This window comes from Mya arenaria, chromosome 3, assembly GCF_026914265.1.
Source record: "Mya arenaria isolate MELC-2E11 chromosome 3, ASM2691426v1".
NCBI classification, from domain to species: Eukaryota; Metazoa; Mollusca; class Bivalvia; order Myida; family Myidae; genus Mya; species Mya arenaria.
In genome coordinates, this window is record NC_069124.1 from 15550156 (window position 1) to 15607079 (window position 56924).

At 33.8% G+C, this 56924-nt stretch overlaps 2 protein-coding genes and 1 long non-coding RNA gene across 4 annotated transcripts; all 3 read right to left on the minus strand.

Annotated features, from left to right (window-relative positions):
- Positions 1 to 10291: 10291 nt before the first annotated feature.
- Positions 10292 to 18421, minus strand: LOC128228459 (uncharacterized). Of its 2 annotated transcripts, none has more exons than XR_008259926.1 (6): positions 18375 to 18421; positions 13888 to 14031; positions 13531 to 13641; positions 12444 to 12521; positions 11453 to 11555; positions 10292 to 10555 (listed from the first exon to the last, which is right to left on the minus strand). It is a non-coding gene; the product is annotated as an uncharacterized LOC128228459 (long non-coding RNA). The 2 variants fall into 2 exon arrangements; XR_008259925.1 differs by lacking the exon at positions 18375 to 18421 and adding an exon at positions 14734 to 14890.
- A 6877-nt stretch (positions 18422 to 25298) lies between these two features.
- On the minus strand, positions 25299 to 29703 carry LOC128225731 (receptor-type tyrosine-protein phosphatase epsilon-like). Its single transcript, XM_052935639.1, has 7 exons — positions 29602 to 29703; positions 29233 to 29370; positions 28155 to 28286; positions 27707 to 27832; positions 27317 to 27462; positions 25991 to 26126; positions 25299 to 25319 (listed from the first exon to the last, which is right to left on the minus strand). Exons 1-7 carry the CDS (start codon positions 29701 to 29703, stop codon positions 25299 to 25301), a joined length of 801 nt encoding a protein of 266 aa, XP_052791599.1.
- Positions 29704 to 32795: 3092 nt separating this feature from the next.
- On the minus strand, positions 32796 to 56718 carry LOC128225732 (uncharacterized). The gene is made up of 23 exons (XM_052935640.1): positions 56511 to 56718; positions 44370 to 44525; positions 42767 to 42988; positions 40908 to 41156; positions 39851 to 40042; positions 39141 to 39320; positions 38793 to 38930; positions 38457 to 38597; positions 38062 to 38193; positions 37711 to 37848; positions 37370 to 37501; positions 36957 to 37094; positions 36596 to 36727; positions 36205 to 36348; positions 35690 to 35824; positions 35409 to 35529; positions 34989 to 35116; positions 34629 to 34783; positions 34120 to 34207; positions 33784 to 33860; positions 33442 to 33569; positions 33141 to 33238; positions 32796 to 32912 (listed from the first exon to the last, which is right to left on the minus strand). Exons 1-21 carry the CDS (start codon positions 56716 to 56718, stop codon positions 33519 to 33521), a joined length of 3057 nt encoding a protein of 1018 aa, XP_052791600.1. The 3' UTR covers positions 32796 to 32912; positions 33141 to 33238; positions 33442 to 33518.
- Between the last annotated feature and the right edge of the window lie 206 nt (positions 56719 to 56924).

The window sequence follows — 56924 nt, forward strand, 5'->3', positions numbered from 1 at the left end:
TAAACTTTGTGACATTACTCTTGGGATTCTTAATTATGTTTGCAATAATACAATTTAATGGCAATCAAATTAAACTTAGATCAATAAATACAACTCTAAAACACTACATTGAATTAATGATATAATTCAAAATTTTACGAACTACTTCAACTGATGTACCTGCATACATCCGAGGTTGTTTTTGAAAAAAATGGCCGAGGAGTTCCGAATGACCGGACGTGTGTTTCTGGTCATGTGATCAGTGCTTGAAAAAACCGTCTTACACCGCATTGTAAGACGAGTCACGCGCAATAGCGCGCCACTTCTTTTATCATTGTATGGTTGTTGAAAAATGTATTATATCATATCAATAAAGCACACTTTAATATATAAGTATGCAATACTTTTAATCAAAATCAAAATAAATAATCGTAAAAACCCGATTTTAGAGGAACTATTTGACTCCAATATTGATTTACAATTACTGCGCTTTTTGACATAAGTGAACGAAGTCGCATGCACCTTTTGTTGAATTGTAAAAAGTGCATTTTCTACATCAATTTTTACATGATCGATAATTTTAGATATGCAAGAAAAAAAAACAATAATGTTTTTTTCGGTCCGGATAAATAAATCCGACCCTCGGGCATGTTGCATGGCCGGTAAATCGGCAAGCCTCGTAACTTGGTTTCGCGCGTGCTCTCTGGTCGGATACTTTTATCCGTTACGGAAACAAATGATAGATACTTATATTGTCATCAGAAATAAATTCCAAAGCCGATATGTTTATAACAAAATTGTATGGATCTGGACTCTCATACGTTGTTTTTTTCAATGAATGACATTATTGATGCTATATATTTACTGACATTTTATATAAGTGTTTTACTACAGTAGCCATCGTTTTCGAATAGATATAGAAGGATTCTGCAGAAACCTTCAAGTAATGAAGTTTGCTTAAGCTAGTGTTCGCATTATAACATGTCGCTTTCATAAATATTCACAGCAGACGAATAAATTGAATTACTTAATAAATATCCGTCATATGTATCTACAATCAAACCAAATTATTTTTGCGGCGATTTCAAAGTAACTATTTAATATCAATGTACATTCAAATCCATGTAGGAGCTTACATTATCTGACAGCTTACTATACTTGTCGGAATCATCGATTTACCTAATAATATTTTCTCTACAACAAACTATAAATTATATTCCTTTGTAGCAACGATTTTTTCGGTAATCGTAGCGAACAGAAATGTTTGATTGAGCTCCAGTGATTTGTATCAAGTCTAAGCTTAAGATAATTTCTAATTAGAAAAGAATCCTCCATCAACTAGAACTGATAAGAGTCTGGCGTGTGCAAAAAAAATATCAAGTGAAAGAAATACCGTTTCTAATCATCTGTTTCCTTATCTGGTGTGAAATGACTTTTGCGAGGAGTTCAAAGCTGAATTCCGTGACAAGAAGAGGTTTATTAACATTTTTTTAAATTTGTTCTCAAGCGCTTATTGGCATACAAGCCGATGATTATATTCTGTAAGATGAGAACTAGCTCAACGTTAAATTCCTGTGAACGTTACTTGACATTCGTTGTTTTGTTTGTGGTGATTTAAAAAGAGTCAGAATTTTTCAAACAAAATAAATCATTTTGTTATCAAGTGAACGGACATATCATTAACGTTTGTGTTTCTAACAATGCGTACCGTGACTATATGTTGTGTAATTAATATCACACATAGGTGTAACCATGGCTAAAATACGTACAGTCAGTGCAATTGTTAGCTTGAAGAGCGAAACATGGGAATATGATAACAATACAAATTCGAAAACAGGGGCAGGTTGTTATGACAGTGTACAAACACGACGTTATAAGCCATGTGCCAACCAAACTGCTTCCGATGATAACACTGTAAAATTGTTTTTTAAAGGGACATAATAACTATATTTAAACTAAAGAATATTCATATTAATTGTTTAATCATTATGAAATACTCAATCAACACGGACAGTCAAACGTTTTCAATAGCATACTTTAAGACAGTGCTGAGCTGGTTATACTTTATTTAACCAAGATAGTTTTGTGTCATTATCAATTGTCTAAGTCCCGCACTATATACATTCTAAAACTATCGAAACCTGTCATGGCATTTCACCTAGAAGAATGAAGTAATCCTTGATCGATGTATTATGCTCTCTATTATTTATGTATTATTTCAGAAAAGAGGACTTGAAAATGAATCGTTCGAATCTGATGAATTCTTAACGAAGCAAAATAAGACATATCCTAATGTTGAGAGGAATTTAACGGAGTATCCAATCGAAGAGGACTTCCATCCTTACGGGCGAGGGCCATTTTACCGGTCCGTTATCACTGATAAACACCTGCCGAAGTTTCGGCGAAGTGAAGGAAAGTTCATAGTGTGGTGTGCGGTAACGTTTATTATAGCAGGCATCGCTATTTGCGTCATAATTATGGCACGTAAGTTTTCCATTGGTTTCGATGTGGTGTGCGCTATCGTTTTTATAGCAATCATTGCTGTTAGAGTCATAATTATGGCATGTATGTTGTCCAAATTTTTCGATGTTGTATGCGGTAACGCTATATATAGCAGGCATCGCTGTTTGCGTCATAATTATGGTTAGTAACTGTTTCCATTTTTCGGTGTCATACATTTTGAAATGTAATTGAAAGTATGTGTCGCCTTTGCCTTTTTAATGGTTTGGATTTTTAATTATTTTGATCTTTGTGTCATAACGGTTGCCTATGGCTTTGCTGTAAAATGTTGAGCTCACTGATCATTTTAAGTACAATTATTTTGAGGGTGAAAGTAATAATACAACTTCCTGTGTACATTTTAGTTCGATGGTGTGTTTTGAAATGTGGGATGTTTCACTGTAACCTAAGATGAAAAATTCTCAAGAAAAGAAATTGCTTTGGGATTGTCTGTGTTGGCTTGCCATTATGTACTCGTTTCTTCGCTCTGAAACTTAGCCAACACACAGCCTAATGGCATGCTAAATTTATGTATGGCCGATGGAATTGAGGTTTTTGATCATGTGTTTACATGTGAACACATTGTACAGTTTACTCCTTTTATAAAAAACGATTTAAATGTATTGAGCTTGTTTGCTACTCTGTGTCTGTTTTAGAGTTAATTGATTTTTATGTTTTGTTTCTTTTAGTATTCCAATCGAACTTACAACGTATGCATTTGTTGATGGTGCTGTGAAGGAGGAGTATTAATGAGTATGTGTTCTTTCAGAGATGTATCAATTATATCATCAGAAAAAGACGATGGCGAAAACTAACAGTTCCTTGAAAATGTAATTTTTATCCTAAGAGTGTATCACTCCTGACTGCGATTACCAATGTGGTTGATGCATCAATTATCAACATGAATAGAAACGCTGTTTCAGTGCTGTTGTATCCAAACAATGTCTTATGTTTGATCGTTCATGCATAAAGCATAACATTATTACAAACATTTGTTCATATGTTCGTTCATGCATAAAGCATAACATTATTACAAACATTTGTTCATATGTTTTATATAATTTTGATGAAGAAGTATTGTTGATATTTTATTTCAAAATCGTTGACGTTGTCATGAAGAATGTTGTCAGCAGTAGTTCTTTTTAAAATTTCCCCGTGAGTACATGACATATTTACATATATATATATACTTAGGGCATTAAGGAGACCGTATATTTTTTATGGCATTAAGGAGACAATTTGTATATTTTTTGTTTTATACTTTATTTTGTTAATAATTTAGTATTAAAATGATCATTTATTATGAGTACAAAATTTAGGCTTCTTAAATTGATTAACAAAAAATATACGTAATTTGCGGTCTCCTTAATAATTTGTAAGTATGTTGCAGGTTTTAAGGGGACCGGTATATATGTAGAAGGGTTTATGGAGACCAGTGTATATATAATATTATTTTTGAGGCATTAAGGGGACCATCCATATTTTATGGCATTAGGGGGACAAATTATATATATCTTACTTTTGACAGTGAAGGCTCCCGTAACCTTAAGAGACAACTTGGTAATAGTATTTTTTATAAGTGTGTATAATAAATCCACAAACAATGACCAGTCGAACGTGAGGACTGCAAATTTCATAGGATATTCATCAGAAATCTTTTACAGACCATCTCATTCATTAAATGCAAGTCAGATTCAGTCACTTGGTCTCTGTACCGTTTGATAAACAAAATATATAATGACCAGTGGCGGATCCAGGAATTCTCGTTAGAAGGGGGCGTTACTTAGGTGCGTTTGCAGGAGGATTGAGTGTTACTCAATCAAGAAATTTTTAACAATTTGTAGTCGGAAATGATGCATTATGTGTATATTTTATTATTTTCTTCTCATATATTGACACAAAAAGTAAACTTGGACGATTTTAGAGGGAGCGCACGCCAACTGCACCCCCTTCTCAATCCGCTAGTGATTGGTGACTTAATATTTGATATATTATGGTTAAATAGTACTTTCAGTTGAATTATATATAAACTGTAAATGCTAAATACAAGTTCTGTGCTTGTAAAAACAATACAAGCTTCGTCTGAATACGAATGTGTCTGTTAACGCTTGAATAGTTAGCTCATGATTAAAGAACATTGTTCATTGGGTTCATTGTGACCCATGGAAGTTTTTTTATTAAATTCCAACTTCCCCTGAAATTTTACTTGCCTAAAACTTTAACCTAAGTCAATCAGGGGCCATAACTTGTATTAAGGATATGGAGTTATGTAACCTCATTGGCTGATGGTCCTGAACAATTGTGTGAAGTATTAAGTCAATTGAATGAAGGGTATAGAACGCCTTAACCAATCGGCTACGGAGACGGTTTTAATGCATGTACCCAATTGTAGATTCAGGGGGGGGGATCGGTCCCAGCGGGACTGTTCCGACGGAGGGACGGATGTGGAAAGATTAAGCCCATGAGTTTCACGTACCCCTTCTTAAGTCAATTCCTGGATCTGCCACTGATATCTGTAATCAGATTTGTTGTTTCATAATGTTATAGTTCCTTTAAACAGTTTAAACCTGTTATGACATCAACATAAACAGACGCATGTTCAGTAAAAAACATACTCTGTATACAACGTTATCGTACTCCAGAGCAATGATGCTATGCATTATATTTATCACCATCTGACTGACTGACAAACTGCCAAAACTTTTCCGTTTAAAGAGACTCTCATGTTTTGGCACCAAACATATTTTTTCTCGTAATGCATCTGAAAACACTTACATGCATATTTATTTTACTCCTTGGTACTGAAATTTCAGAAATAATAGTAACCAGGTTGATTTTCTTTTATACTTCAATTGCATTTTTAAAAAAACGATTGAAATATTAAAAAATAATCTTGTTCAAGTTGGGAGCAAGCACATATGGGTGCAAATAACACATAGAATAAAAAACGGATCGCTTATCCACTCGCCCACAGGGACTCATACTAAGGTGTTGAATATTTTAACCTTAATGGAAGTTATTGGTTTATCACGTGATTATGTCAATCAACTGATTGTGCAATAGCCTTTTGTTGAATCGGGTTAGTAACGCATTTCCAAATATTGGACTTCAAAGACTGTATGTTAGCACATATCAACATTTATTGAAGGGTTTCAGCCATCAATAGCTTAGTTTTAACACTTCGTTTGATATGCCATACTTTATTTCGTAATAACAATCTATAAAATCCAAGTAAAAGATGCATTTTTAAAACCCTTAACGCTTCGCTTATATTAACTCAAAAACTCATGTTCGAAAGATTTAAAAAAAGTATGTCATATTCATATCCTCTTTAGCGGCTGAGGAAGCCGGTCCAAACCATTCACATACTTTCCGAGTTTCTTAATACGAGGGAATAGCCAAAAGTTCGTGGAATTGCTTAATACAATAAACACTTTTTAATATTTTTCAACGAACGTCAGCTCGCTATAAAATCTATTTCAGCTGTAAATGACATATAAAACTTCAAACTGATACATAAAATATAAAGGAAACTACAGCTTTTTCATTAACATGAGGTCAGTATCAGTTCAAACGTCAAAATCTGACGTCAACGTCATAACTTATCAAAGTAAGAGCCGTTCGCCGCAATACAACGTCGATGTCTCGCTACCCACTGCCGGTAAATGTCACTGAACCACTCTGACTTGTAAGAATACAGGCGTGTCTGAGCTTCACTCTGTAGTGCCTGAAAGTCATTGAAGCGTTTACCTTTAGTTCACATTTAAGTTTCGGAAATAGGGCAAAATCGCATGGTGGTAGGTCTGGCGAATAAGGGGGGGGGGGAGGATCTCCGCTTCAAGCTGGATTGTCGCGGTAGTCTGTGCCTCCTCCGATCTATGCGCTGATGCATTTTCCTGGTGAAGAATCCACCCATCATGCAACGCCTCTGGTCTCTTAAATGCCATCGCCCTCTACAAGTCACGCCTCAAAACCTTAAATGGAGAACATAACTGAGGCTTATAACATTTGTCGCGTATTGCGTACTTCATCAAATATTATAATTAAAACTAACACTTATTCAATCCCATATTTTAATCATAAACTTTTTAAAACATTGTTTAATGCAGATTAATGCAGTCCTAAATATTGATAAAAATGAATTTTGTTATATATTACTTTACCTTCGAGTAGGAAGCATCCGTCACAGATTGGCTCTGCGGAACTGCATGGAGTAGGATAACACCTTGCACATCAAAGAAGACAATGGACATATACTTTCCTATCGAGCAGGATGGTCGTGCCTTCTTCGGAGGCGGGGAACCGGTAGTCTTCCATTGACTACTTGGCTGTTTTGTCTCAGGGTCGTAATAAAACAGTCAGGTTTCATCGCAAGTGACTATCTTCTCAAGAAAACGGATTCCTTCCTTTTAGTACCGAGCTAAGAATCGGCATGATTCCCGTACTCTTTTGCTCATCTCATCTTCTGTCAGCAGCCGTGGAACCCAACGCGCACTCACTCGACTCATTTTCAAACTGTCTTTCATTATCCTCCGTACCGACCCATAACTCATGTTCAACATCTTGCATATTTCATAAAGAGTGACTCGACGATCAGCGTCAACGATGTTTTTCACGGCCTCGACGTCACACTCTGTAGTTTGTGAAACCGGTCGCCCAGACCTCACGTCGTCACAAATGCTTTGCCACCCCTCACTGAACCGCTTGTGCCACTTGTAAACGAGCATTCGCTTCACTTGAGTTTCACTCGATGCTTCATTCATCAGTTTAAGTGTTTGCGATGGAGTTTTCCCTAGGTTCACACAGAACTGTATCACTGCCCGTTTTATCAAACAAAATTTAACAATACCGTTCAAGCTAAAATGTTTCCTTTGAAATAAACAAACAAACGCACTGACTTAAAACTTGACTTCATCACACGTTTTTAACGTCACGTCAATTGTGCAAACCTTCGCGCCGTTTAATTGCTTTCAATGTGAGTGGTCAACAAAACAAGATATTGCGTTATTTTAGCAACTGCGGAGGAATGCGCGACCACCTGTTTCCATAGTGATCACTACGTTGTCGTTATAACATGCTTTACGATGAAACTCGCATTCTTAATTTCAAATTACCTGATTATTATTGTATGAAAGTTTAAAAGATATGCTGCATATTGTTTTCATTTAATCAAGCTTTTCCACGAAATTCTGGCTATGCCCTCGTATATAAATCTCTTATAAATTTGCCAAATAAAATTCAACATGGGTAAACAATTATAAAAAATAACGTATTTTATGTATTGCAACATATTTATAAAAAAATAGTCACTTGAATCAAATGAACATTTTCAATGTACTTTCTTTCTCGTGGAAAGTGGACATTTCATCTTACTCCAACAAGTGTGGGGTATGGTTGACTCTCTTCGTGACTGAAATCAATTTTTTTAAACACTTGATGCATTTCAAATGTAGTCCATATAAACATCCCCTTCAGATTTTTTGACGATTGCATTTCCATGGGAGATCACTGCGTAGGATAAACATACAAGTGTTGTTTAGCCACACTGTGGTTTCAATTATGTCAGGGGCGTAGCTACCCCTCTATTCATGTGGATTCATAAATGTGCTGGGGGGTTCGGGGCAAACTTGAAAAATTTGAAACCCTTGGTGCAATCTAGTGCATTCTGGGCGTTCCGATGTGCATTATTTAGTACTGGAAAATAACCAGTTTTAGATTCATGTAGTCAAGTTCGCATACTGCAACTTTGTTTTTTTTGTCAGAATCATGTGGATTCAGCCGCGTATTCACGTATAGGCGGCTACACGCCTGTATGTTGTGCATATGAATGTATAATTTGGTTTAAATGATGCATCCTTAATATAACACCTCCTAGCTGCTACACCAATAGAAACTTCATGGGATGTTAATAGTAAAAGAACTAGCACTGACGTTCCCATTTTTGTCTGGGTCATTTAAATAATAGCAAACAATTTACAAGATAAACAAACTAAATTTGTTTTGACTTCTTTAATGAATTATATAAAAACATTGTACAAAGATATCATGACACTTTTAAACAAAAAGTATGGTTGTCAATTAAACAGTATGCTAGCTTTAAAAATTTAGGCAAACCATTGGAATTTTACAGCGGTCTTAAAAGGTGTATTTAAAGCTGCAATCTCACCGATTGATCGTTTTGACTACCGGTACTCTTTTATTGTTTGTCTATAAATGGACAATTTTTTGCATAAATGTCTAGACCCAATTTTAAGTGATATAAGACTGCTGAAAAAAGATCAGATTGCAGTTTATCATATTTATGTTAAAAAATGATGTTTTATGGCTAAAAGCATTACGAACAATTTAATGTAAATGAAATTTTCGGCAGTTTTACCAAACATTTCTGATTGGTTCTATTGTGAATTATCTAATATGACTGAATTAAAGGAATGATAACCTAATCAGCAGATTTTGAGACAATTTTGTGTCTTAACTGACAATCTATAAGAGTGCAGCTTTAAGTGTTGATCTAAAGCTTCATATACACATTGTTATATTGTCAATAACTGTTTAAAAGGTCTCATGTACTAAATAAGATAATAATTTTCATACAATATCTAAAATTGATCAAAATAAATAAAGTACCATTATACCTATTTCTTAATAGTGCCGTTTCTCATCTGACAATACCATTCAAAGCCATCATTTCAACTATGAATTTATTTTTAACTTTCAACTTTTCTATAGCATATGCAACAAAATATTGCAAAAATACAAGCCATGAACAATATGATTGTTCAACTTGCATTATCTTTGACCTTTTGAAATGACCATTTTCCAGTTTTGTCTATTTGTAAGTTATGCCCTGAGGAATAAAGTATGACTGTATGAATCATAAAAAAGGAATAAAAACACTAAAAATATGCCCCAACCCCTGTAATTTCTAATACAGTAGTAAAATCAAGAAATTAAACATTTAGAGCTGCACTCCCACAGTTATACCGTTTTCACACCTTTTTTGTTTTGGAATGAGCATTTTTTGGCGTAATTATCTGCAAACCAATGATAAAAGATTGCTGACAAAAGATCAGATCACAGATTTCATATTTCCGTTCGAAAATTAATGTTACTAACGGTTTAAGAAAAGTGCATAAAACATCAATTTTTTAACTTAAATAGAAAAATCTACCATTTAATTTTTCGCAAAAATTGGATGGTTCCAATCCAAGACATAAAATGAGAAAAGTTGTCAAAACGTCCAAAATGTGAGAGTGCAGCTTTAACGTTTGAAAGTAACTCTGTTTGCCTCGTGCCCCTAAACAGGGTTTAATTATATTATATATCCCTGTATATTTGATTGTATGATTGCAGTAATGGATACTGGTCTAATTATCTTCTGACAATTTTTCACCAATTTTAAAGAAACAGAAAACACATATTAAGCTCATATAACGCTGTACAATTTAATCTCATTCATTAGGTTGAGAAAAATTCCCTAAAAATATTAATTGTGGAAACATATCTTATTTAAATACATACAGGAAATGGCGACATCATTTACCCATTAGTATGAAAAATGCAGTTTCCTGATATTTGAATAGCGGTTCTTTATTTAAGCATCTCAATTCATTCAAAATACACATAGTATGTATTAAGTTTCAAAGGAAACCAAATCATTTTAACGATTGTTTTCACAAACTTCTTTTCCTAGTTTCAACTTTTGAGACTTTTTGATGAGCCTGCACCTTCCCCCTCTTATGCTGTGGCTTCAAGCAATAAAGCTACCAGCTCAAGTTGCACAACTGGTGAACAAGACTGCTGATAGTCGACAAAATGCACACTTGATGCCATGATAAATTATGTCCATCGACTTCCAGAATGAAGAAATGACGCAGCACAGAATTGATTTCAATTGGACCTTTCTGTACTTTCATCCTCTTGTTGTAGTCAAAGACTATATCTAAGTGTGCAGTGCGGGATCTTGAGAAGCCTTCTGCTCCTCTGATGAAGTAAGTTTGGCAGAGTGTGAAACTCCTGTCTACTCATATGCCTGGACACCTGTGATCTATGTCTTCTTGTGTGTGCCAACCATCACCTGAATTTTTTTTAGAGGAAGTTAGTGCTTGATTACAAGTCAATGTGACAAAACAAGGTCTTTCATTTATGCCACCAAGAACTAGTATTCCAAGTTTCATAACTCGTATGTTAATTAACTCAAAGCAATTGAGCAGAAACTGTTTGGTAATTAATTTTAAGTCACTGCTTCCACTTATACTATCAGTAATATTGAACGTGAACCGACTGACCCAAATGCTATTCTAAATATCTTTTATGTGCAGAAACCTAAATCCTATTGACACAAAAGTAATCCAATTGTATGTCTTCACAAAACATTCTACAACAATATTTGTCAATTTACCTCAAAGATTGATTATTGTTTTTTAGTCAGACAAACACAGAGATGGCCCTATATCGCTCACTTGATTTGAGAAAGGATTCTAACTTAGTTATTGTTTGGACACTTACTGAACACTTTTGGTCTGACTTTATTATGCAGCTGGTGAAAATATTAAAAGTCCCTGTATAATGGGCTTACAAAAACATGAAGAAAAAAATGAATTTGTTTAAAAATTACAAAGGGCCATAACTCTTACAATATTTAAGTTTGTATTTAGCAGAATAAAAAGCTTTTCCTAAAATACAACCTTAAAACTATATTTACAAGTAAAACAAAAAAATTTGCAAACATGTTTTTTGTATCTGGTTTTTGAGAGAGAATGATCAGAAGAAAACATCACATATTCACAATCATATTAAAAAATTATTTAGTCTTTTTTAAAAAATTATATTCTATTTCAAAAACACTGCAAAAGACAAGACACTTGCTTTCAATTTATTGATTTAATACATTGATGATTATCAATTCTTATGAAGCGAGATGGGTCTAACACTGTAACCGGTGCAACCTGCATGTTCTTAGTTGCTTTATTACCTTTCTTGAAATTCTCCTCTTGATCTGAGCCACGCCAAAATGATGGGAGATGCTTTTGTTTTTCCATTGAAATGTATAGCACCTCTGTGTTTCTGTTTGTCTCCTGAAATAGTAAAAGTTTATTTATAATAATAACAATAATAATAATCAGTGACTTTTATTGAAATTATTTTCACAGATTGTGCCTTGCACATTGGGGAACAAAGTTGACTTCTGAGGAGAAGATTTTTCCATATAGACATATAGGAAAAAATAGCTCCGCACCCTGGAGCAATGTTTTTTTATGAATCAATATTCGGTGAAGAAAATTCATACAGGGTATTGAAACATTTTTTGCTTCAAATGAAGACTTTTAACAAAGATAACTTAACTACCTCTTCATCATATTAAATAAAAATTAACACAGTCTATGACGCACACAGAGCCCCACATTTGATCTTTTACCATAGTTTGATTGAGAGTTAAGTTTCACATCGACAAGTCTTTACAGGTCTATTAAAGCTGCACTCTCACAGATTGAACATTTTGAAAAAGGTTATAATTTTTATCTTGGAATGAACCAATTTATGCGAAAATGCATGGAAACCTGTGATATAAGACTGCTGACAAAAAATGTCTTTGAATTCCCATCAAACATGTCCAAACCAAATTCAAACTTTGGGTAATCACTGTCATTCACGATGAAATTCAGCACTTCTTGCCCAGTATATATACGTTTACTTTAAGTAGAAGGCAAATTAAAACAAACACATTTGTCCGAAAATTAATCAAACTTTAAATGGGATTTGTTCACGTAATTTTCAAGAATCAGGAAGTGAAATAAATGTTCTCATGTTGCCAATTTAGTCTCGATCATCTAGACGCTTGTATCCGGATCTATATCGTTCTTTGACTCTAATTAGAGTGGCTGCATGATTGAGACTAGCCGGTTCTTCGATAATTGTTACGATCGAACAGTGGTTGAAAATGTAAAGTGAGACCAGTTTTTTACCTTTTATTGAACAAACTGTTATGTTGGCAGGACTGTCCTCCTCAGCAATGCAAAGAACAGCAATGACTGGCTGGCACTCTGTAAAATGGCGATTTAAACATTATGTCCAATTAAAACTGTCCCATTCTAAACAATCCATCAGCAATATATATAAATGAGCTGCGCCATGTGGAAATGTGTCTTGGGAAGTTGACATCATTCCATGTAATGATGTCATAAAGATGAGCAGAAGACATTACTTACTATGCAGTAAAAGTTCTTACTTTAACAGTAAAGATATCTTTTTTTGAGAAAATTAATCAAAGTGAGCTCTTTTATGTTATGTTTCTACAGTACCGTAAGTCTTGTACACATCTATGTTACATTTATAAATAATAAAAAGGAATAAAATGACGAGTTGTGTACACACTAATTCCTCCTTATGTACTGTGTAACTCAAGAAAAACAATCCATAATACTAGTAAATCTCTAGAATTTCCTTACTTTTCTCGCTGTACAAAAATGAATGAGGAGTTGCAAACAAGCAGGGCCATAAAACTTTTGCTATTTAAACTGTACCACAACAGCAATTTAAAGACAGTGATACTCATTGATGGAATAGGCACTTAGACAGCTACATTTTCTGAGAAATGGAGATCAGACTAAATTCTCCAGAGATAATTTATAGCTTTATTTGAAATAAAGAACATGTTACAGTGTTTGTGTTAAACTTGTTACTTATCCCTGATTTAACACAATCATTACCTTCAAAATGGTGATAAAATAAAACCAAATATACCTTATTAAACACTGTTTACTATCACATCTGTACCCCCCCCCCCTTCCCCCTTCTTACATACTTAAGCGGCTCTTACCAAAGTAAAGAATGAAAGGTCCACAAGGCCAATTATAATTATACTAATTTGATTTTAAATCACCAAAAAGGCTTTCTACACATAATGGTTCCTTAATTTAAATCTAGCCTCCAAAGTTGTGATTTCATTGAAAGACTTGAGATACCTTATTTAAAAAAAATGACGAAAGGAAAGCTTAAACGCAGAAGTCTGGACGGGTATACGAGCCTGGAAATAAATACACAAAAGCTCACCATGCTGCTAAGGATTTTTATATAATTCCCGGCCCAAGTTCAGCTGGAGATGTTGATTCCACACGGCTGGATAACCGGCCTAGTGCACCCAAGCTTCACCATGGGCAGTATCTGCAAGAGGAGGTTGTATATCTGGGAAAACGCATTTATAATCAATTTGCGAAAGTTCTTATCCGCCATAAGTAGTGAACATGTATGTGGCTTATAGATCATCTGAAATGAAGTTTAATAAAGGAGACAAGGTTCGGTCTGGGATCTAAACCTGGATTTTGATGCTGAAATTGTAAGTTTTGTTCAAATGAAGTATAAACTTAAAGTGAGTACAGAGATATCTTGAAGCCCAGATTTATCACTTACCTGAAGTTTGTAGGGCTACAATTGAGAGCTTTGCTGTAAACTGCAGGAACTGTCCCCATGAGCCTTTTGTCTGTAAGGGGAATGGTGGCTTAGGTGATTGGTGGTACCACTCTGCATTTCTTATCCACACACAACACAGTGTATCTGAAAATGACAGAGAATGGCCATGCACTTATGAAAGCTATGCTAGAAATACGCAGTTATGAGTGTATCAGATGACATTTCCACACAGAAATTGTGAGGCCACCAATACAGCAGTACCGACATCAATGACGAAAACATATATATATATATCTGTCATGGAGCTGTGCTGGTTCTGTGGCGTCAAAACCACTGCAACTTGGCAAATCACTAGAAACATCTTTTCAGAAAAAAGAAACAACCAATACAGGGTAGCCTTTGTCACCCAGTGAACACCCAGAGCATCTTGTTACTTTGAGCATCTATTTACTTAGAAGTACAATGTAGCGTCATTAAGATCTCAATTAACAAAAAGTGTATCTGAAAGCTTTAAATACTGAACAAAGTGTAACTTTGAGGCGGTCTGCGAGCAAATACTTTCAAGAGCAGAAATCTCCCAGAAGTTTAAAAAAGATTATGCAAAGCTCTAGCTTGATGATTTTGGCCCAATTTCAAATGGTTACTCAGTAACACGACGGCGTAAATTTAATCAAACATCAATATAGTTACACAGGAAAATAAGAAATAGCTTTAAACTCCCTCACATTCATGGCAGAGTGCCCTAAATGGATGATCTGATCCCAGCCAACAGATCAGCGAAACACGAATTGTATTGCGTGTTCGGGGAGGGGGGGGGGGTCCCAAGGATATCTTGACGCAACTTACCATAGCCGCCTTGCGTTTTTGTTCACAAAGCCGGCACACACAGTTCATTCTCAGTTTGCATGTTGTGTACTGAAAAGTTCCAGCTTTCCATGACACTCGCAATAAAACTATCCATGAATTAAAACAAATTAACAAATAACTACCAGGTAATTATGGATAAAATATCAGGAAAATGTGTCCTGTTCCAAAAAGTGTGTTTTGAAGTTGCAGACAATAGTCCAAAGGCCAAGAATTTAAGTGTTCAGATAGGGGCAGGCAAATCTTAAAAAAAAATGTCAAAATTTTAAAACTTAAATAAAACTAAAATTATACAAACCTTATATAAATCATGTGTAAACTTGAAAATACATACAAGAATACAATGTACACATAATCAAATGCTACCTGAGAGAATCATTATTTTTCAAGAACTACTTGAACGGGTACTGCAACCCGCAAGCCTTTCGTTGTCGGCCGACACCTTTAAACCTCTTTCCTACACATTAATTAAACACGTCTTATGTTTCGTCAGTGCCGGTTTTGATGACCAGTATAAATCCAAAAGCAGTTTTTCTGCCAAAATGTACCCAAATGATTTGGATGAATGCTTAACAAGAAAGTGCAGTGTACACAATCAAATAAAGTATTTAGTGTTCCAGAAATAATGAGCAATCTGAAATCTGACCCCTTACATTCCTTAAATATTCACAAAGTGTTAAGTTCTTGTGTTTGTTATCTTTTTATGATTCAATTGGTAAAAAAATGGTGCAAATGTGAGAAGCCCTGAAGAAGAAAACTGATATTTTAATAGAAATAGTGATGAAATCACTGACATTATGTTTACTTAGCAACTAAAGCAACAGACCAACCAGACCTACCAGTATGCTTATCTATATTTAACTGCTAAATTTTAAAAACCCAAAACATACAGATAAGATATGTGGCGCAGTTGTTTACATTGTGTGATTTAAATGCATATATTTTTGTTGGTGATTAGTTTAAATCCAACTGAAGCGATCTCTTATCAATATAAACCTTAGTTCATCCAGCAAATTAAATATTTGAATGTTAGAAGATTTGTTTTCAGAAGATCAGCAAAAATGTATTTTCTTTAATTGTCTCAATGAAAAATGCAATGTTCAAGTTTATAGGCACTGTTTTATCTGAGAATTTCCCTGGGTGTGAACCGCTTACTGTGTCCAAGTTATCCAAGCTGGATCTAAGACATTACTACAATATGGGCAATTTGCTCTGCCATTTTTATAGATAATTGTGTATTCCAAAGGTATTCTTTTGGTACATTGAACTCACAACAATATTTGAACTCCTGACGTCCAGCACCGCTGTCAGATTATCTAATCCAGCCACTATGCCATTGCATGCTCTTTACTGAACGAAAGATAAATGAACACTCACAATTCTGAACAGTATTTTTTTGGTCACAGAATTTAGAAAATTTGTTACCTGATGATCCTGTAAATTTTGTGTGGATAGACTAAATACTGTTCAAATTTAGCAAATCAAAACTAACATTTTGGGTTTATTCAGTGTAGACCCTAAAATATCAATTTTGATTTATAAGTATGTAGGTTTGTTCAAAAGCTCAGTACAGTTTACTTTACTTGTTAAGTTATCCAATTTCTGTAAATAAATATTACTTAACTTGACTATAAAATACAAAATGTACTGTAGGGGGGGGGGGGGGCGTGTCGTAAAGTTAAGAAAAAATCCAAATAATGCAACAGTCAACTGCAGCATGGGCCCCCAAGGTCCTGCTAATAGCTGGGACTTTGACTTTCGGTCCAGCCAATCCCAGGTAAAATTCCCGCTCTGCACAGACAAACAGCTGGTAAAAGCCCTCTCAAATGAATTATGGTCATTTCGTAACCGCTCATTGTTGGTCATTTTGTAACCATTGTGTTAGTCAATTCGTAACCGTTAAGAAATCGAATGGTCATATCTTAACCGTTGACTCCTATAATTATGAAGAATTAATTTAATACCATTTGAATTTACAAAATAAGTTTACTGTAAGTATAAAACATAAAAATAACAACATAAACAAAGTTAAATCTAGTAGTTGTATTCCTTCTTTATTCCTAATAGTGTAGTTTTAATTCATAGATGTTCTACCATTGAGAGGAATTGTGACCTTAAGCCAATACTTTTTAAATATATAGACCATATAACTTTAGAATTTCATTTTTTTTAAATTGCATAGAAGTATTGTAAAATGTAGTGAGCTTGCCGAATGAGAGTATGCGCTTTTTATATGCTTATTGTATTAAAAATGTGCCGATATGTTTAATTTTGTATCTTGTTATTGGTAATTAATACCATAACTAATAATTTTAGGCTGTTTTTTGTCGGTTTCTGATATAAAGTATGCAGAATATGGATCAATTGAGAAAAGAACAGAACAAAATTTTGTTCGTTTTAAACAATTCAAACAAATATAGTTAATGAAATAGGTCAAGAATGATCATTGATATAAACGTAATTTGAGTAAAAATACATCGCAATCAGTCTTAAATTATTGTTAATTATTGTTTATAAGTAAGCAAAATGTGAGAAAATAATTAACATATTTTGGTAGTATAACAAATCATGTCTGATTTAGCATGATATATATATATATATATATATATATATATATATATATATATATATATATATATATATATATATATATATATATATATCTAATAACTATTGAGTAACATAAATTATTGGCTTGCTACTAGTGAGAATTTGAGTAATGTCTCCCAATTGGTGTCTTGGTTGCTGTGCCATATACATCCAGGTTCGAACAATACACTTAACGAGGTGCTAAGTGTACTATTTATCACGTTGTTAAATGGTGGTTACCATATGAGCAATTGATTTTTGGACGGTTACGAATTGACTAACAGAATGGTTACGAAATAACCAAGATTCAGCAGTTAAGAAATGGTAAGGTTACGAAATGACCAGATCCCCGTCAAATGCCCCTGGGGACATCCTAGGTTAGGCCCATTCCCTGTTTTCAGCGCAAAAACCAATAACACCGCATTCACTCAGCACTGCCGGTCCACCTGGAAGGTAAAAACATGGCCCATTTCCCCTGCTATCCCCGGTATAGACAATACCTGGGGGCCATGGGTACAATTGACTGGTGCATAACTGTGGCAGAATAAGGGAAATATTTTATTGTTGCATTTATTATCAAATATGAGAATTTAAGACACATGCAAAAAGCCACAATACGAATTGGTGATAGTGTTTGTTCTGTTCTGCCATTCAAAGGTGATTAGAATGACTAATGTAGTAATGACATGACAATGACAAACAAAATGTAAGGCATTTGTATCCTTTCGTCTTTTATTTATTAAAATCTGAGATGTGAAGGGAGCAAATCCCTTTTTAGATTGGAATATACCAAATAATAATAAGCGACGATGTAGTGGTAAACCAAGTTTGCTAGAAATCAATCGAGTTTCTCCAAAATACAAGCAAAAATTACACCGGATGTTGATACTAGTGATTTAGTTTCGGATGAACAAAATCCGGATAAATCATTTGCTTTTCATCCAAAGGGTGGACGATTTATACTACTGCACAAAAGTCATAAAAAATAAACGAAAAAAACGTTGAATATGTATTTTAAACACTTATCAACTTACCATTCTCTTTCCGTAAGAGATGAACGCCATACTGCATAATTGCACGGAGATGGTACCACGGAGATACCCGAAAATTTCCGTTATATTCCGGAAAGTTATACTTGAAAATTTGGATGCTGATGGTACACGAAATATCGAATTTCATTATTTCTGTTTTTTATGGAATGAAACTTCGGGATAATATACAATAGGCTTTAAATAAAGTAAATCAAATAGAAAATGCTTAGTATATAGCTATTTTTGACCAAAATTATGATTTTTTCCCTGGTCGCCTTAATAGCTATTTTTATGGATACACAAATATACGCACACAAAAGTTTAAGAATATTTTTTTTAATATTACAAGAGAATAAGATTTAAAACAATGAAATGATCTCGTAAATAAACATTCAAGCTTATCAACTTACTGTTAGTGGACATTTTTATTGACATTTGATACATCAAATCTGAACTGAAATATTAAGGAGACCAATTTTTGTCGCCTTAATCCAGCGGTCCCCATAATGCCTAGATTAATATATATATGGTCACCTTAATATCTGTAGTAGATATATATATATATATATATATATATATATATATATATATATATATAGAGAGATATATATATATATATATATATATATATATATATATATATATATATATATATGTTCGCAACAAAATTACTAGAGGTGTTCTCGGAACAAGATGTATTCGTATCCGAAAAGTATCCCGAAATGTAGGTGGCGAAATCGTTCATGTTCCTAACATCTTCTCTTACTTAAGTCACTTTTCTTTTTTGTAGCTTATACAAATTATACAAATTCCTCTCGTGGGCATTTAAGGTCAATGTATGACGTTATTGTTCACCCTTTACTCGTGTTATTCGTTGTCGTTGCAACCCTTTCATAGTATCCTTACTGCATAGGTGAAGATTAATGAATCCGATGATAGGACACAGTGTAAGAGATGGTTAAACTTGTATCCATATTTTCTCTAAAACCACGATATACTTCACAGGAGAATTTTCCAGCATGGCCAACCGGATTGGGGTTGCTTGCTTGCTACGAAAGCTAACTCAAGCACGCTAAGCCTGTCAACACACTATTTCTCACCTGCCAGATCTCCATCGCGGCACCAACCATGTATTGTCTCTATCATTAAACAGCTTGTGACATTATTTAGTATTGAAGTTCATTTGTCGTAAACAGCAATATTAATGTTGTCAACTTTTGGCCACTTTAACGCAAAATGTTGATTATAAATGAAGGTACAAGCTTAAGGATCAGAACCGACACCGTAGTTTAAATCTTTGATGAAGTCATTGTTTGTTGATTGTTTAAAGGAAGGAACACCGACAGTTATTGTCATTTTTATAGCAAAATGCTTAAGCAGCAGATATAGAAATATGGTTGCCAAGATCCACCTCCCGGTCGTTACTAAAAAAGCGTCCCAATGGCTTCACCTTTGACCCGAGCACTTGATAAATGGCATACTCCAACAGAGATGTCCTGTTATGGATAAAAGGTGAACACATCACAAGTGAGATTTCATGAAACGGCTAAAAACGGCTGAAATAAATCCTTTAAATTCATTGGCACCAGTCTTTTCATAAACAAGCATTCTGCAACCAAAATTGTTATTATCTTGATAATGAAGTAAAACGTTTCTAAGACAACATACCAATTTTCGTTTAGAATTAATGCTGCATGCCAATATGTAAAATATAAGCTATGCTAAACATTTGCTACAATACATAAAAAGACTAGTAATTAAATCAAATTATTATATTAACGCGTATATGGTCTATTATTTCATACAAGACATATCGTTGATACTAAGTTGCTATCTGTAACTCATACATGGTTGTGCTGAGTTCTTACCACGGTCTGTAAATTTATGTAGAAGGTAAAAACGGCAGGATGTCAAGAATCTAACTGTTTCTGTAGACCCTAAAAAAGGGGGCTTTAGGACTATTTTTAAAGATCTCGCATGTGTTCAAAGGACTTTGCTGTACAAAGATTTTAGCTTTAAGTTCTTGATCCTAGGCTATTGAACTATGTTTAGAATATGTTTAAAGAACTTGGTGCGGGCGAACAATGTTTTCAATGTACTTGGTCCTAGTGGACTTGTTTTGTATTTAATAAATAATGAAGCGCCTTATTTATCAATTCGAATGCAGACTATTGTACATAAATAAATGAAAATAAAATTAATAATAATAGAATCATTTAATAATGTCGAGTTTACTATTTTGATAAAAATTAATTTGAAAATATGCACGACTGTTGTTTGTTTTTGGTCTATCTTTCTAGCACATGTATATGTTTTCATATTTTCCAATAATTTATTCCACAAGCCATGCAAAGTATAAATTTCAAAGCGTCCTTTTCCATTCTATTAAAATGTTTGTTTTGTGCATGTTTCACATGTTTCCATTGCACGTATTATTGCGCAAGTACTATTACCATAGTTTATTTAATGTTTCTACTCCAATTGTCTTCATATTGAGTTTAAAAAAGGTTATGTTAAAACAAATACTGATTAAACCTATTTTGTTTTACCACAAAAACATATTTAATTGGGAAAAAAACTTTGTCCTTATGGGGAGATAATTAAATAAGCACACTACGAAATAAGGTCATTGAAATGATTTCATACAATAAATACAAGTTCATTTCATATATCTGTCCTTACCAAATAAGGATATAGTGTTCTTTATTACGCCGATAACATGATTGTGTTTCCCATTACATACTACAAAAACACGTTCATATCATAAGTCTCCCATTATCAAATTGGGGTACAGTGACATTTGTCAACAAGAATATCGTATGGTCGCCTTTTTGCAAGCTATATTCTTTAAAATTAAAAAAAATCTGACGGGCACATTTTTATTGTATATGTTTTTGTTCTTGATAGTATAAGATATAGAGGATATTTGTTTATTTCAGTGTAAGATCGAATTTTATTTCACGAGTGTCATAGAAAAACATATTTTCACAAGTGGCGCAGCCACGAGTGAAAATGTAGTTTTTTTATGATCACGAGTGAAATTAAATACGTTTTTACACTGAACTAAACAAATTTTCTGTTTCTTTTATGCTTATTTTCGGAGTTTTATTTTTTTTATTTACTTCTGAATTACCCCCTTTTTGAAAAGGGTGGGCTTTTCGCCGCTACCCGTGGGGCGCCCCTCATGCATAATTATAGCTGTCAACTTTTCTACTTTCGGTTTGCTGAGAAATAATTCTCTGCTATTCATTCTTATAGCTTAATATTCGCTCGTTTTTTATTGCAAAGCTTTATGAACAGTAAACAATGAAGTATTATTAGTGCACATATGTTCCAAAAATAATGAAAACACTTTTTATTTTAAGATGGGCATGAATACATAACCAAATTACTACGCCGCGATTTAATGAATGAAAATTTGGAAGGTCAAATGCGTTAGCAAAACAAATGTGGATACTCATTGGATTTTAACCATTCTTCTTAGTTTAAGACTGCATGTACGCGTATTTTTATAGTAAGTTAATATTCTGTCAGAGACCAGTCTGTTTCGCTTTAAAATGTTTGTTTTCCAGATAAAGAGTAAATGTCACGCTAGTTTGTTGACACATTTTGAGGTGTGGGTGGGGTTAAAAATATCGGATCTATCTGTAAATTGCTGTGTGAATTCTCCAGGAAGCTCATTTTACGTACTACAATGGTTAACAGTTCAAAATACATTTGAACGATGATATTTTTTTTATTTATGTTCGAACAGTTGTTTTTGTCTGTAATTTGTTTGGTATGAACGCAAATGTTCGAACATATGATATAGCTTCAAGGATCAGTAAAATGTTTGATAAACGGGATACCCGGTAATAAACGGTAAGTTGTTATTTTCCAATTATATATTTATTTAAATTTATAAAATATTTCTTTATTGTTTTAAACATTTTTTGACATAATTTACTGAAGTCCAGTGTTCTGTTTTGATCAAGGCAAGTACATGTTACAACAAAGGAATTTAAAAGTAGTTCTGAAAGTTGATATTTTCACTCCTTATCTTGCAGTGAAAATATCAATTGATATTTTCACTGTTGTTATTTTACTGTTAAAACCCCATATTTCATCGTAAAGCATGAAAGAAAATACCATATTCAATTGAAAAGTCAAACAATGCGTTGTCTTCAAATAAATTGTATGCTCCAATTCGTAATTGCTTTTTTTTAAAACAAATCAACGAAGAATCAATATTTGCATTTGCTATTTCAAACTATTCGCATGAACACGTTTACAGTCTGAGAGCTGAGCAACATTTAATCGCTTTTGGTGCGAAAATCTGGAAATTACCAGGGAAGAGTTCTTAACTTACAAGAAACTCCATTATTTATAAATAACAATTAAGACATGTCCATATGATGTACGATGGATTGAATAAGCCATTGCGGAAATTAAACTAGTGTAACGAATTCTGTTTGTAAGTAACATTGCGCGATATTGTTTTGACCAATTATATCATAACCAATTTCGAGCTGTGTTCACAATGTATGTCATTGTATTATTCTTTAATAAAAGTTCGAGTCGTTCTTTATTAAAATGATGTAAAGCATGGACTTATTACGCAGTAGTTTGAAACCGCCTGACGTAGAGTTATGGAGTTAACTTCTGTTGTTTCAAAACTCCCATTATTATTACAGTAAAAATTCAAAGGTAAACTTTGGTAAAGATCGGTCGTCATCTATTTCTAACGGTAGAACCCAGATATGTATGCTAGTTTGAATATAAATATACCGGCATGATCTTTATCAGTCAAACAAAACCAGGATAACAACCCAAGTTTTCATAAAGCATGAATGAACCCCGGTATTTGCACCATCTCTTCAAATTATGATTATGACCATTTGTTTGCTCTCTGCATTGATTTATTGAACACAATGAAGGAGCTGCCACCCTTGGAGCGATCTCTAAAATAATTAGAAATTAAAATTAAGACTACGATATCTCGCCTTGTAGTTCCTTGGTACCTATTTATGTTCTGTGTTTCAAAATATTTAGAAAATATGACATTTTCGCAGCTATCACATGTGCCATATATGGCAGTTATAATGAAATCAATACATTTGTTCATACCTAAAATGTATTTGTGGGCTTCCAAAATAATTTTTTTTCCAGATAAGTTCTACCAGTTTGAAGTGTTTAATTCCTGTATTCACCGATTCAGGGGGGGGGGGTCTGGTTAAAAGTTTTCATTGTTTAATTTTCCAGTTATGACATTTAACAATAAAGATATATACTATAACTGTATACTAATTTGCATATGATACTCTGAAGCTTTGTGGAAAATACAAATTAATTGTAACAGTGCATTGGGGCTACAAATACAGGTAAAACAGTTCTTATCATAGCATATTTGTTTGACAGCTTATAGGAGGCATTTAAAATTACAATCGATTGGTCCGAATATATATGCTACGCATTATACAATTAAACTACAGAACAAGTTAGGAAGCCAGAACATTTAAAAGGACTCTGCTTAAAGCACCAGTATACAATGAGCGAGAGACACGCAATTTACTGACAATACCGATGGACAAATGATCACAATATTGTTACCAATAATTGCTAGAATCATCGCCATAAAACGAACAGCTTAAATATGCAATCCTACTCCCAATAAGATTGATCACATTTAATACATTTTAATATAATTTTTATGATGAATAAATGTCAAAAACAATTGTTTTTATAAAGGATATCTAGTTTAATTAGAAAGAAAGGTGCAGAAAGCATGGTATATATTGCTTATGAGACTAAAATAGATCATAGTAAATCTTTCATTAAGCATTCACCAATCATTTTGTTTTGCGTTTTCAGCTATTACATACACGATTACAATCTTGTTATAAGTATTTAATATTTTCCATAAATGCATTATTTAGTAAAGGTATATCACTCAAACTTTATGTTTGTTATACATGTGTACGTATTGATTTTGAATAAGAATGTCACTTTAACAAATTCTACTGTTGGGATGGGGGTATACTAGTTTGTAACGAGCTCGTAATTAGATACACGTACTAATGAAAAGGTGATACGAAAGTACCGAACGCCCTAATGATGTTAAAACACGGTACTCATATATATATATATATATATATATATATAGCTGATTCTACTTTTATTACAATAAGAACCATTTTTTTTCAAGTGATATAAACATAATTATAAATTTTTATAGTCTAAGAAAGAAATAAAAAAAGAGTGGAATGAATGCACATAATTCTCACGCGTTCAACCATACATATCTTTACATCAACCAATCATTACTTGTGTAATGCAACAATTAGGTAAATTAAAGTGAATACACAAGTCTTGCGATCTACAAAACTGATATGTGTAGTAAGTTATGTCAAAGAAAATGGCAATTGGTTTAACAATAATTGCGGATTAATTTACTCAGGATTTGAATTTTTTTAATAATAGCACAATAAATTAAAAGATTAAAAGTCCATATTACGTACACTAGTATTATTGCTTTGTATTGAATTTTAAATATTTGAACAGTTGTGCGTATGAAAAAAATCACCAAGTAAAATACGATACAAACAAAACACTTGAATCCTTCACTCGAACCGTAACGTTTCACACATGATACATTTGGATAACATGCAGAAGGAAACATATTCGATGTTCTTCTTTAGGCGTTATTATAATCTACATGCTTGCGTAGGTGGTTTCAGCATCCATGTAACTGGCAACAGTTACACCTCAGTTTGAGTAGATGGTTTTATCGTGTTTATATTTCTGAAAACATTGTAAATTGTGTAGGTGGTTTCATTATATCACTGTCAGCGCTGTTGGTTTGCATAGTTGGTTTCATCATTAATGCTACTAACCAGACTATAGGTTTGCGTAGGTAGTTTCATCATTCATGTAACTGACAACGCTTTCTTAGCAGAACATAAACTGTGCCTGAAAAAAGGGATAACAACTTTGATGATTGGTAACAAATTAAAAACGTTAAGGTCATTCCGTCCAAGTTTAATCAGAATATGGTTTCAACAGACAAACATCGAAATACTTCATACGTATTTGTTAAGTTCATATTTGGTACAAAAACAATGAATCATGCCAGAACTAGTTCAATCAAATCTACTTTTGATTTTTCTCTGCCATATTTATCAGCATTTATTAGGTTTTCTACCTCAATAGCATTTAACAGGTTGTAATCACTGGGGAAGCCTTGGCTTGTTGTGCGTAATGATAAGAGCAATTAACAACACGCCTTCCACTCGACATTTGTCGTAATCACTAATGTGATATATTATCCTACACTAACTACTCTAACCTTACATTTAAAATCGATAAAGTCTGCTTATTCGTGTCCTCAGACTGTCTTATTACTTTATAAATGGATACATACTCGTCCGTTAAGACATCCTTATATCCGATATATCAATGTCAGACAAACATTAGACATTGGCGATAATGTTTAAATGCTAAGTTGGGGACAAGCTGGCGTCGCCTTGTCCTAATATGCATGATGACCTGAAGAATGGATACTATCATCTATCCGATAACTCTCTAACATATAAATTACCATTTCAGAGATATATTTAACATAAGCGATTTTGTTTACGTACAAAGTTGGGTATAATCTGGTGTCTCCTTGTCCGAAGATGTCTGATGACCTGAAAAATAGACACTTCTCCATCCATTCGACATCTCTCCAATATGTTAATGAGTACCACAAACAGGCCGCTCCTCTCGGCTCCATTCCTGGTGAGATATACATAAATGTCAATGGATTCTGTATAGATCTAATGACAGGTCATGCCTAAATACGGCCGAATATCAAAACAATGAGAACTACTGCGACCCAAGAATATTAACGACTGTGTTTAGATGCACAATATTAGAGCGAGAGACACACATTTTTACAAAACAACAAACATTTAAATGCTTACATAGAAATATATATATATATATATATATAAATATATATATATATATATATATATATATATATATATATATATATATATATATATTAATCAACTATCGCGTATTTGATGCGATATGGGGACAATCACGGTACCAATACTCGACAATTGAAGAAAATATATGCCAAAACTCGGCCAATATCGACCAAACTCGGCCACTATCAACTAAACTCGGCCAATATGAATTTCCTCCGTTTTGATTGGCTACAAAACTCGCTAAATACAGGATTTGAAAAAAATGGACAATTTTCATTGGCTGTCTAAACTCTCCTTTTATGAGAAACATGTTTAAAATATTCAGCCACTTTTATGTCCGATTTGATATTACGGTTGTATTTAACCCGTTGTTGGATTTTACGACTATTATGTTTTTGTACACCGACAAAATGGATGACAAAGGTGAAACATTTGACATTTTGTAAAATGATTTACGAAAATAAGACGAAAAGACATGCTTTCTTACACTGCAAACTGCTTTATTCTTGAGTATCTTCTATGTCACTAAAGGATGCATGTCAAAATCATAAGCATAATCAAGTCTAGAAAAACAGACACCATGAATGAATGGTGAATGGCTTCAATGTAAAATTAAGGTATGTTATGTGAATGAACGAAAATGTCTTTCCATACGTAATAGTCAAATACTCATTTATTAGGTGATTTGGTCGAGTTATTTGTCCTAGGACAGCTGTAACCTAATACAGCTAAACCCGGACAAATGACTCGGCCAATATAAAGTCACCTAATAAATAACATTATAATGTATATGTTTGGGGAACCGGTTTGGCGCGGTCAGCAAATAACAATTGATTTGGATGTATAAACTCATTTTTTGAGTACTAACCTAGATATACAGAATTTTGAGTACTCAACCTAACATTTATCTTAACATTCAGCAACAAAGTGTCCAATATCACATAAAAACGTATACTTCATGAGTCAAAATGATATGAAGAGATCACTTACAAGCATTGTACAAGAATAGGAGTGTCACCAAGTGTGGGCAGAGCGCGTTCTACATTGCTTAGAAGCGTTATCATGTGGTCAACATTTGCAGGTACACTTTCTTTAGGTGTCCATTTCGTAAAAGTTATATGGTCAAAATTTGAAGACTGAAAATAGAAGAAAGCATTTTTTAAATTGGAAACTTAACTGTTTTTCAATTAATATTATCTATTTTAAGTACATGTTTGTAAATACCTAATAGAGATAACCATACACGGCTGATTCGGCAAAAAGGAATACTTTTCATAATACTTTTTATATGACCCTGTCAATTTTATCCACTACGATCAATTTAGATTTTTTGTCCAAATCATTATGTAAGACGAGCTACAAAATGTTTTAATAGAGTACCGTTTCCTTATACTCCATCTTGTACGTTCTTTTCACCGAGTAGCTCCGAGTTGTCTCTGAAATTTTCTTGACCAAGAACTTGGCTGCCACAACAGGACTGTCATCAGTCGGTACAAAGCTACCAACCTTTTTTTATGGAAAACAAAGTAACACAGTAAGCATTATTTGCACCGGCGATTGGTTTGATCCCGAGCATTTCGTTTAAATGACTGATTTACATAATATCTAAAATATGCATGCTTATTTTTTTTTTATGATAAATAAAACATAAATTCAGAAATAGTCTTTGATTAACACCGATATATTTGTAAATATATATAACAGCTTATAATAAGTAATATATTTATAGATATACAGTCGTTAACATTCTAAACATAATAATGCAATAGACATATATGGCCAAACGCCTCTACAGAGCCGCTCTTATATACAGCGGAATCGTATTTACTTTTTCGTCTCCATGGTCATCGAAGGCTATCACGAGACGGATGTTGTGTTCATGGATTAGCCTTAGGTAGTCAATAACAGTTGTTTTCAAAGGAGTCTGAGATATGACAAACCGTTTGTCATTGATGTAATCCTAAATTAACAAGAAACAAAAAAGTTAATGAAAGCATTTGACTTTGAGGAGCTTGTTAAACAAAAAAAACCTACTATATCATTGCTTCAATGCAAATTAAAATACAAACAGAGGAAAAGAAAGAATTGGAAACATTCAGGAAAATATTCCCATTAACATCAGTTGCTTGATAATTCCCATCAAAAGATAAAGACAATTTAACACCTTGATATGATCTTGAAAATTCAGGGGAAACCTTGAAACACACTTTGTTTCGTTACAGAAATGTTAAACGTAAATAAAAACTATTATTTCAAGCTTATATGCACTCAACTGAACGTAAATGTGATGAGTTTTAGACGCTTACCGGAATGAAAATAGCGTTAATGTAGTTCGTCGTGCCAGCTACGGGTGTGTTTAAGAATGGTCTATATTCATCAGCTGTATGTTTAAACAATACATTTTTTGATGGAGTGATAATATTCTTCCTGTATCATTTTAGAGATGAATATGTTCATGACAGTTTCAAAAAATCGTGCAATTTATTAGCAACATATTAAATGCTAGTGCATGCAATAAATATTTGTGTTATTCAACAAGTACAAGTGCTTTTATATCTCAAATAAAAAACTATACATACAAGCAAGTATTTCCTTATATCGGTTTTTCTCAATATTGTCTGGCAAATTTGCAGTCTGTGAGTCGGCTTTGTTCTTGCGTTCGTCTAAGGAAGTATTTACATCTGTAACATCCGTCTGCAACATCTAAAACGTATAGATAAAGAAAACAAATATATTGTTTAATGAAAATCTTATAGGTCAAACTAAAGAAACATGTACAGTAGTCGAAAGTTTAAAAAAATCACCGTTTATTGGGACAGTGTCAACGCAAATTACATAATAAAAGTAATTCATATTGAAACAACAGTTGTTTTGCATTTTTCGATTAGCAATAAGTTCAATGTTACCTCGTAAAGTGCTTGCAGTTTCATCACATCTACCTCTCCCTGAATTGTATATGTCTCAGCAAAGTTTTCTGTCGACACAGGCTCATTGGCCAAAACTAGCATCTCTTTAACCAGCGTATGGATGTATCTGTACTGGCCCTGAAATAATGTATTTAAATGTTATCAAAAGTGTGATTAAACTGTTACTGATATCGTAATTTATTAAAACGAGAACTAGTTTTTGTGAAACATTTAAATAAAACTTACAGTAATTATAGCGAATACGTTACTTGATTCTGTTAAACGGTCGAATTACGCTATGCTTAATGTTAAGACAACTAAACTACTATGCAACTATTTAACATACCAATATACTTGTTTGGCACTTACCGCAGTTTGAACCATATTGACTCTCTGGTCCCGCAGATTCTTTACACATTCAAATATGTTAGCTGTTCCCAATGCTTTACCTGCCTCATACAACACATCCATGGCTATGAAGGTTCCAGTTCTCCCGACTCCGGCGCTAAACATGAACAAACGCTCACTAATACAAATATTTCGAAACTACATGTTTCAAATTAATCAACATAAAAGGCTGCTGAAATATAATTAGTACCAAGAAATCATGAATTGGTGACAATTTCAGGATTGGCAAAGATTTTATACATTTTAAAAAAAAAAGTTCATAATTCTGTTTCGTCAATTTACGTTATTTTCTCATCAAATCGGACTTGTCGAAAAGTAAACCACGTACGGTGTTCGTGAAAAGGTATAACAAGAGCTGTCACTGAGTGTGACAATTTTTCAAAAATATTTGTGCGATGATATTCATTAATTACCTCATGTTTTGTAACGTTAAAGCTCGTAAACGGCCACATATTATTATGTATGTGCATATAGATTGCATAAGGTATCATCCTAAGTGTGACCTTCACCATCATATAATTTGGGCCTTTCACGCAACACACTGAATTTTTGCGTCGAACGCATTTGAAAAAAAAATCGAGAAATAAAAAGGAAGGGTGGATTGACGCGTTCTGCTTTCGGAAGCATACAAACAAACAAATGTTGTTCAAGTCACAAAACTAAAAAAATAATGTTTTGTACCTTTACATAAATGAGTATTAAAATCATTCAGTGAATTGGTCTGTATCATACTTGTGCATTTATTTAGTGACATGTGTATGAACATTGAACAACATTTATCTAAATATGAAAATTACCCTGACAAAAACATAGTATCACCTGCAATGCACCAGCCATGGGAGGATCTTATCTTCGTCATGGGCTCTAACTCTTCTCCAGAAATGTATCAAACTTGCGGGGCTGTTTGGTACATCCTTGTCAGGCCAAGCTGTATAGTGAAACTGGGTTACATCTGTCGTTGAATCGGGATGCCCCTAGTCAAATACCAAACCTATTTACGTAACTTGTTCTCGTTTTATAGAACCAGACATCGAAACATAGATTGTCGAGTTTGTCCATAATATGCTTGTTGCAAAGAACATCGACAAACAAACCATAAGAGCCTTTGCGGTAATTATATATAAAAATGTAAACAAAAAATGCTTAATTTTGTCAAAATCTTTTGTTATACTATGAAAAAGTGGAAGTGTTTTATTTCATGCTTTTTGATGAAACATCAATTTTATCAGTAAAATAACAACAGTTAAAATTAACAATTTGATTATTTTCACTGTAATCTAAGGAGTGAAAAATCAAATTGAAGAACTACTTTTTAAAATCGAAGGTGGTAACTTTCCCCTGATCGGACTAAACGTATCACGTAAGAGCCAGTCAATATTGCTAAGAGTATTTTTTTTATATATAACCAAAAAAAGGAAGAATAAGTTTTAAAAAATATACTTTTGTGAAATATACATAAAAAACATGTTTTCATACGTTTCTAAAACTTAAAGTTTAAAATTCAAGTATATGCTTTGTAACAAACACGTTGCAAACAAAAATAAAACATGACAGTATTTTATTCACGTCTCTTCAGACATAAAAGAAAACAACTGATCGAACTTAAAGTCGATGTTATATTATCTATCAAATCTTTTTTCAATTTGTATGACTTTGTGTTAAAAACTTACAGAAAAACTTATACGACAATTGATTGATTTTGTTATACCCCACCCACAACCAAGGGTGGTCAGCCCTACCCGTCCTCAAACCATTTAAGTTGTGCAAAAAGGACCCCCAATTTATAGTGTGCATTATTACCATGTGAAAGACGCGTGATTAGTACAGATACATATTCCGACGCTATTTTTATATCAACCAGTATTTACGTGGTAGATAAACCCAGCAAATGTCGAATTAAAAAATACAGAAAATGTGTAAGTTTTTGACATTTTTTTGCAACTGTATCATCTGCTGTCTATTCCATTTACTTGTTATCATTTGGAACATAAATGTATTAAGAAACGTCATTGAAACGTTTGCATTTAAACACAAATCAAAAATAAGATTTGAAAAATTAAAAAGGTAAAACCATTTTTCATAATTCAAAAAGGGGGTATTTAGAAAATAAAACAAAAATACTAATAAAACTCCGAATAAAAACATTAAAAAAGAAAAAAATGTTGATTTAATATCACCAATGATAAAAGAAAAAAAAAACTATATTTCGTCGTTGTGTAAAATATGTTTTCTATGACACGCGTGAAATAAAAAAAACACACAATTATACACTGAAATCACCAAATATTCTCTTTGTTTTTTTGAATTCACAAAATTCTACTCAAATGAGTATATGAAAGTTGTTGTTTGGTATTTCTTTAAAAAGTTAAAAACAATCGTTTAAAACATAGCATATAGGAGAGAGTGCTTTTAAAATGGATTCGCTCACGGAACAATATGAATGAGTGACTTGAAATAGCAGATTCTAAAATCTTAAACTTGATTACATAGGTAATCATTTGGAAGAAATGATTAGCTAATATATGTCGCTTTTATTTTTAATAATGTTTTCTTTATTTGCTTCCAGGTTTAGTACAAAGATGCTTTTTATTATGAAACTCAATGATCACACAGTTTTAAACCTTTTATTTTATAAGACAGACTGTATGTGATGCTCATAGCTTCAAACAATGACTGCATCGTATCTTTGAAAAGTTTTTTACATTAGGTGCTCTGAATTGTATTTCTCCGTCTGCATATAGAGTTGGGGTCTCTATCCATAGAAATACTTGGGGTTTACCTATAAGTTTATTATTATATGGTTTTATTTGTTACGGTTTAAACCCCCGGTAAATTTACATTTTACTGTCCGTTCCAAGGCAGTACATAACAATCCGTGATAAACATACCTAGTTTTTTTATATATAGTATGTATGTACTGTGTTGTTTGTGGAGTTTTGTGCTGTTCTTCCATGTTTCTTGTTTTTGTTTTTATGTGTCTGAGGTGTTTACTCAGTGCCATTAAACCGGGTTTTCTACCGAGCTTGTTTCTGTAGTTTTTCCTATAATTTTTGAAAAACGATAGAAACATTAAACCATTTAATACACAAGATAACTTACAAGTAACCGTTTCATAACGCTATATGTATAATGCATGTGCTTACCTCTTGATATATCCGCAAACGACGAATAGTAAAGTCTGCATACTTTTGTTCATGTTTTAAAGCAAGTACAATAGCATCATTCTCAGGCTGGTCGTTTTTTTCTGATGTCCAATATTTCAAACATTTCATCTGAAATATGTATATTAGTCATTCAAGTATACTATCTTTTACGGATTGATGCATGGTATTTTGCCCTTCAAAACACAAAGAACACATTGAAAAAAAAAACTCTAAAACTGCTTACTATGTTTTATAACTGATGGAACCGAAACAGTTGACATACAGGTACATTCTTAACAACTAGCTTACAGTGCTTACTACTTTACAGTATAATAAGATAACTAGATGCAAGCTCACCCGTCCTTCTTCAGATAGATTTGTAACCATGACAATTGTATTTATTCTTTGTTCCAAAATCATACGACAAAAATCATTCATTGTTGCCTCGGTTGGTCCTGCAAAATCGATTTACAACGTTAAATCGGTCGAAGGTATATCTTATTGCTAAATTAATCAGGTTAAACACATTTTATGTTTATAAACATGTAAGCTATGACTTTAAAGGAATACGCTACATTTCAACTTGTTTCAAATTTGATACTATGCCATTTTTGAAATACAATTTTGAACAAAAAAGAGAAATTTAATACAAACTTACGCGTTTTAGTTAATCAGACAACTCGTTAAAACTTGTAACCAAATTTAATCATTCTCTTCAAAGTATTTGCAGTCGCATCAAATTGTCTTACATTGAGCAGCTATGTAACAGTTTTGTCTTTGGTAACCCTGCGCAGAAAGAGAATAATGAACAATGTTTAATATTATGGTGTGTCGAACGTAGTCGAAATTATACATATTGTTAATAAGAAAGATGTAAAGGTTGAAACGAAATAAGTTCATGTCTATAATATAGACATCTCGGCGTTGTAATTATATATCAAACCAAAAATTAGTATTTACATCCATAACTAAAAACGATAAATATTTTAATACAACATACATTGATATGGCAGGCATTTATATAATCAGTATGAGGTTTCCCTTTTAGTTTCTTCAAAACAACTCTGGAATGATCATCTGAAAAAGTACTACGGCATAACAGAACGGAAAAATACAGAGAGATATAAATCGGCATTCAACAGTGAAAAAAACGAAATGGCAAAAGGAGGACAGACTTAATAAACGTGAACTCTAACGCGGAAATGGCTTCCATCTTCTATCTAATAACAAGGACACAATGATGTAAAATATAAATTTTAAACATGAAGTGTGTTTGTTAAGCTAATGCATCTGGACGACACATTCAACTCTTCTTATGATATCAGTTTTTACTTACATGCATACATTCCCCTGTATCGGTTTTTTCCATTATGCACCGGGTCTGAGGCCACATGCGTGGCATGGCATAGTCCTGATGGAAGTTTCTGCAGTGATTGCATGTTACATACACATCTATTTACTGTATAACTTAATATAGTGTGAAATGTCCACCTCCAATTTTGCTAAGAATAAAGACGCAATAGCATGTGATATTATCATATGCTTTAACTTCTTCCTTGCTTTATCCCCAGTAATTTTTTAACTTGGCTTTTAATTTAAATCTTTGAATTTAGTCTCAACACCTTTTGATTACGCTGATATACTATTGATTTTTTTGTGATGTCAGGTGTCACATTTTGAGCATATCGTACATGGTATTTTTTACTGGAGCAGTAAGGTCATTTTGAGTCTGCTGCTGATCACCAGTGGGTAAGCCCAGAACACCCATTTTTGATATAAGCAGTCAATTCCAAAAATATAGCAGATTGAAGTAGAGTAGTATTGCTTCGTTAATCTTTTCCTTACCTGGAATTGCTCCATGAAAAACGTGATGCTGCTCTGTAGCAAATACTCTTTGAAGTTTTCCAAAGATATCTTTGTCTTTGAACACTGTTCTACTATTACAATAACCTCGTTGTTGTAATAGACACTGTCAACATCCGGACTATCCTCATTGTGTCCTACAAACACGTTTTATGTTTCGAACGTTTATCTTTATTTTAAAAAGTAGTCGTTATTGATATGATTGATTTCTTTTAACTTCAATTTCTATGTTTAATGACAATGGCTGCCTTAAATAACAATGACTACTTTAAATGACAATAAGTTATTTGTCCTCTTTATATCATAATGACTAATATGTAACTATATATTAGGGTAATATACCAGTTTCTTTTTTAATTGCATCGTTCACATATTCTGATAGGGGCAAAGACGTCACTCCATGGTTTGAGTCATCTCTCTTCTCATTTTCATCTGTCAAGTTTGTAAATCCACTGGCATCTTTAGAACACCTAAAACGAAAGAAAATGCCGTGCATTCTTTTCATTTCGGTATACCGTTTATTAATGGATGGTAATTGAAGTGTTTTTTGGGGTTTAAACTCAAAAAGCACATGCTAGATGAGGAACTGCTTTCAATCATATAAGTAACACTATTTATATGAAACACTACAGAAATAAGCTCAGTAGTCGAATGTTTCAACATAAAAATATAAACATATAATTGGATAAGAGAATGAATGTGTATTTTTCAATTTGTCCAAGGGTTTAAAACAGTAAAAAAGGCAATGTTTGCTAGTATTACAGTGGTTTGGCCCGTCTTCTTCTATACAAAACGAGGACAACTACCAAGAGCACTGCCATCACAACAACGACGCCAACGCTTCCACCAACAGCAGCAACTAGACCAGGACCACTCGCTTGTGCTTAAAACATACATTAAAAATAAAGCAAATTGACTGTAAAACATGTAGTTATTGCTTATTGTAGTAAATGTGTAAACCTGTTTAATTTGGTTAGTATTTTTGGAATAAAGCCCATTTCGAACGAAACCCGCATTCGAATAAGTTAAGAAGTTAATTAAACCTTGTGTTACACAGGCTTCTCCTTCAAACCCATCAATACATCCGTGTTCACAATGTCCGTTGGCTTTGTTGCAAACACCCTCACAGTTGCCGCACTTATGGGAGCAGTTATGGCCGAAGTGGCCATTGTCACACACTGGAAAAAACAATTTCAGGTATTCATTCGTTGAAATGTTCGTTTGTTTTGGTAAGTTCCGTAGTGTTTTAGTTGCTGCTATTGAAGATGATTGAATTAATCTATATCACTTTGTTTGTTGTGTCCAGAATTTGATTAAACATGCGGTCACTGGGCTCTTGCTTCTACGTTTTAGTTCATATCAATATTTGTTACATTTGTTACCAATTTCCTTTATTTGTAAATATGTACTGGCCAACAACTAGTGTTTTACACAGAACCTACTACCTACAGCTTTAATGTTTTGTTTGGATACCAAATTGTTTATTGTGTTATAAATATCGTAAGCGATGTCTGAAAGGAAATGCCTATAATTCACTTTATCATCCTCACTGACAAACCTTCATGACACTTGTCTGTAATTTTATATCCCGGTTCACATACGTCAGTGGCGCATATTCCAGAGGCTGTGTGGCAGGTCGTTCTATTGCCACAGGCGCCGCATTTGTGTTTACAACGAGCTCCATACATTCCCGGAAGACATTCTAAGAGAAGGAAGAAATATACAAGCATTATAGTATTTAGCTGTTTTTGTTTACTATAAATAATACAATTTGTTTGTAACATTTTGATTATATTACTAGGTTAATTATAAGTATTATCATTATTCTTATAATTTTTATAATTATCATCATAATTGATCGTCTAAGCAGTTGTAGCATTGTCTATAGTAAGTTAAAGGTAAAAATAAACTCGTCAAAAGGATATTTTGTTCACCCTTTTTCCATCTACCTTCGTCACAGAAGTCGCCACCTACTCCTGGGATACAGTCAGGGCAAATACCAAGTTTCTTTTCACATGTTCCATTACATGTTTTACTACACGTCTGATTACAGGCTAATCCATAGCTTCCGTCCGCACATTCTAGAATGAGCATAATTTAAAGGTATACACATGTATTGTTGATCACCGTTTGAGTAGCGTGTGCGACCTTCATTGTCAACACTTTCTCAAAGAAACCTTTCTCATAAAACACAAAACAAATCAAACGTTACAAGACTATTTTATGACAACGATTAAAGGTGCATCATTAGTAACGCTGGTACATCTCCCAAGTACATTACATACATATAGAGCAAATGCGAATATTCACCCTGATCGCATGTGTATCCTTGCCAGCCAGGTTGACATCCACGTGGACATTTGCCGGTAGATTTGTTGCATGTGTCGTTTTCGAAGCAGTTCAAACACATCTCTTGGCACTCTCTCCCGAAAGTCCCGTCCTCACATTCTTATGGAATGAAGGAAATTAAATGGAAGTGTATGGTATTAAACTACCTGTTGCACAACACATGCTTGTTAAAAAACTATTTATGTAAGCGTATGGCTTATTGTTGACTATATCAGATAGAAGATGAGATATGGGCATTTATAATTTCAATGTTTATGAAAGTTCAAATAATATTTCTATTGCAGCGGTTTGATTTCGGGTGTTTTTTAATAATATATAAAAACAACGTTTGATGGCTAAGGTTGCTGATTCTCTTATATGAAACAATGAAGTACCTTCCTCACAGAAAGTGCCATTCCATCCATTTAGACACGCGAAACACTCTCCAAACATTTTGTTACAAGTTCCATCGCATGTTTGGCTACACATATGTTTGCACTTATTTCCATATCTACCGTCTTCGCATTCTGAAACGTTTTGAATTCTTAGCAAAACTTGTTACAATTCACAAACCAAATGTTTTTATTTTAAAAGGTATGTTAAATAATCATTCAACTGTGTCCAGCCCAAATATATTGATTGACGCATTAAGAGTATTTAAATCTGTGTTATATAATCATTATTCTGCAACTGAAAACAATTTAAATAAGGTATGTCATTTTGCTTCTGAAATTACCTCTGTCACACATTTCCCCCTGCCATCCTGCACTGCAAGCATTTATGCACACACCCGTACTTTTCTCGCACGGTTCACCATTAAAGCAGTTGGAGCAGTTACGCATACATCCAACGCCGTAAGTTCCATTGTCGCATTCTAGTCAATGCAAGAAATTACTTGTTTAGAAGAAAACATATCATCACCCATCTGTCATCGAGTTTTAATTAAAGATATAAACATAGAAAGCGGTATAAGTTTGATTTCGTTTTAAGTGACTGGTAGTAAATAATGTCACACGAAAATAAGAAGAAATGTGCAACTGTATCAGCTTTAAATTATGACTGAAATAACGGATACAAAAGAACAAACCTTTCTCGCAAAAGTGCCCTTGCCATCCACTTGTACATGCTGGGCAAACACCGTCCGTCTTATTACATACATCATCGCATGTTGAGCTGCAAACTCCAGTACAGTTCAAACCATAATTTCCATCTTGACATTCTATAATGTGTACTTTGTGTTTCATTACAAAAGTCTAGGTGTGTACTTTCGTTAAGAATTGGACGTATTTGATAATTAGCCCCGAAACTTTTTTGTTGTCAACTCTTTTAATTTGTTTGGAAGAACATCCTTTTATTTACGAAATATCCATCCCTTACCCGAATCTCGTTTTTTTCGTGCTAACACAAAGTAATAATGATGAATGCATATATCCTCTACAACCAGCCTTTTTATGTATAAATATATTACAATATTAAACTCACCCTGTATGCACGTTGGTTCTGCAGTCCATCCCGGTGTACACCCTTGATCACAGTATCCAGTCCTCTTGTTGCATGGCAACCCGTCCAGACAGTGACCACAAATACCGGAACAACCCTTCCCAAATTGACCATCATCACATTCTGTAGTTTGAAATATAACGTGGTTTTACATTCAGAACTAATGTATGGTAGAGTTTAGAATCTGACCCTGCAATTATAATATTCAACATAACAAGATATACTAAGATAGTAAGTAAGTACATGATGCACAGGCCAATAAATAAATATGACTTTTGTGTTTAAAAACTACCGATATGTGTATATTTCCTAACATACCATCCAAGCACGTATATGTTGTTTTGTAACCACTCTTACAACCATTTTTGCAATATCCATTCAAATCGTAGCAATAGTCATCAAGGCATTGGCCACAATTGTTTTCACATTCATTTCCCCAACGTAAGTAACAGCATTCTAAAATTAAATAAAAACAGTCAAAGGTTAGATACTGTATTTGAACTATTTATTCTACTGCAAAGTTGTTTTACTTATTTTTACATACATGTTTTCACTGTCTGTTTAGAATATTTGTAGGTACACATGTAAACCTAGCTCAAAGTAAGTTTCAACGTATTATTATTATTAAAAGTAGTACTACATCACATAAATCAGAAAGAAAAATACCTCCAAATACTTGAACTTCGCATAATGCAAGTGTCCTACCAGACCTAGATATTCTAATAAGCCTTGCTTCGATAGATGTATATATTTCTGTAGGTGTCAATCCCGAGTTATCAGTAAATACTGTAGTTCTATTACCGCCTGGAACTTGGGCTGTCTCGACAGCATATCCGGATAAATACCCTGAAATATGAGGTGTTTTTGATAACACGACGTCTCATGGACCAGTGTTATCTAAGTATTACTCACATGTGTTTGTATTGTAATTGTATGAGCTCGATGCTGACATTGGTTTGTAGATGAACGTCATTGCCCTTGAATCGTTTGAAATTACAATATTTTATTGATGTTCACGTACTTTGATTGTTTGTTATTTGACTATACTTTACTTTACTGGAATGTTATAATGGACAGGTTTAAGTCTCCATATATGCTCATATCCAGCTTAACTTATTTTTAAAAGATTTTCTGCAGCAGCCCTGGAAATAAATGTACTCCATACTAGTTAGTCCAAAGTATTTTATTAAAATGGATAGTGAATCCAAATAAGGGCACAAGCAGGTATGTGAGATTTCCAATCTAATTGGTTTTAATTTAAAAATATATTTTTGTTGAAATCGCAATATTTAATTTTCTGTTTAGAAATGAATTAATACTAAGAATTTTAAAACCATAAATGTTCAAATCATAAGTAAACTGTTTGGCGCTTTTACCGGTGCTATATTCGCTAATCACTATCCTGTTAACTTTCATTTTGGTGCCGAGGTCGATTTCCCACCAAGGGTAAGTTGCAGTCACAAAGACACAAGGTGTTGTTGTGGTACCGTCTACCGCTGCTCCAGGATCAGAAGTTTGTTGATTTTCCTCACTATAGGATGCTGTCTTCTTAAGTGCAACATTTCTTCCTGTAAACATATCATAGTAATAATCTATAGTAAAGTTTATAGGTTTGTTGAAATGAAATTATCAATAACATCGAAAGAGTTTTAACACATTAAAGGACGAATAAAAACATTATATGGCAATTCTTTCATAAGTAATTGTGATTTGAAATAACTCTTTGAATTTCAGTTGAAGATTATTTTATGTTTTTATTCATGTATATCTAAAAAAAACTTTTATTGTTTAATAAAATCTAGTGCCCTTGTTAAGTGATCTAGTTTCATTGAAGTAAACTATGATAGTTTTGGAATGTATTTATCCGGATTCGTTTACAATGTTCTAGAATAATATATCTATTTCATGCACAGAACTATAAGAATAAACAAGAATCTTCTAGAACTTGAAGAAAGTTCATGAGAAATTTTGTAGCATATATGTAGTATGTTTTGGCACATTCTTTTTTTATTTTAAGGGCAAACATTTCTGAAGTTAAGTCTTTGGGTTATATTAATAGTTCAAACCATGTCTCACCAGTAGTCGAACACAAATATGGGATTCCACCTTTATATGCGAATGATTCAGAAAGTATGGTTGGAATTTAATAGAGCGCATATAGCGTTTCAATATTTTTTGTGGATTTAACTGTGTGTACATTAAAAATAAAGGATAAAAAAACTTTTGTGTAAGGCTAAGGGCTAAATTATAGAGTATAGCGTTATCTATTATTTTGTTGAATGGTTAGTGAAACATTGTTGTTGTTGTTGTTTTAGTCTCTTGGTCGTCGCAAAACGGTTTCATTAAGAAACAGAGTGTTTAAGAAATAACGAACTTACATCCAAATATACCTTGCAATAATGGCAAAAAACTTGTCTCCAACAGTTAACATACCAATATTAATCTTAATATTACACAGCACCAGTTGTGTACTTTTATCTCTCATCTCAATTCTAGCCGAATTTCCAGAAAGTGACCGCCCACAGTTTACAGCCATTTTATCACTGGGCGTGTCCAACCCATCATGTTGGTAGCACAATTTTCTGTCCGCGTCCGGTGGGATGTAGTTTCTATCGTCGGGAGTATTCAACATTCTATTGCTTGGATAATTTTCGACGTAAAGCTTAAATTTGTCGTAAAATCCTGTAAAACATGTGTTTTAGTTAAAACCTCAACTGATATTTTACTTCTTTGTATGATATATCATATAATTAGATTTAAAATTTGATTAAATAGCGCATGCATTAACTAATCATTTACAATATTTAGCATATATAACATACAGGCGACTGTGTTTGTTTGATAATACAATGAAGTCAAGGAGGAACGTTTAAGTATTTCCGACATAAAACTATGATACAAGAGCTAATGCCAAAGAGCTAATGCCAAACGGGCAAAGAGAACCATATTACGTCACAAATTACAGAGACCAACATTAATAATATCTGTCATGTGTTCACGTTCCGGATAGAAAAATCCGACCCGAGGGCACCTGCGTTGCCAGGTAACGAGGCTTGCCGAGTTACTGGCTACGCAGCGTGCCCGAGGGTCAGATTTTTATATCCGGAACGGACACACATGATAGATATTTTTTTCTAGCATACCTTAAATTACATTTTTTGTGAAGAAAATACATATGAAAGCGCGTTTTTGTACATTTCACCAAAAAGCGCGTGCGATGATGTTTACTGACGTCATGACGCGCAGTAATTTGTATTCACTGCATACGTCTTTTAAGGGTTATTTTGTTTTGTTTTTAAGGAATATTTTTGTAAAGTTAATGTTAAAGGAACTCATTTATTGAAATCTCATAACTATGGTTACATTAAGTGTTTAATAAAAGAAATTGAAAGTATTACGTCACAGCGCGTGACTCATCTGGCATGGGGGGATGCCAGATGGAGTTTTCCAGCACGGCTGAAATCAACGGAAATGCCTGTCCGGTGTGCTAGAATAAAATATCGTGCGCAAGTATGGACAAACGCATTGGAACGATAAGTGTAAACAGATCACTATGTATGATATTAAGACTAACATTTGCATATAGAAAATTAAAACCAATCATTGGACATATCCAAATAGATTCGAAATTAAGCATCAGCCAAAACACGTTAACAATGATACGTGATAGTACGTAATCTATAATTCAAGTGTGTGTACTGAAATTATTTAACTTTATACATGTCACGTATCTTCGGTAGTGTTATAATGGAGAGGAAGCAAGACACTACGTATACGTTAACGTGCATGTGTGTCTTTTTTATGGGTGCTACATAAAAGTATGTGTACCTTTTACAGGTTTTAAAACATGTACTCGGTATCTAGAACAAATGAAAATCGTGTGATCTGCGTAACTGAGATTTGAGTACGATTGCCTGAGGTGAACGATTATGATATCTACAATAATCTTTCAGAGTATGTTATGGATAGTCGAGTAAACTATTGATAAACAAAGGAAGCGAGAATTTGCAAATGACTTTTGAGAACAATTGTACTTCTACCTTATAGATAGCAATGTATATCATAGATTCAGCCTCTCTTTTTCCGTTAAAATCCCATGAACAAAGAATATTCAAAGAAAAAACTGTCCTTAATGGTTTACATTACTTCCTTCGAGAATTATCTCCCTGGTTGGTATCTTAACATGAATCTAAACGATCACCATTAATTCACACTATTCAGATTTTTTCTAATTCTTATGACTATTTTTACGAACATACAGACGAATAAAGAATAAAGAATCAAAAATGTACCTTGATAAGGAGCAGACGAGAATGTTTCTAGCTCAAATTTAGACAGATAGACATCCTTTTGAAAGAAAATGATCCAGTATGGTGGAATTTGTCTGTCGTTTGCAGCGGATGCGCAGTTTGTATAACTGCATGTATTTGGGTTACCGTCATTGGCCTCTATCGAATAATGGTAATCCGGTTGGTTGTCTAGATGTCTGGATTTTACACCTAGTGCAACATCATCTGAAAATAAAACAATATCTACAGTATTACATAATAAAACATATTCATAATGTAGCTGGTATCTCAAATATGAAAACCTCTTGCAAAATGACATTATTACAGGCGAAAACTTGTATTATGCTGAAAGCTAGACAAATCATTTTTCAGTTTTAATTTAGTTTTTCTTGCATACCGGACGTGTGATTCTGGTTATGTAAACAGTGCTGGAAAAACCCGTCTTACAACCCTCCTCTCAGGTACGATGGTTTAGAAAATGTATAGTATGCCATTTCAATGAAGCGCAATCAAATTTATAAGTATGCAAGACTTATATTTAAAATTGAAAATAGATAATCGTAAAAAGGTTATTTTTAGAAGAACTAGTTGACTGCAATAGTGATTTAAAATTATTGCGCTTTATGCCGTCAGTAAACAACGTCACACGTGCGTTTTGGTGAAATGTACAACAGTGCGTTTTGTACAAGATATTTTACAAAATTTGATAAGTTAAGATATGCAAGAAAAAATATCAATCATGTTCTTCCAGTCCGAATCGAAATATCCGACCCACGGGCGTGTTGCGTGGCCAGTAACTCGGCAAACCTCGTTACCGGCTAACGCACGTGCCCTCGGGTTGGATTTTTATATTCCTACCGTAAACACATAATAGGTACTTGTAATTAAAAGTCTTCCTGGCTTTTCGGAATACTTATTACCATACAATGGCAATAATAGTTTGAATATATTAAACACAATTCTAAAGATAAATAAAGCCCGCGGAGCGAGCTAAGCAAGCAATCCCTTCTAAATCATCAACATTTCGAACAACATCTTCAGACCGAATTAGATTTTTCATTTTTTTCAGTAGGTGGTAAACAAAATGATGGCGGCAGGTGAATTCAGTTGTTCAATTGTTATTTTAACGAGTTATCGCAATACTTATTAGAGGTGGCAAACAGAACGTATATGGCTGTCATGGTATGTAATAATACCTTTATAAACTTAAGTCTAACAATCCCCCGATGCTCTTTAAATACAATTCAAATGATTGTTTTCTAGTGCACATAAAGCGTTAGTGCCTAGTAAAATTATTCAGGGCTTGCTTTTAATAGAATATTTATAATTATAAATAAACCAACGATTGACATAAATAGTTGTGAATTAGAATGTGAAATTACTATGCTTATTTTAAAACAAACAGTGGCGGCCCAAAGAACACATAAAGTATATGTTTATATGTGTCCTTTGGCGATCATCCGTTGATTTGTTAAATTATTTCTAAAACAGTCTGATCACACTCGTTGGCATAGGTTTTTTTTAATGAATAAAAAACTCGCATGATCAGCGTAAGCTTAAAAAATGATATGAAGCAATGTTAAAATATCTGAGTACTTTTACTTACAATACTGACAAGCAGGTCCAAACCAGTGGTCACCACAGCCGTTGCTACATGCGCCTGTGACGTCATCACACTTTAGGCCCCCGGCGCAGTGACACAGATATTCACAGTTTCGACCAAACAAAAATAACCCATTTGCATAGGATTCACATAGTGGAACTGCAAAAATAGAGAAATGTTATGTAGTTGAGTGTTAGTTATATTAATATATATCCGTTTCACCTTCGCCAGTAATACACCTATATGGAACAAATTGCTTTGCATGCGATTGAACATATTCATTTAAAAGACCAACTGCAACGCTTTTCATCATTGCTTAGGGTAATCTGCACCTGTGGGGAAAGCGTAATATTTACAATTATTAGGCTTGCCAATATCATAGTCAAAACTAAATCAAAATGATATTGTATTTAACATTTTTTTCCTGCAATCGACTTTTGCACTGTAGATGGCCCTTTTGAAACAAGAAAAACATTTTGTCAAGGGCACTAATGGTCTTTGTGATGACGGTTGTTGTATTCTGATGTTGTTCAGAAATGATCATAGGTCAGAGGCAAATGGCCTTTATCTCCGTGAAAACTGGACAAAAGTAACGTAGCAGGATGTTTGAAAAAAAAAACATGTTTGATTTGCGTGATCGATGTCATTATCGGAGAAAGAACGCAGTTGGCTGATTTAAGTGCTTTGAGTCAGAAAGAATGCGAGCGTATTTTAACCAGACCAACTGCACTCATATCCCCGATAATGACATCAATCAAACAATTCATTATTTATATTCACATCAACAGTTCAGTGTTTTATCTAGAATAGTTAAAAAATATACTAAATTCTATTAAAGAAAATATTTCAGTTATTCTTTCTAATCCATTATGAAAATAGAACGACCCGAAGGTAACCGGAAGTTTGTCAAATGACGTCCTAACAACGCGAGAAAAATAAAAGAAAACTTTAAGTTATACTACAAATGGAAACACTAATGCCAACATTATTTCAACAAATCGTAAAATAACATTTTTAACACGCTGATTTGAGTTTCTTGTGGCCTGTTCAAAAAAGAAGCAATAACACGATAAGCAATTTTAAATTTACTTGTATTTTAATACGCTATCATTCGCGATCCGATGATGTTGCGTGCATCGGATGATAACCGCAATTGCCAAACAACCATTCATTTAAGGAATTGAAGTTTAGGTGTAAATGTTGTACAGTGAAATATATAAGATATAAGTTGAAATAACAAAAGATCACAGGATCATATTAACTTTGATTGATCAATATAAAACCAAAAATAATAATCGATAGTGTAACGTAGGACACTTGCAGAAAGTAGATAAGTTGAGGAGTTGACAATAGATACAACGTTTTTGTATTTGGGCATTCGATTTACTTACCGTGGGAATCTACAAAACTGGTGGCCCGTGAACGAACAAATAGCAGTAAATAATATAACAAACACTCCATTCTTATTCATTTAACTAATTATGGTAAATATCCGCGAAATAAATAGTCGAAGTATAATTACTTGTATAAAGCGGTAATTTGTTCAAATATAAATTCAGTTTATATAATTTTAAATATGACATTATAGTGAACATAAAAGACCAGGCTTTGTAATATAATCAAAAATTACCTGAACAGTCGATATGAATCGTAACCGACAAAAACACAAAATATCCGCCTCTCATAAACAACTTTCCCATGATAATATGTTAAAATAATTGTATCTGACTATAAAAAGGCTATACATGAAAAGTTAGAGTGAGAACTAGGAAGTGAAATTCCAATTTTTAAGTACTGGCAATCATTTGACCGCCATGGTCATTACTATTTTATTATCAACAATTATACAGAGGAAAATGCGCTACTTAATCCAAACTGACAATCGAGCGTATGTATGTATACCAACTGCTTATCATTAAAACAATCTTAAATCTTTAAACCGAAGCAAATTAGGTAGTCCGTTAACCCCATTTATATAGATATAATTTAAAACGAAACAGAAATGGAAAATTATTATTTATTTGAATACATAATTGCGCCATGAAGAATAGCTTAAAGGCTCAGGGTTAATAGCATGTGAACAGTTTTTACAATTTAAAATACTTTGTGTAATAAGAAAGACAATGATAGCATTAAAAATGAAACTGATATAATCATGTAAATCTATAATATTGTGCAACATTAATTTGGCTGCAAATCGAATTAAAATCTACATGTATGGAACGTGATAATACTGTTTAAAACATTTTTGCATGGAAAACATTTGTACTAGACTAGACATAATCGACACTTTATACACTAGGTCTTTACTAATTAAATACAGTCGACATTCAATAATATAACCCATAGCTGGTGAGGCTCTTCCGATTGTTGTTTTTATCAGAGAGGCTATAAGGTTTGATTCATTTTAAATAAAGTGTTAACATTAAATTCGTTAACTTGCCAGTGCGCTAGATTTGATACATATCTTTTGAAATTTACATTTTCTCACGGTAACAGTAGTAGTATGATTAAGTGATTCATTCAAACATACATTTTAATAAGTACAAGGACATTCTCCATGTAATGCAACTGAAGCTCAATTCAATTCAATTCAATACTGTATTGCCTCCAATAATGAAGGTATGTGAATAGGAAATTGATTAGATAATGAGGAAACACATTAAAAAATAAAAGTTGAACAAATATAACACATAGATAGGATGTGTATAAATATTGTTTGACGACTACATATGCAACATACATAAGATATGAAACAAATACAACGCAGGATACATGTTTACAATAGCAAGAAAACACTTTATAGCAATTGCGCATTATGCAGATAGTGTAAGATATCTATGTATAGTGAATATACAACGTACATAATCGAGTCACGTAATCATACGTTGCTTGAACGACTTGAAAATTTATTACTTTTGAAGTATTAGAAAACAGAAACATATGCTAGAGGTCGTTAACTTCTTGTACATATACCTAAACATCTATCAACTTGGACTAAGGAAAGTCAGCTTTCAATAAAAGAGTACAAAGCGTTAAGAAAAACATTTTCCTTAGAGCTATTTAGTAATGGCGGCAAGAGAGCGCCATGGAAACGGAGACAGACCAATGGGAACGAGGCTAACAAGTTCGGATCTAGTCATTTAAATACATTGACAATACATGCACTAAAAACTCATCAAGTAAGTGAAAAGTTTTGGCGCATTCAGCAATTACATGGGGCATTCTTCTTGATAAGTTCAATTGCACACTACATGTTCCTTTAGACCGTTGGTTTGCTCCAGAGTTAAGCAATAATTAGCTAGATGTTTCCAAATGATCGTTGTTTACTTTCGACGTAAATGACACTTTGTTGGATACATGGATGCAGTAAACGAAAATACAAATGTAACATAAATTCAGAATCATTTGAAGTGTGATTTCTCAAAAAAAAAAATTGTTCTTTTGGCGTATGATTTCAAGATGTATTTTGAGGGCAAAACAGATTCAAAATTTAAATCATCTTTCATTTGAACAATGTTATATTTTCGTAAAATATAGCAGATATCTGGAATAACTCCGTATCTTATTGTTGTTCTATCTCGTACATACATGATCTTCTTGTAAGTAAATATTTGCTTCTGAAAACAATGGAAAGGACGGGATTATATTTTATGAATGAATATATATAATTTACTGGTTTTTGTATCGCACACGGGACACCCGTTTTATAGATTCCCACGGTAGGTTCAACGAATGCCCAATCGAGGGCTGAACGCGGAAAGAGTCTATCTTCTTCTTAATTATTGACACGTAGAACCTTTTCGCATTCACCATTCAATTAATGAAAATACAATTAATTTGAAATAAATAGTCGGAGTACAAATACCTGTATTTAGCAGAAACAAGTGCAGATATAAATTCAGATTATAAACATTTAAATATGACATTACAGTGAACAAAAAAGACTACGTTTTATAAAGTAATAAAACAATTACCTGAACAGTCGATATACATCATTAACGACAATAGCACAAGAAATTCGCCTCTCATTAACATCTTTCCCATGATAATACGTTAACATAAGTGTATCCAAGACTATAAATGAAAAGTTAGAGCGATAACTAGGAAGTGAAAATCCGTTTTTAGTACTGGTAATCGTTTGACCGTCATGGCCATAACCTTTGATTATCAACACTTTAGCCCAGGAAACTGCGCTACTTGATACAAAAGGCAATTGACCGGTCAAGCATGTATATGTACAAACTGTTCATCATTAAAACTATCTTATGATATTTGTATGGAAACAAATAAGGAAGTCCGTTTACCAAATTTATGTAGGCAGAAAAGAAAACCTTATTTGAATACATAATTGCGACATTTAGTTTAACTTAAACGCTCAAAGTTAATAACATGTGAACAATTAAAAATACAATGTAAAATAAGGATAATGATAACATTAATGATGAAACTGATATAATCATGTAATTTTATAATATCATGCAACATAGTCGAATTAAACTGAACATGTATGCAACGTGATATTTCTGTTTCACGCTTCTGCATGGGATACATTTGTACTAGGATTAGACATAATCGCCACTTTATACACTAGGTCTAAATTAATTAAACATAGTCGACATTCTATAATTTTACCCATAGCTGGTGAGACTTTTACGATGTTTTTAACAGAGTGGATAAACGTTTAAATTCATTTTAAAATCATAAACCTTCCTTTCGCCAGTGCGCTAGATTTGATATATATTTACATTTTCTCACGGTAACAGCAGAAGTATGATTAAGTGATTCATTCGAACTTTAATTTTAATTAGTGCATGGGGCATTCTCTATGTAATAAATCTGAGGTCATTTCAATTCAATTCAATTCAATTCTTAATTCTTAATTCTTATTTGCCTTCAAAAATGAAGGTATGTGAATAGGAAATTAAATAGATAATGAGGAAAACACATTCAAAAGTAACTGTTTAATAAACATACACATAATATAGATAGCATGTATATAAACTATTGTTTAATGACTAAATATGAAACAAATATACCAGGTGTTCAATGTAATAAATACCTTAACGAAACGGGAAAAGGGTATTTTCATTGAACGCAGGATATTAAATGTTAACCCTTTATAGCAATTGCGCATTATGCAGATAGTGTAAGATATCTATGTATAGTGAATATACAACGTACATAATCGAGTCACGTAATCATATGTTGCTTGAACGACTTGAAAATATATTACATTTGTGTATTAGAAAACAGAAACATATGCTAGAGGTCGTTCACTTCTTGTACATATACCTAAACATCAATCAATTTCGACTAAGGAAATTTACCTTTTATGCAGTCAACAATGAAAGAGTACGAAAAGCGTTTAGAACAGCATTTTCATTACAGTTATAAAGTAATGGCGGCAAAGGTGCGCCAAGAGAACGGAGACAGACCTATGGCAACGAGGCTAACACGTTCGGTTACAAAGTCATTTAAACACATTAACAATACATGCAATTAACACTTATCTAGAAAATAGTGGGCAGTTTTGGTGGGTTAAGCAGTTACATGCGGCAATTCTTCTTCATAAGTGCATTTTACACACTACATGTTCCTTTAAGCAGTTGGTTTGCAGCACAGTTCAGCGATAACTAGCTAGGTGTTTCGAAATGAACGTTGTTTACTTACGTCTTAAATGGCATTGTTTAATTCATGGATGCAATAAACATATATATGGTCCCAGTTTTCTTTGATACAACATTTTGAAATACATCAACTTTATAATCATCGGATTTAGACATGTCATTCCATAATTCATATCCATATAGAAGTGTTGGTAGAACAAATTACTTATACAAACTAATTGGGGTAAGAGGGTTTGTGCCTGTGAAATAATGGAAAACAGTGAGTTTCGAGGCTTTTCAATTATACCGCTTATTTGATTGACTGACTGTTGAAATAAACCGAGATAATTTGCAGAAGGTGCATCAAAAATAAGAGTGTCGCCATAGACGACACTAATCGGGAGGGGAGTACGACGTTTTGAAGTGTTATGGTTGAAGATTTTTTTACGTTAACTTCAATATTCCATCAACAACGTCTACTTGACTCTGCTGACTGTTAGGGGAATAAGGAAATGTCGTCTGCGAAAGTAGGGCTGTTGCATTTTACTGACATCTTCTTTGCACCATATTCACTTTCTCTAGAGTACGGGGTTGCTCGTCGACGTAGACCAGATACAAAAAAACGTAGACCCTGCCGGATCCCATGCACGATTTTGAAGGCGTTAGATGTATGACCGCTATATCTAATGACACACCCCAGGTTATTGTATTACAATTTAAGCAGGCGAAGGGGCCTACCCCTGACGATAAGATGTCCTAGCTTTAGCAAAAGGCCGCACGGTATCAAAGGCGGCGCTCTGGTCAAGACACGCCACGTGGACGTCGCTGCAACGTTCGATATTGTACAAAATAATGTTTTGAAAGTTGAAGGACGTTGTTATACAGTTTAAGCTTTTTCCTAAATCCGTGTTACTGTTGGCAAGTGCTGTCATTTTTCATAATTATTGTGAATGTGTCGAGACTATTAAAGATAACCATTTATATATTTTGCAGAAACATGAAAACAGAGAAATTTGCCGATAACTAGCGGGGTAATTTATTCTTACCCTTGCCCTTGTATACTGGGATAAGAACATCCGTTTGGCACGATTACGGAACACGTTCGTTCGCGATAATGCAATAGAATAGTTAAGTCAATCCCGAAGTGAACTCTGGACCGGCGTTAATTACGTGTTCATTTAATTTGTTTTCTAAACCTGCTCTTTTTCTTCATGCAAGGCTTTTAATGATATCATTCACCTCCGTGAATGTTATGAATTGGTTATAGTGTTAGTTGGGTACGAATCTTCTTGTGAATCATTTAATTCTGTATCTAGTTTATCAGCCGATACTGTATACTTTCGAGAAGTGGTGTTTAAATCCCTAAGCGACCTGCTCGTGTTTGCAATTACAATTTCGTTTTTACCACTTCTTGTTCGCAATAATTACCAAAAAGTTATATTATGAATTTCAGCAGCTTTATCATGGTCATACAAATACTTTATGTTCGTTTAGATCACGATGTTGCCGCTGTGTGCGCCGTAATTCTGTCTTGGCGCGCTTGTATTTTCAGTCTGTGATTGTTCGTCGCAGGGTTTACAATGATCGTGCCATTGTTTCTATGCACATCGGGCATGTGCATAGGAATGACCTACCTCCGCGGACCAGTATGGTTTCAAGTACTCGTTAAAGGTACTGGCCGGAATAAGTGCAAAGGCTGAATGTAGTGCACTGACGAGTGTTTAGTGCAAATCTTCCGGATCGCACGTACCTGTGCTGCTTTAAATGATCTATAATTTTCCTAATGAGAGTGTCAAGACTTCATCGATGATATACACTGATCTTATCAGAGTTATTGATTTTAAACGAAACTTATATAGACAGATGGTCTCACTCAAGAACTTGATTAGATGGTACTTGTATGAGCATACGTCGTTGATGTTAACTTTTCAATAACTACACGATCGAGCACTGTACTTATTGGGGATAAACGTAGAGTCCACGTTGGATTCATAACCACTCTGAGCATTCAAATAAAACATATTGTGTCCTGTGGTTCCTATGTAGGAGATATAGCAAGCCAAAAGTTAAAACGTAAACCCCGTAGTAATGGTAGTGTCTGTTGGAGCTGTCTTAATGATAACAAACAATGTGAAACGAATATGGAGTACAATATGTATTTCGTCCAAGATGGAAATCATCCTTTTGAAATTTTGCAATACGGTACATGTTTTCCGCATCCTTCCTGCAGTATGTGTGGACGGTTGGGAAGCAGTTCTAATCCATATCAGCTTTCACCCATCTGTTCATTGTAAGATGCATGAAGTTGATTGTGGCACGTTGAATTTTGCCAGCCTTATTTTCAATTCTTCTTGGGTTCCCCTGGCGCCATACAGAATGTCACTGATAAGTATTGGACGTAGATATCCAATCCTTTGCCGCATGGATGTTCACCAGATATGGCTGGACTATACTTGATTTCACCAGGTTATACTACGGTCCCGTATCCGCTATCGCCTTGCTGCATGTGGTGCCTTGAATGAAGCTGTGTATAGTTTCAGATTTCTGGTCCGGCACTGTATGAGCTTATACCGTACTTCCCATAGCGGGTGCCAGAAGATTGATCGTTATTTCGGAACGTATGTCAGGCACCGCAACCACTTTCGGCCGGTTTCCCGAGGTGCCAATCGTTATATTCTTTTGGTCAGCCGGCGGGGACCAGAATGCTTTTGTGTGTTTTTACCGTTTACTCTTTCTGTTTCCGTTTGGCTGCCCTTGGCGAGATACATGACGTTTAATGATTGTAACCAAAGTAATACCCTACCCCGTTTTCCCACCTGCTATTGCGTCAGGGTTGGGATTTTGGCATTGGAACTTGTTTGTGACTATTGGTCCAATGCCGAATGTCAGTATGTCCACGTCAGCATTCATTGCATGCATTTATTGCCGTAGGATAGTTTGTTTTTGACACTGAACATTTAGTATATTCTCATGGTGAGTACAAGTAAACTTGTACCCATTTTTGCTGAAGTGTATTCCATCTTGACAAACAAACCGCTATGACAAGTCCGCAATTACTTGATCACGTCAAACAGTTTGTCTGATTACAAATTCATTATATTCATGAGGGCGTTTTGCATGTATATCCAATCGTGCAGTCGCTATTCTCACAACAAACTAAACCGTTCGTTTCTGAAAAGCCGTCAATTTTATCCGTTTAATCGGGCTGATGGTCTCACGCGGCTGACCTCATTTCTGCTTATGTACACAATGGCTGTCTTGTACGCGGATACATCCAATACTCTGGCCCTTATTGGAAAATAATACATTGACACTTAAATGACGTCCCTTTTTTTTTTTTTGTCTTTCGATTTTGAGCTTCCTATTACAAATCATTTTGAAGCAGAAGTAACTGTTTCAGGGGAAACTTTCGTGCCTTTGGTATTCTTTGTACACTGACAGACGTTTTCCGAGGCTTCAGTTTCTAGTCCTGTGTTTCCTCTCTGTATGTCTTAAATGGACTGAAATGTCGGCTTATGATGTTCCACCTGTGTATCACTTTTTTGAAGTTTTCCAGAACGTCACCGACATATTGTATAAGCCGTTTTGATACGAGTTTTATCCTATTGTTAAAACATTGAGATTCGTCATTCATACGAAAAATGTGTTTCACTTGCAAGTGAATGTGATTATAGAACATTGAACGCTAACCCAAATTTATCCTATAGTTCCTATTCCTGCATTATTGTATGCGTATATGGATTGCGAAACACGGGTACTGTCTTCATGACCTTAAGTTCATGTACTTTGATACTGTTTTATTGACAATCCTCGGTTTGTTTGGCGCTGACGTATTGCTAAATTACGCGGCGAACATGTTTATTGACTTCGGACTCCACACATTTTGACAAGCCGAAATGCGTTCATACCCCGATAATGACATCAATCCCGCAAGTAATTCGTTAAATGATTGATAAAAATCTTTTTTTCAATTTATTTTCGTTCATTATAGCTTATTTTATTAAATATCTGCCCGTGAAAAGCCATACATAACGTGTTTAAATTACCAAATGTTCAACAAAATAGTACGAATTATTTCTACAATAATTTAAGTGTGTTGATATGAACAAAGATTTACTTACTGATTTCTTTTATCTTAACTTCTCAAATGGTTAATTTAAAAATAAGTTTTGAATTTCGTCATAAAAACGGGCCAAGAAAAACTATAGTATACGTAATAATTTGTACAATAAGCTACCCGTTGCATGACCACCTTTTTACTTAATTGTTTTGTCTTTAAATGTGTTAAGTAAATATATTTAAAAACAAAATACATGTATACAGAGTTCAAATGAGTAACAGTGATAAGCTGCGAAGCAATAGCGTCAATTGCGCCATGACCGTAACAGCACTAAAGTGAGAAAAAACTATCTCGTAGTGTTTGGCTCCCGCACTTGAGTGGTTAGCAGAACTTTCAATTTCAACTTGAAGAAAAATCTGGCTTTCAAATTTTATATATGAAATATGGGAAACGAAAACAGGTTTTCACATCACACATAAACAAGGAAAAGATTCTACTACTTATAAGGATATTTCAAATTACTTTCGCTTACACTTGGATGTCACATTTTAGCTCACACTCAGGGTAAGCTTTTCCTATCACTCACCGTCCGTCGTTCGTCGTACGTCCGTTTTCTGTCTGTCCTATGTCCGTCGACAATTGCTTCGAAGGACATCTCCTATAAACAGCATGGCCATTTCAGATAAAACTTCACTGGAATGTTCCTTGGATGGTGCCCATACAAGATTGTTCGAACACATTAAGTCCATGTAGTACTCCGGTGAAAAGTAAAACTTGTTGTTTTCTAAAAAAATGTCTAGTGGTTCTCTACCACGAAATATACCTCAAGGGTAATAATTGACCATGCCCCGAGGGTCAACCGTTTTACATAGAGATATATAGATAATTCTTTGAAAATATTGTCCGGAATGGCTAGGCCAAGAAATTTGCCCCTGATCCTCGAATAATCTTTCTTATTTCTGTAGAGCAATTATATAAGAATAATATAAAATAGTTTCTCATAAATCGAATAAGGGCTATTGTGGTCATATCGTTTGTGTTCCGTATAAAGAAATAATTGGCGTAATTGACATATGAATATATGGAGAATAGTTGTTGGTATTAATGAAAAATAGCAATTACATTTTTGGTGTTAACAGGTAAAATATGCTACATTTTTGTACTAAAACAAATTATTTTCTTTTGTTTCCTGATAAAACTTTTCATAATCATGATTTAATTGATCATATTGAATCGGAATTCGTACAAAATGACATCACATATAATTCTTTTCCATCACATTTTTGTTCGTGTTTTATTTTACAACGGGGTAAAGTGATTGTAACAGTTCATCGGAATACACACTGTTTAAACAATGAGTTCATTATGATACAATCCACCTTTATTTTTCAATGAACCATAAAAAGGCATGAAATCCAACATGATTATCACAAGCAGTACGGAAGACGGTCGTTGATGTAAAGCTCAAGGCTTGACTTTTCCTGGTTGCAGTATCCACTGAGTCACAAGTCTTTTGAAACTGTCCAGCCTTTCAATAAGTGGAAATTCGAGCACGTACATTTTATGTCATTAAATGATAGATCGAGGTATTTAAGTTTGCTAAGGGTTTTGACAGAGGACGGAATCTTCGTCAAGTTGTTTGCACTTAGGTTTATCTCATTTAGATTGACATTATTCTGAAACGCGTCGTCTGAAATCTTGAGAATTTCGTTCGAATTCAGTTCTAGCCATATAAATGAAGTGAAGTTCTTTAAATCATCAATTTGAACCGACATGATATTATTAAAATTCAGAACGAGATCTACCATTAAGTGAAATTTTGTAGAGTGTATGGAATGCTTTGAAGACGTTCAAAAGACATGTCTAAATTCTCCAACGAATTGTTCATCGGAATATCAAATTCCTCGATGTCTTTCATTTGATTTAGAGCAATTTTAGGTGTTGTCAAAGCAGGGAATGATGCAAGCATATTTGGAAACCTGTCGAGGCTGCATTCGTTCATGTTTAAATCTAGCATGGAAACAAGCGGTGAAGTACATATGAAGGTAGTATTCTTTATAAAACTGCCTTCTAAATCTAGTTGAAACATGTTCTTCAACGAGCACACAGCTTGTGGAATGTTTGATAGGAAATATTTTTTTATTGATAAACTCAAAAGTCCAAAGAGGTCTAACTGCTCTAGAGACATAAGATGTTGCATTGATTCTGGCCAAAACACAATCAATGACATATTCACACTGAAATACGTCAGTGACTGACCTACTACTTTAAACAATTCATCTTTCAGTATTTTCACAGGGTTTCCGTTTGCATGTAAAGTTTGTAAGCTACTGAGTTCTAGAAGGCCACCAGCAAGGGCGCTTAGATTGTTGTTACTAATGTCTAAATACACAATGTTCTTAGCAATGCCTTAAAACGCAGCCGCAGTTATATTCTGTACACGATTTGATGATAAATCAATTTCAATTTCAGTACTGTCACCCACGAGAAAGTTTGCAAAGGCACTGTCACCAATTACAGTGATATTGTTTTTCGATAGGTCTATATCCAGTGCATCGTTTGTGACTTTGGTTTCGTCAAACTTGGGGATACTCAGCAGACCCTCGTTACTACACTTCATCTCGTAGTAAGACTGGTTACGAAGAATGAACTTGAACAAAAACATGGAGGTTGGCCTATACATTCTTCTTCGACAGCAGAGACCATGGACAACGTGCCAACTAGCAGAAGCTGAAACATTTGTCATCTGAACTTATCCTAAAACGCATTTTGTTTCTATTTTAAATACATATTAAATAAATTTACTGTGCAGTGTTATTCTATATCAAATACCTTAAATATGTATAAGATTGAAACAAATGATTAAAGGAAAACAAAATTTAGATAAAC

Coding starts and splice junctions, on each gene's coding strand:
- LOC128225731 (XM_052935639.1), bottom strand. CDS start 29,703: ATGGATGTGTTGTATGAGGCAGGTAAAGCATTGGGAACAGCTAACATA. Junction 29,371..29,601: donor TCAATATGGTTCAAACTGCG/GTAAGTGCCAAA, acceptor ACATTATTTCAG/GGCCAGTACAGATACATCCA. Junction 27,833..28,154: donor ATGACCATGGAGACGAAAAA/GTAAATACGATT, acceptor CCATAAAAAAAG/GTTGGTAGCTTTGTACCGAC.
- LOC128225732 (XM_052935640.1), bottom strand. CDS start 56,718: ATGTATAGGCCAACCTCCATGTTTTTGTTCAAGTTCATTCTTCGTAAC. Junction 36,728..36,956: donor AGGATACACATGCGATCAGG/GTGAATATTCGC, acceptor TGCTCATTCTAG/AATGTGCGGACGGAAGCTAT. Junction 36,349..36,595: donor TGGCGACTTCTGTGACGAAG/GTAGATGGAAAA, acceptor TCCTTCTCTTAG/AATGTCTTCCGGGAATGTAT.